This window comes from Apium graveolens, chromosome 11, assembly GCF_009905375.1.
Source record: "Apium graveolens cultivar Ventura chromosome 11, ASM990537v1, whole genome shotgun sequence".
Lineage (NCBI taxonomy): Eukaryota > Viridiplantae > Streptophyta > Magnoliopsida > Apiales > Apiaceae > Apium > Apium graveolens.
Genome location: NC_133657.1, coordinates 75,613,530 through 75,685,618, shown reverse-complemented (window position 1 = coordinate 75,685,618; position 72,089 = coordinate 75,613,530). Strand labels below are relative to the sequence as shown.

Genomic DNA, 72,089 nt, shown 5'->3' with positions numbered 1-72,089 from the left:
CTCTGTCTTTAGGTATATGACAGCTTCATCAACCTCTGTAGATGTTCCTACAAGGTTTAAATCATCCACATATACATCAATAATCACAAAACCAGATTATGATTTTTTGATAAAAACACATGGAGAAATTTGGTTACTAATATACCCATTCTTTTGTAAATAATGACTAAGTCTGTTATACCACATGCGACCCGATTATTTCAATCCATACAATGATCATTGAAGTTTAATGGAGTATATATGATGAGGTTTCTTGAACTCATCCATTTTTAACCCTTCTGGGATTTTCATAAAAAATTCACTATCAAGTGAACCATATAGGTATGCAGTAACGACGTCCATAAGACGTGTTTCCAATTTTTCTTTAGATGTCATACCTAATATAAAACGAAAAGTAATTTAATCCACCACTGGCGAGTATGTCCCTTGATAATCAATGCCAGACCTTTGAGAAAACCCTTGTTGTAACGCCCCCAAATCCGGGGTCAGAGGATTTGGTCGTCACGAAGAAACCTCAATCCAAAACAACCTATTTAATCGATAAATAAATGTCAGCGGAAGATATTTGACATAAATGACCCCAATTAATCCAAGATCTTTTAAGGTTACAGTTCTAGAAACAAGAATTCCAAATTCCATCAATAATTTTTTTCATTTTCTTTTAAAACTCTTTTCAATAAATTCCAACTCAAAACTAAACCCACTAGTATAACTTCGAAATGAAGTATACTAGGCCCAAATAAAATACACAACTATAATTTAATATAATTGAAACAACTTTACACAATTAAACTTACACTATGCGTAGGTATCGAAGCGCTGATCGTTTATATATATACCAATTGAAATTTGGATGAACGGTTTGTAAGATATGAATTTTTGAAAATTAAAAGTATATAAATATACGATAGAGAGTAGAGACAGAGGAGGGGAGGGAGTAATGTGTTGAACAGATAAAAGAAATGGGGGAGGGGTATACTCGGGGGAGGGGGGTGTGCGCGTGGCTGGGGTGGGGTGCTGGGTAGTTTTAGGATTTGACACGTTTTTCTTTTTTTTCTTTTTTTTTTCTTTTTTTTTTAATTTATTTTGCCCCGCATTTCTCAACTTATCGAATAAACGCGCCGGTAAATAATATCAGAAAAATTACCAAACAAATTCTAAAATTCTCAGAATAATTAGAAAACTAGTAAAATAAAATTTTCATAATTTTTAAAATATTTTTGACTTGCGCTCTATACCCGCATTATACGATTTAACGAACCGAGCTGCACTTAAAACAAATTCAGAAAATCACGAAAATAGTCTTAAAATGTTACAAATATCCCGAAGTTTATAAAAACATAAATTTCGAAATTTTAAAATAATTTTTGAAACGCAGTTTATACCCGCTTTTAGCAATTAAACGATTCAACGCGCGGGTAAAATTAATCCTAAAAATTCCCAAAATAATTTTAAAATTCTCAGAATATTCCAAACTTAAATAAATATGAGTTTCGTAATTTTTGAAGAATTTTGGAATTAAATACGGATTTTACAAATAAATGAAATCAGAAAATCATACAGGGCTAAATAATTGATGAAATATTGATTTCTAAATTTTATAAAATCCCAAATATAATTATTGTAATTATAAAACCATAAAAACAATTTTAGAGACAATCCAGGTATTTATGCAAATAAATATCCGAAAATAGATTACTTAACTGCTAAGTAACTATAAAAATGATACAATTTAATACCATATTTGGATAATCATCAAAACCGAGCTTTTTATAAAACACCATATACGAAAATAATGTAAAAATATCCCGTCTCTCGAGAATACGGATTTTGTTGATTACCGAAATAACTATCGTATCGAAAATCTTGCGCCGGGCCGCGCACGAGTCAAACCGTAATCCGGATTGAAAAAGTCAAAATACGGAAAATGTCCGGAATTACCAGATTAGGTTAGGAAGGAGTTTTCGGAAGAGTTTCGGGTTGTAAAAACGTAAAAACGGTTGAAGTTGGACGATCCCCGGCTTTATAAAATAATTTTGGTAATTACTCAGAAAATAATTAATAATTCATAACTCAATATAAAATCATCTAACATTCCAAAAATTACCAGAAAAATATCACAATTATCTATATTTTATTCTGGACATAGAAAAATTCAAATACTCAAATAATATCACATCTAAACACCCAAACATCAATTCCACTTATCAGATAATTCACTAAAATTCACCTAAAATCACATAAATAATTCAAAATAATTATAATAATAATATTTGAAAATATGGGATATTACAATCTACCCCCGTTATAAGGATTCCGTCCTCGGAATCAGCAGAAGAAAGCACTAAGGGATCTTATCACAAATTTTCCATTTCCAAATAAACTCAATTTTCCATAATCTCAAATATATCTTGTATTCCTTGTATAATAAAACTTTTACAAGAGCTTCACTGTGCACCACTGTTCCATTCACACCCTTTGACCAATTCTTCAATAGAATCACTTTTTACTGATCGCGAGAAAGAAGAATAGAAAGAAAGATAGAGAGAAGAAGAGAAAGATAGATAAAGAGAGAAATAAAGAAACAGATTGACTTCGGTATATGCCACTAATATTATAACCGCATCGCAGTCCACTGTTGCTCCTGGTAATCTCGTTACATAACCCTGCTTTGACTTGACCAGGATAACTCAGCTTAACTTGCTTGGCATACCTTCGAATGTTTGGGATAATAAAATCATGGAATTTTAAAAAGAAAAGAATTTGATACCAAAACAGAAAAATCTGAATTTGAGAAAATGTATTGTTGAAATAAAAAAAATAACTGAGAGATCAATATGATCAAATGAACTTGGTATTGTGTGTCCAAATTAAGACACTACTAAAGGTTGTTAACCTTCATGTATTCATAACACACACAAGTGATGGCGTCCCATCCAACTCGTATCACACAGACAGGTATACCTTGTTTCCCCTATAATTAGGGTTGTTCATCTCAGTCGGAATAAAAATATCAAAGAATTCAAAATCAAATGAATAAAACTGAAAAGATTTCAAAGCTGATATTTCTGAAGGAAATGAAGTCCAGAGAATAAAAATTCTGGCACAAAATATAAACTGGTCTTAGGGATTATGTCTTCCAATTGATATTTCTTTTTGAGAGAAGTCAAAAGAATTTATTGAAAAAGAAGGTATTGCCAAAGTCTTAATATTTATCTCCAATTTGAACTCTTCAGTTGACTCGTCATCTGATTGTAGACACTTCTTCACGTTCCAAAGATATCGATAATCTTCATCGTCGTCGAATCGTAGTAGCCTCGAAAGATTCCACCATAGAAGTTTGCAGCTTCCGGAGTTCCATCCAGCTCAGCACAACCATCTCGAACGAATGCGCCTATCTTAACTTACTCGTTGGTACTATATCCAATAGTCCAACAGGAACTCAATATGAGCTCAAACATCCTCACATAGCTATACACACTCCTACACACTCTCGTTTCTAGTTTACTATAACCTCAGCTCTGATACCAACCTGTAACGCCCCCAAATCCGGGGTCAGAGGATTTGGTCGTCACGAAGAAACCTCAATCCAAAATAACCTATTTAATCGATAAATAAATGCCAGCGGAAGATATTTGACATAAATGACCCCAATTAATCCAAGATCTTTTAAGGTTACAGTTCTAGAAACAAGAATTCCAAATTCCATCAATAATTTTTTTCATTTTCTTTTAAAACTCTTTTTAATAAATTTCAACTCAAAACTAAACCCACTAGTATAACTTCGAAATGAAGTATACTAGGCCCAAATAAAATACACAACTATAATTTAATATAATTGAAACAACTTTACACAATTAAACTTACACTAGTCCGCAAACCCTGGACCAACCACCTTCCAAAAGCTTCTTCTTTGCTTCCTCGAATTACGCAGCTAACTAGCGCAAGCTAATCCTCACTGGAGGTTAAATTTGAAAACAGACAAGTATGAGCGAAAAAAATGCTCAGCAAGATCATTATAGCATATATAGGGTCGTTTTGATATAAAACTGACATCTGCATCAGCGCAGAACATTTAAAATCATAATTGCTGAATCATAAAATTTTAGTTGAGGAATCCTAGAATTGATTCCTTGATTGTTTCAAAACCATTTTGATATTTTTGAGCGAAATGCTTCAGCAATACTTTGAATCTTGACGAGAATCAAACTCGTAAAACAGTGTTTACGGAAATATCGTAAACAACAATAATATGAAACAATGATTATAGAGTGGATCATAAACTCATTCAAAACCGAACTCTTCAAGTTAATACTTACTTTGTTGTCATATCAAATTAGATATCAATACGAACTTTGATGCTCACAACACCCATACTGAAATCAACATCAATCATCTATACTAATACCACCTTTGATATTTAACAAAAACGTAAGTATAAGCATAAATCAGAATCTGAATCAAAACTGCATTTTACCATTATTCCAAAATAGAAACAGTTGATAAATCATTTATTCTATGAATATAAAAAACGATATGATAATTAGATTAGGATCATCCTCCGACGGACGTACTATCACATGCTGATCAGCCCGTGTGATAGCACAAGGTCAGGATTCATAGAAACGTGACCCCAAAACACGAGTACTCAAACAAAGGCAATATACCTGCCTGTGGCAAAAGTTGTGTCATAATATTCCATATGGCACTTAGAAATAGCCCTCCGTTAGACCGTCCGTCCCGATCACTTACGCAATTATGATCCAATCTTAAAACCTTTTATCGAAATGGGGTCATAATAATTTACACCCGAAATAATTTTATTTCCCCCAATTCTTGGGTAGAAATATTCGCAACCAAATCACTTTTCTCAAAATCCAAAACATTTATAAATCCGATAATTGGATAAGTAAAATCACTTGACTATTCTGAACATAGAATAGCAGAAGGTACTTGCGTAAACAGAATCATTTAATTCAGCGATATGTAAAACATTTATCGATTCTAAACTGAGAATAGGGAAATCAATACTTGCATGATACGATTCAAAATAAATATCACTTGAACAATAAGTGATGATAGAAATACTTGCCTTTGGGTTTTAGCAGTTAGTCACACTCGCAAAACCGCATCTATTCTGACATTCTGTCTCAAAATATCACCGTCTTTATTTTCAACATTTTACTGATATGCTGCTCCTGCGATTGCTAGAAGCCAGATACCCAATACCATTTCATCTCATTCTTTATCCAACGTCTTGTCCTGATCAACTCGAAAGATCCGCATCTATAATTAAAATGTAGAACTTTAATCGCCCAAACGATAATCATTCAATGAACTGCGTGTCAAAAGCCTATCGTCTACCCATACGATAGCCCACACATAAAGAAGATAGTCAAACACAAGACTCTTGACCCACGTACACACATAATTCACATAGCACATAAGCACATAACTAATGTATCATATAATTCATATAACACAGGACTCGGTTCATCAAAAGGGTCGACTCGGTACGTTTAAAACGGAAATCGGGTCAAAAATATGATTTTATCGATCAATAATCGACTTAGAATCATTCGTAAAACAAGCGACCTTTCGAAACAAAAGGATTTGGGTCTCAAAAGTATTTTTAAATGAAAGCAGAATATTTTTCTGAGTCTGTACGCGTTCGTTTCGTATTAAACGGATGAACAGTTTATTTATTATGAATTTTTGAACATTTTTCGAAATTAAATCGGGTCTCCGAACTATTTTATAACTAAATAATAGGGCTCGAACACACGACAATAATTTTATAAGAATTATTGAGCTTGAAAAAAATAATTTAAAATAATATTTTAAAGCTCGAACTATTTTTCGAAATTTTTAAATCATAAGAAATAATTAACTCGAATTAAATAATCAATTAAAATTCATTAACTAAATAATTTGGATTTATTTTCGAATAAGAATAAAAATAATAATCTTCAGAACTAAAAATAATATTTTCTTGGAAATCGGACAGCACCTCCTCTATTTCTCGGACTGCCAGTCGATATCATATCGACACAACCAACAACAATCAATACAATAATTTATATTTACGCGTATAAACACTCCAGAAATGAATAACACGGCTACCTGAACCAAAACTCGGACCAAAAGTGACTTCTCCAATAATTTCTAAAAATTATGAAATAAATATATAAACACTAACATACTATAATATACACAAGTACGAAAGCGGAATTTCGGAATCGTTACCCAAAATAAATTTTGATCACCCCGAAGAGAATATTTGATGTCCGGAAAATATCTTCAGAAAAATCCAAAATTAATGGTCATAGAGCTGAGATGCCATGTGGAGTAATCAACGCCTTCAAACTCCTTTTTTATGTCCTGAAAATAAATTAAAACGGAAATATAACGGAAATATGCCCCGTAAATTTTCTTCTCAAAACCTTGCAATATATATACCTATGCGTAGGTATCGAAGCGCTGATCGTTTATATATATACCAATTGAAATTTGGATGAACGGTTTGTAAGATATGAATTTTCGAAAATTAAAAGTATATAAATATACGATAGAGAGTAGAGACAGAGGAGGGGAGGGAATAATGTGTTGAACAGATAAAAGAAACGGGGGAGGGGTATACTCGGGGGAGGGGGGTGTGCGCGTGGCTGGGGTGGGGTGCTGGGTAGTTTTAGGATTTGACACGTTTTTCTTTTTTTTTCTTTTTTTTCTTTTTTTTTTAATTTATTTTGCCACGCATTTCTCAACTTATCGAATAAACGTGCCGGTAAATAATATCAGAAAAATTACCAAACAAATTCTAAAATTCTCAGAATAATTAGAAAACTAGTAAAATAAAATTTTCATAATTTTTAAAATATTTTTGACTTGCGCTCTATACCCGCATTATACGATTTAACGAACCGAGCTACACTTAAAATAAATTCAGAAAATCACGAAAATAGTCTTAAAATGTTACAAATATCCCGAAGTTTATAAAAATATAAATTTTGAAATTTTTAAAATAATTTTTGAAACGCAGTTTATACCCGCTTTTAGCAATTAAACGATTCAACGTGCGGGTAAAATTAATCCTAAAAATTCCCAAAATAATTTTAAAATTCTCAGAATATTCCAAACTTAAATAAATATGAGTTTCGTAATTTTTGAAGAATTTTGGAATTAAATACGGACTTTACAAATAAATGAAATCAGAAAATCATACAGGGCTAAATAATTGATGAAATATTGATTTCTAAATTTTATAAAATCCCAAATATAATTATTGTAATTATAAAACCATAACAACAATTTTAGAGACAATCCAGGTATTTATGCAAATAAACATCCGAAAATAGATTATTTAACTGTTAAGTAACTATAAAAATGATACAATTTAATACCATATTTGGATAATCATCAAAACCGAGCTTTTTGTAAAACACCATATATGAAAATAATGTAAAAATATCCCGTCTCTCGAGAATACGGATTTTGTTGATTACCGAAATAACTATAGTATCGAAAATCTTGCGCCGGGCCGCGCACGGGTCAAACCGTAATCCGGATTGAAAAAGTCAAAACACGGAAAATGTCCGGAATTACCAGATTAGGTTAGGAAGGAGTTTTCGGAAGAGTTTCGGGTTGTAAAAACGTAAAAAGGTTGAAGTTGGACGATCCCCGGCTTTATAAAATAATTTTGGTAATTACTCAGAAAATAATTAATAATTCATAACTCAATATAAAATCATCTAACAATCCAAAAATTACCAGAAAAATATCACAATTATCTATATTTTATTCTGGACATATAAAAATTCAAATACTCAAATAATATCACATCTAAACACCCAAACATCAATTCCACTTATCAGATAATTCACTAAAATTCACCTAAAATCACATAAATAATTCAAAATAATTATAATAATAATATTTGAAAATATGGGATATTACACTTGTGCTACAAATCGGGACTTATATCTCATAATTTCATTCTTTTCATTTCGTTTTCTTATGACTACCCATTTATTCCCAACATGGTTCACACCAATTGGTGTTTGGACAACAGGTCCAAATACTTCTCTTTCACGTAATGAAATTAATTTTGTTTGAATTGCGTCTTTCCATTTTGGCCAATCTTTTCTTCGACAGCATTCATCCACACTTTGTGGTTCAGGATCAGAATTTATGTTGACATCCAATGCTGCGGAATACAAAAATACATCATTGATTATGGCTTTACTCCGATCCCATAATTTCTTATCATGCACATAATTTATTGAAATTTCATGATTATTTAATCATGTATCTTCAGGGACTGGAATCTCTTTAGGAGATATTACCACTTTAGGGGTATTTACTTCTTCTAGAGCATGTGCCACTTCAGGGGCAATTTTCTTTATTTTTCTTTTTCGTGGTACAACATCTTTTGCACTGACCGGTATACCATGCTTTAGGCGTGGCTTTGATTCTATAACCAATTCTTTTGTATCTGATTTTTTAGTTGGTATATCTATTCTAGATGGAGTGTTTACTGCAGGTATATGAGATTTAGTTATATTTCTAGAATCATTAAATGTTTCTGGCATTTGGTTTGCGATATTTTGCATATGCATAATTCTTTTAACTTCAAGTACGTGGATCTAGAAAATATAATCCTGATGCATTCCATGTTAGTTCAGGATTAACTTTATTTGAATGTTTATCTCCCCCTAAGGGAGGAAACATAGACTCGTCAAAATGAAAATCCGCATATTTTGTTGTAAATAAATCTCCGGTTAGAGGTTCCAGATATCTAATTATAGACTTGGAATCAAAACCAACGTAGATACCTACTCTTTCTTTGAGCTCCCATCTTTGATCTTTGTGGTGGAGCAATCGGTACATATACAGCACTTCCGAAAATTTAGAAATGAGAAATATTAGGAACTTAACCAAGCACCAGTTGTAGTAGAGAATGTTGGTTGTAGGAAGTTGGTCTAATCCTAATAATCTTAGCAACATGAATATTGCGTGACCCCAAATAGATGTAGGTAATTTTGCTTTCAACAACAGCGGTCTTACAATAAGTTGGAGTCTTTTGATAAAGGACTCGGCTAACTCATTTTGTATATGTACATGAGGAACTGGGTATCCAACTGTGATTCCTACAGACATACAATAGTCGATAAAGGTTGCAGATGTAAATTCACCGGCGTTATCTAAACGAATTGACCTAATGCAATGATCTGGAAATTGAGCTCGTAATTAGATTATTTGGGAAAGTAATTTTGCAAAAGCATCATTATGAGTTGAGAGAAGACAAACATGAGACCATCTAGTTAAGTCATAGATTAATACCATGAAGTACCTAAATGGGCCAGATGATGGGTGTATAGGTCCACATATGTCACCTTGGATCCTTTCTAGAAAAGTTGGGCTTTCAAGCTGAACTTTAGTAGGAGATGGTCGAGTAATCAATTTTTCTAAAGAACATGTTGAACATAGAAGGTCATTGTTGGAAAGGACTTTAAAATCTTTAAGAGGATGACCAATACAATTCTCTATAATACGATGCATCATAGAGACGTCAGGATGACCTAATCTTTCATGCCAAAGTGTAAAAGATTTTGGATCTATGAGTTTGGAAGCAATGACATTGTGTGACTCAATAGTTCTAATTTTTATCATATATCATCCTGAGGAAACTGAGTAAAACTTTTCTAAGATTTTCTTATTTCTAGGATTAGCGGAAGTAATAAGAAGATATTCTCTATCAGCCTCAGAGGTAGTTTCGATGTGAAAATCATTGAGTAGAATATCTTTAAAACTAAGAAAATTTCTAGTAGACTTACTAATATATAATGCATTTGGAATGTGTATGTGGGTACCATTAGGGACGACAAAACTAGCTTTTCCAAAACCTTTAATTATATTAGATACGCCGGAAATCGTTCAAACTTGAGCTTCAGTTTTGGTTATATGAGTAAAATATTTTCGGTTCTGTAGAATCGTATGAGTTGTGCCACAATCAGCAATGCATGTATCTTCAGAATCCATTTTGTATATATTTAAGAAACATAATTTATTTGATAAGAACATAACACGTTACATAGTTCAAACAAAATAAAGCACACAATACACACTACTATAGTAATTATATGAAACTAATCTTCAGCCTCCCACATGGGAGTTTTGTTAGGTTCATTCAGACCATCAATGCTTATTCCTCTAATTGTGATTATCAAGAAATCATCTATGTTATTACTGACGAAATTTGTTTCTACCATTTTCGCTTTTGATTTTTGAGAAGATTGGTATTGATTAACAAGATGATTTGGGGCATGACAATTACGTGTCCAGTGCTCATCCATGCCACAGCTATAGCAAATATTTTCAGAGTTTCCTCCCCGTGGTGCCTTCCTTTTACTCTATGATTCAGATTGCCACTTCTGGTGACCAGAGTTGTTATATGGACGAAAATGTCCATGGCTCCGACCTCGTCCACGGTACCGACCTTGACCCCGTCCACCTCTATACCCTTTTCCACGTACATTCTGCTAGAATGACACGTTATTTACTTCAGGTAATGGGGCAGATCCTGTTGGACGGGATTGATGATTCTTAATCACCAAGTCATGATTTTGTTCAGCAACGATGAGAGTTGATAGAAGATCCCCGAACTTAGTAAATTTGCGCTCCATGTACATCTCTGCTAAGTTGATATTGTTGGGGTGAAAAGTTGATAGTGTTTTATCGATTTTTCTTTTTTTCGTAAATTTCTCACTGTTAGGTCACACAACACTATAGAAGGGGGTTGGATATAGTGTTTATACAATCAAATCGATTTAGAACACAAGTATGTAATGGTAATCAAGTTTATTCAATATAATAAGCTCTGTTATAAAGTAGGTTAAATTACTCTCTCAGTGATGAACAATATCACTAAGAGCTGCTAGGTTACAATGCATAATCTTTCTCGTGAATGATAACACTTATAGTGTAAACCCTAAGCTGTGTTTATATAGTACACAGTTACAAGATATCTTCCAATTGATATGGAATATAATTATGTCTCCTAAAATATATCAATCAAATATTATCTTCTACAAGTCTTCTAGCTGTCCAACTCTTCATGCATATCTTCTATTGTTTTAGTCATGATCCTCTCCTGTAAATCAGCTATTTTCCTTATCTGAAGTATCCGCACTTAAGTCCTGATATAAATCCTGACGGCCTTAAGTTCTGATATAAGTTCTGACTTCAGTAAGTTCTGATTTCTAATAAGTCCTGATATTAAGTTCTGAAACTAAACACAACAGATTAGACATGACATCACAAATATATCTAACAATCTCCCCCAACTTGTAAATTATGAAAAATATACAAGTTGATAGATTTGATGATGTCAAAAACATTTAAGTACAAATGCAATAAGAGTTTATTTAGACAACTAACTACAACTTACAGTCCTTGTAGCTTTTACCAATCTTATTGAGTCAATCTGAATCCAAAGTGATTCTTGACAAAGTTTGATATAAGCTTCTCTTCTGCATTCCTCAGGACTTGAGTTAATGTAGCCTTGACTTGCTTCATTTCTTCATCTTGACTTCCAATCTGGTATATTGCAGTCCTAAGTGCTGAGATGTGATTTCTTTCTAATCCATCACCAAGTCTGATTACTCTTGGATGAGATGAGTCTTCATTATAGCACAGACACTTCTCTTTCAGAATAACTTCAAGTTTAGCAGAATCTTTCTTCATTGGAATTTCACTTTCATCATCTTCAACTATATTTGGAACAAATTCTGTAACCATTCATCCAGAGATTCTGGATTTATCCCTTATGGTCTTCATTATAAAATTTGACCATCTCCTGGTAATCTCAGACTTTATCTCTAAAAGATAATGAAAGAATTGAAGTTCTTTCAGAGATTTATTCAGCACATCTGATTCTGACATTCTGTATGTTCTTCCATCTTCAAGAAACATAATCAGCTTTTCTTTGACTTTACTTTTATCATGAGCATCCAGTACCACTTGAATAGATATAACCTTGTCAAGGTGTTTTGTGTAACTTCCTCAAGTGGTTTGTCAGTTAATAAGAATGGATCTCTAGTAAGTACTTCAACTCCTGTCTTGATCTTGGCTTCTTCAGAACCTAATCCAGCTATGTCTCTTGCTTCTCTGGCTTTCAATCCAATAGTCATGAAATCAGATAGCAGCTGGCTTTTCTTAGGATCTGATGGATTAACATTTTTCCATAGGAGTTTTCTCTTATCAGTAACTGTCATTTTATTCAAATCAACTTGAGCTTTGTCAGAGGTTGATGTCTTGATGACTTGATCATAATTTGTTGTTTCTTCTGTAGCATGCCGTTCTTCAGTCTGAACAACTTGAGCTATGTCAGAGGTTGTCTTAGATTCTTCTGTTATCTTCCTTCTTTTCAGAGTTTCAACAGTTTCATCTTCAGCAGATGTATCATCAAAACTTGAACCATTTTGCACACTGGTTTCATCAGGATTTGAGGAATCTTCATCTCCTGTGTCTTTGTTGGTTCATCAATCTTTCCTTTCCCTTTTGCCTTGGGATCTATTTCAAGTTGTGATCTTGTCTTGGGCTTTGAAGCCTCGGAGCTTGTTAGGTCAAACAACACTGTAGAAGGGGGTTGAATACAGTATTTATACAATCAAATCGATTAAACACAAGTATGTAACAAAGATCAAGTATATTCAATAAACTCTGTTACAATATGAACTAATGTTCTCTCTCAGTGATGAAAAAATATTACTAAGAGGTGCTAGGTTACAATGAATAATGTTTCTCGATAATGATAACACATATAGTGTAAACCCTAAGTCTGTGTTTATATAGTACACAGTTACAAGATAACTTCTAATTGATATGGAATATAATTCTATCTCCTAAAATATATCAATCAGATATCTTCTACAAGTCTTCTAGTCCTCTAACTCTTTCCATGCATATCTTCTATTGTTTCAGTCTCGATCTTCTCCTATAAATCAGCTTCATTCCTTAACTGAAAGTCTTCCCGTACTTAAGTACTGATATGTATCTTAAGTTCTGATATTAAGCTCTGACTTCAGTAAGTCCTGATATGTCATGTTGTTAAGTTCTGAAAACTAAACACAAATCATATTAGACATGACATCTCAAATATATCTAACAATCTCCCCCAACTTGTAAATTATACAAAATATACAAGTTAATAGATTTGATGATGTCAAAAACATTTAAGTACAAATGCAATAATATTTTAACTAGATAACTAACTACAACTTACAGTCCTTGTAGCTTTTACCAATCTCACTGAGTCAATATGAATCCAAAGTGATTCTTGATAAAGTTTGATATCAGCTTTTCTTCTTTATTTCTCAGGACTTGAGCTATTGTAGTCTTGACTTGCTTCATCTCTTCATCTTGACTTCCAATCTGGTAGATTGTAGTCCTTAGAGCAGAGATATGGTTTCTTTCTAAACCATCATCCAGTCTTATTACCCTTGGATGAGAAGAATCTTCATTATAGCATAGACATTTCTCTTTCAAAATCACTTCAAGTTTAGCAGAATCCTTCTTCATTGGAATTTCACTTCCATCATTTTCAACTATGTTAGGAATGAATTCTATAACCCTTGAACTAAAAATTCTTGCTTTATCTCTTATGGTCTTCAATATGAAATTTGACTACAACGCCCTCCAAACCCGGGTCAGAAGTTTGGGGCTCACAACACACACCACAATATTTAAACCTGTATATAAAGTATTATATGCATTGACCCTTCTTTACACAACCACGGATCGCAACAGGTTAAAGTATGAAAATAAGCCACAACCTTAACTTTTATTACATCGTACCAAATCCCAACTAGTTCAATGTACAATTGATAATGATATCGTTCGTACAATCTTGCATAACTTCTCTACAATATAAAGCTCCTGCTAGCTCGATTCAACTTAACCTGGAATCCTAGCTCACACACTGGATTGGGAATCCTCGTTACCAACAATTTCCTTTTCAACTGTTGAAAACATAAAAAGATTTGTAAGAGTGAGCTAACTAGCTCAGCAAGTCATAATAGCAATAAATGAGGTTAAATAATAACCAATTGAAATGATTCAGAAGAATCAAGTTTCTAAATAAGCAATTATTAGAATTGGATATTCACTTTTCATTTTAAAAACCAAGGTTAGGCTGCTGATCAGTCACGCACTAACCCGAGCAAGGCTCCCAACTTTGCTCTATATACTGGATCCAAGGCACACATTGGCCTATTATGACCACGAATCTGGTTCATACGTATAAAACCATCCAATTCTAGAACAATTTAATATGAAAACCAATGTAAATCAATAAGCTGAATCATAAACAACATTTATCTTGAAGCATAGGGTGATTTATAACACCATAAGGACATAACAGGGAATTCAAAAAGATTGGCTTTCAATCAAGAAAGAATCAGAAAGTAGAAGACCAAGGGTTCAAGGGTTCCAGGAATTGGTCTTCTGTTAAACAAGGAATAAGGGTTGGTATATCAAGCTATTCAATATCAAAAAAATCAGTATGTGGTAGATATGTATTTGTGGAGTAGTATCGTATGTGTTTGGATCGTATCTGGGAACTCAACAATTAATGGTTTACGAAGAATAAGGCTTATGGCTCAAGATCAAGAAGAATCAGGGTTCAAGGTTAAATAGTTTACAACACTTGCAATATAAAATATGAGTTATTTTGAATAATAGCGACATGTTATGAAACAGTTCAAAAATATTTGCAATATATCTTAAAGAAAAGTTCAGAAGTACTTGCATTTTTATCAACGATTTCCACTATACTTGTACTTATTTAACAGTTTTACTCATCAACCAATTTTCTTCTCTTTCTATGCATTGCTTCTATTTATAGATCACCGGTTTCCTTTTCTATGCCTCGCTGACTCTGCTAGGCATCACAAGTATCTATCAATTATTCATACTCATATTATTCTAATCGTCATATAGACGCCATAAGCTTTTATCTACCCTTCGTTTCACCCAAATCCGATTTATGGATTAAAAGTTATGACTAAAACAGTCAAACCATAACAACATAGGCATATAACACATCAATCAGTTAGCACGTAGCACATAGCACGCAAGATATTCGATCAAAATAATTTTCCAGGCATTTAATACGAATTTTTGAACATTTTTTGGAATTAAAATGGAACTCTGAATCAATTTATAATTAAATAATAGGGTTTGAACACCCGAATCTGACTTTAAAATAATTTTATAATAATTATCGAGTCTTGAAAATAATTTAAAATAATATTTTATAGCTCGAAACTATTTTTCGGGATTTTTAAATCAATTTTAAATAATTAAATCTAATTTTTTAATTAATTAAAATTAATTAATAATTAATAAAATTAATTAATAATTAATAAAATTAATTAATAATTAATAAAATTAATTAATAATTAATAAAATTAATTAATCAACTAAATATAAATTAATCGATTAATTAAAATAATTAAAAACTAATTAAAATTAATTAATATAATAATTTTGATTTATTTTTGAATAAATAAATAATTAAAATAATTTTCTGAATTTAAAATGATTACATAACTAATTTTTCAGATTTTTAAAATAATAAACAAATTATTTTTAAAACAGAAATCCATTTTCTGTAAATTTTTAAAACAGGGATCCTTTATTTGCAAAATTTCAGAAGTTTTGGGGTCAAACTGTAAAAACACCATTTTCAGAAAGGTTTTTGAGATAATGAGATCAAAACCGGGTTCTATTTAAGATCAAACGGGTCGGTAACCGGGTCGGTGAAGAACACCGCCCGACCCACTGGCCAACTGCAGAATCCGGCCACTGCCGGAGCTCCGTCCTCACCCGAAACGACTCCGATTAAACGTGTTTTCAGTCCAGAATTCTTCAGTACGATGCTATCAATCCAATAACAACAACGATTGCCAGAAATGATCAGTGTAACACCTATTCTGACGAAAATCGAACGGAACCGGCGGCAACACAGACCAGCTCCGACATCGGCCAAAACGTCGTCCAAATAACATGATTTATACTTTAAACGATTGTAAATTAACTGATAAACACAGGTGTAATCAACAAAATATTAACCAATCAGTATTAATGAATTTCCCAATTTCAATTGAGATTCTTCATCAATATAAACCCTAACTTCAAATTTCAGAATCAAACATCAATTTACATACGTTATTGAACTCGGTTTTTGACATATAATATACCAAAATGACCAGAAAAATATTATCTACATGATGGAATCATCAAATCATATCAAGAACATCAAGAACAAATTTTTATAATTTAATCTTTAATAAATTCGAATTAAAATAATTTAATAATAAAAATACTTTGATTTCTGCATAAAAACGGATGATTGATTATGAAAGTACTTTTCGAGAGCTTCATTTTGATATGTTGCACGCCCGAATCGGAGTTCGATAACGCCTTCGTTCGTACGTTTGATTCTCAAGAACGCGATATTAATTCGACATTTTCTCTGTATTTTACGGGGTTTTACTGACTGATTATGATTATACGAATACAATGAAATGATAAAAGGGCTATATATATTTATGGAATATTGGTTAATTTTGGATCATTTTGGATCGTTAAATTAGTTACTTAGCCGCTAAGTAACTGCAAAAACGATCCGATTTGATACCCGTATTGGATAATTATCCAAACCGGGCTTCTTATAAAATACTTTATATGAAAGTAACGTAATAATATCCCGTCTTTTGAGAATACGGGTTTCGATGATTTACCATAATGATTATCGTATCGAAAATCTTGTGCCGGGCCGCGCACGGGTCAAACCGTAATCTGGATCAAAAAAGTCAAAACACGTAAAATGTCCAGAATTACTAGATTAGGTTAGGAAGGAGTTTTCGAAAGAGTTTCGGGTTGTAAAAACGTAAAAACGGTTGAAGTCGGACGATTCCCGGCTTTATAAAATAATTTTGTAATTATTCAGAAAATAATTAATAAATTCATAAATCAATATAAAATCATTTAACAGCCCAAAAATTACCAGAAAAATACCGTAATTATCTATATTTTTTCTGGTCATTATAAAATGAACAAACTTATATTGTATCACATATAAGCATTCACATATTCACACCAATCATCAGATAATTCACCAAAAATCACATAATTATTATATAAAAATTACTTATTAATAAAAAATAATTACACGCGATATCCTGGATGTTACATTGACCATCTCCTGGTAATATCAGACTTTACCTCTAAAAGGTAATGAAAGAATTGAAGTTCTTTCAGTGATTTATTTAGCACATCCGATTCTGACATTTGATATGTCCTTCCATCTTCAAGAAATAGAATCAGATTTTCTTTGACATTATGCTTATCATGAGCATCCAGTGCCACTTGAACAGAGATAACCTTATCAAGGTGTTTCTGTATAACATCTTCAAGAGGTCTGTTAGTCAATAGAAATGGATCTCTAGTAGCAACTTCAACTCCTGTCTTGATCTTAGCTTCATCAGAACCTAGTCCAGCCCCGTCTCTTGGTTCTCTAACATTCAACCCAATAGTCATGAAATCAGACATCAATTGGCTTTTCTTTGGATCTGATGGTTTGACATTTTTCCATAGAAGTTTCTTTTTATCAGCTACTTTCATCTTGTCTAAATCAACTTGAGCTCTGTCAGAGGTTGATGTCTTGATAACTCTATCAGAACTTGTTGTTTCTATTATAGTTTGTTATTCTTCACTCTGAACAACTTGAGCCTTGTCAGAGGTTGTCTTGGATTCTTCAGTTATCTTCCTTCTTTTCAGAGTTTGAACATCTTCATCTTCAACAAGAGTATCATTATGAACTTGAACCAGTTTGCACACAGGTTTTATCAGGATTTGAGGAATTTTCATCTTCTGTGGCTTTATTGGTTCATCAACTTTTCCCTTTCCTTTATCTTTGGGATTAATCTCAATCTGTGATCTTGTTTTGGGCTTTGATGCCTCAGTATTTGATTTCTCCTTGATCACAATGCCTTTTTCCTTAGGCCTTGGAGGTTTCTTTGCAACAGAAGCTTTAGACTTTAGATTTGTCTTCTCAGCTTTAAATCTAGCTTCTTCCTCCTTGAGATTTTCTAAATCCATTCCAGGATTATTCTTCAGAAACAATCTTCTAGCAATCTCTTCATCAAGTATCTGAATCTTGGGATCCTTGTAGTAGACTGTAGTCTGCTTCCCCTTTAGCTTCAGAGTTTGCAAAAACTTCTGAGAGTCTTGACTTCTACCTTGTATCAGAACATCAGGCTTTGTCATCGGACTTTGCTTATCAGAACTTGATATCAGATTTTGATTATCAGCATTTGCTATCAGATTTTGAGTTTGAGCAGCTTCAAAACTTGTCTTCTTTTGAGTAGAAGATTTACTTGCATTTGAAATTAGTTTCCTAGAAGAAACTTTGCTGCTTTGACCTTAAACTTGTTCTTTTACATGACCTCTACTCTTATCAGAATTTCCCTGGGCATCACCCTTGTCATCCTTCTTTTTCAGTATCTGAGTGATTGAGCATTTGGACTTACTTACCTTCTCCCCCTTTTTGGCATCATCAGGTAGTAGAAGAGAGAGAAGAAGTTCAACTGAAGATTGAATTTCATCCAGTTGAGCTTGTTGAGAAGCTTGATTCTTCAGGACCTCAGTGATTTGAGCCTGTTGCTGTTCTTGAATCTTCTCAATGGCTTCAACTTTCTCAGAAATAGGTCCGATAAACCTCTTTTTATCAAGCTTAGTCTCCATATCTAGTTTTTCAGCCTTTTCAAGAAGTTTGTCAACCTTTTCATGAGTTGTAGAGTGTTGACCTTGAAGAGTCTTGACACTTAGAGCTGTGACTTTGAGTTGAGTCTTAAAATTAGAACTTGTCATCAGCTCATCAGCCTTAGCAATGTGCTCTGTCAGAACTTTAGAGCTTGGAATGAATTCAGTTTCATTCCACTTCTTGGTCTACTCCACACCTCTGTGAGTATCTTCCCAAGGAATAGGTGCATCATGTTCAACAAATTTTTGGATCAATGCCTCTTTTCCAAGAATAGGAGCTGGAATATGTACTGAAACACTGTCTTCAGAACTGGAAGAAGACTCATTATCCTCTGACAGTACAAGAGTATGTGAGGCAACTAAAGATTCTGGAATAACTTCATCTAAATTCTGATCATCAGAATTTATCTCCAGAATAGGAGTTGTTGGTATCTCAGCCTGTAGAATAGGAGAATTGATTGTAGATGACTGAGCTGTTGTGGTTGGAGCTTCCAGAAATAAAATAGTAGGAATAATCATCCTTTTAAGGTCAATTTCAGGACTTAATCCTGAATCTTCAACTGTTGTTTCTCTGACTGGAGAGATAGTAGGAGTGATCACTGTATCATTAGCAGTGTCTTTGGCTTGAGCTGGAGGTGGCAAAGATTCAATCACAATTGGCTTTGAGATCAGAGTTTCCTGATCCCCTTCCTCAGCTTCAGTAGTATCCCCAGATGGAGGCTTAGCCATGTGCCTTCCTGCCCTCATTTTCTTTAATCTCCTTGATAGTGAAGGAGTTGTTTGATCTGCATCAGAACTTACAGTTTTCCTCTTCAAATTACCTGAACCTGCAGCATCATCTAAATTCTGATGGGTTGACCCTTCAGCTTCTTCAGTCACAAGTTCTGATGCATGAACCTGTGCTTCTTCATCATCTGACTCATCCCTTAGAATCATCTTCCTTCTCTTTGGTGGAGGTTGAGGAATAGACTTTGCCTTCTTAGGCCTGGAAAATGAAGGTCTGATGGTAGGTGCTCATGGTTGTTGTTGTGATGATTGAGTTGGTTGGAAGTATGATTTGATGTTAGGTTGAGTTGGTTGAGGTTGAGAGGTGGTTGGTTTTGTAGTGGTTGGAGATGCTGATGGAGGTTTGGTTGGTTGGACATCAGGATATTTAGCTGTGTATGTGGTTGGGTCAGAGTTTACTAAAAACTGTTTAATTGATTATGGAATTTGGAGGGGTCTTAGAACAATTTTCTTATTATCAGTAGATAATAAGTCAGTAAATGCTCTCTTAGCAAGTTTAAATGGTGAAATCAACTCACTTGCTAGTTGGGGTGCATCTGAGTTACAAAAGCTGTAAATAAGTTGACAGAATCTAGCAAAATATACAGTATTTCTATCTTCTGTCATCCTGTCCCCTATGAATCCTAGTACAGCAGTAGCATAATCAAAATGAGATTGAGTAATCAGAGCATACCCAATTTGCTGACTTAGGATAGGAATTGCATCAAAGTTTGAACATTTGTTTGCAAAAGTTCTGGTGATGCAGTCAAAGAAGAAACTCCATTCCCTCCTGATGTAGGGTCTCTTCAACTGCCCAAGCTTTGACAAACTTTTCTCATATCCCAGATTGGCGATTAGTTGTTGAAGAGCCAGCTCCTCAACTGTTGAATAAGTGCAGTTTTCTGGCAATTATAGTGCTTGGCTAACCGTAGCCACAGTCACCACATGTTCATCCTCCCCTGTTGTGAAAATAATACTAGGGGACCCATTTGCTCCACCATCATCATACACACCACTCCTCCAAAACTCCAGCACTTGAGTTCTTGAGAGAGATTGAGGTTGGGTCAGTGCATACCCAATCTCGCTGTTAGCAAGGAAGTCTTGAATGAAATAAAGATCTGATGGGGCTTCATCCTTCCTGAGAATAGCTAAGTAGTTGTTAGGAACAAACTTAGCTCCATTGAAAACAATGTCTTTTGATGCCATTTCTGTGAAAAATAAGTGAGAAAATAGAGTGTACACAAGGTGTTTGATAAAAGGCCTGTAAGAAAATAGCTTCAGAGAATATTAGGGAGAAAGAATAAGAGAGATTAGAGAAAGAAAAGTAGGTAAAAGATTATAAAATCTTGTAACTCCCATATATACTCTCTTTTTGACAACTGTTATGATTGAAGTAGAACAGACTTTAGACACCTGGCAGCATATCATTAGTCAAAACATTATTAGTGGGCACGGGTAATAAGCAGTAATAAATGTGCACATGCAGTGTTTCAAGGAAAACACACTTCCCACTTACTAAATGATTATGACTGTTTTTATCTCACCAAATTATATTCTGATAAAATATGACTGTTACAGTATTTACCACAAATAAGTCAAGTAAATAAATAGTCACGTAAGCATAAGAGTTTCCATCAGAATTTAATATCAGAACTTGACTATTATCAGATTTTAACAGTCATCAGAACATGGCTTCTGTACTCAAAAAGTGAATGTCTGTTTCTGTGATTTTTAATACAAATACTGACTTGTTTCCTCAGAGTTTAAGCATCAGAACTTCCATCAGTAATTTTCATCATTCATATGGAGTGATAGTGTGTGCATTAGCAAAATATCATATGAAGATTAAAGTCTGATAAACTTCAGTACATCTTAGAAATAAGGCATAACGAAGAAAAGTGCTTAAAATCTGTCATTACTAATGAAGTCTACTATAGAATAAATTTATGCAAGAATCCACCTCAACTGTTTGTGCTCATTTTATGCATCTTTTGAAATTCCTTTTTACAGTGGCTTCTCAGTGTAAGTGAGTCACAACTGCTATCAGAATTTATGCTATTATCAGAGCATTTCTCCAGTAATCAGAGAATGTGAAAAGTCACCAAGAAAAATTTATTTGCTTTTCTAATTCATATTACTTAATACCAGCAATACACTTGGGTCTTCCCTTCCACATATTTACTCTAGATTTCAAAGGAGTACCTGACTTCAATTTTTTTTTCTTTTCTTTAGATAAGTGAGGCTTATCAAACATGTGATTCATCCTGAAGATTTACTAACATCAGAATTTGACAGATAAAAGCAAGAATCTAGTCTGTGACTTAGTAATAAGATACACAAAGTAAATTTGACTAAGCTCAACATCAAAATTTGCTTGTGTTGATAAATTTCCATATAAATAACTAATTCAAACATGGGATTTCTAGTATGTTAAAGACTACTAGGTCAGCATCTAGCACAGTTATCCTCATTGGATTGAATAGTCACAGAACATTCAAAACACTATCAGAGTATATAGATCCACATCAGATAATAATCAATATTTAATGTATTACAATTTAAGCACAGATTACATGAAGATAAGATAATCTGTAAACACTGATCATAAAGTCTGATGCATGAGAACAAAAACTAAGCAGATTTAGAGAAAGAACCTGAAACCATTCCAAGTTCATTTACCAGTCTTGTAAAAGTAGCTTCACATAGTGGTTTTGTGAAGATATCTGCTAGTTGTTGATCTGTTGGAACAAAATGCAATTCCACTGTAACTTCCATCATATGTTCCCTTATGAAATGGTACCTAATGCTAATGTGCTTTGTCATTGAGTGTTGAACTGGATTACCTGTCATAGCAATTGCACTTTAATTATCACAGTAAATAGTCCAGTAACTGATTCTTCATTCAAAGAATCCATGCACAACAACTTCATGCAGCAATATATTCTGCTTCTGCAGTTGATGTGTAAATTGAATTCTGTTTCTTGCTAAACCAAGAAACCAATCTTCCTCCAAGAAATTGGTAGCTTCCACTAGTATTTTTCCTGTCTATTTTGCATCCAACAAAATCTGCATCTGAGTAACCTATTAGCTTAAAATCTGATTCTCTAGGATACCAAAATCCTAGATCAGCTATACCCTTGAGGTACTTCAAAATTCTTTTCACGGTTATTAGATGAGGTTCTCTTGGATCAGCCTGAAATCTTGCACAAAGACAGGTAGCATACATGATATCAGGTTTACTTGCAGTTAAATAGAGTAAAGAGCCAATCATACCTCTGTAGTTAGTAATATCTACTGATGAACCAGTATCTTTATCTAACTTGGTTGCAGTGGCCATTGGAGTGGATGCAGTTGAACTGTCTTGCATTCCAAATTTCTTGAGTACATTTCTGGTGTACTTGGATTGACAGATAAAAGTACCTTCTTCATTTTGCTTGATATGAAGTCCCAGAAATAAGTTCTCCCATCATACTCATTTGATATCTTGACTGCATTAGCTTTGCAAACCTTTCACAGAGTTTGGCATTTATAGAACCAAATATGATATCATCAACATATATCTGTACCAAAAGTAAGTCCTTTCCATGGTTTAGATAGAACAGTTTTTTATCAATTGTGCCTCTGTTAAATCCACTTTCCAGAAGGAATTGAGCTAAAGTCTCATACCATACTCTTGGAGCTTGCTTAAGGCCATAAAGTGTTGTATCAAGTCTGTAGACATGATTAGAAAATTTTGGATCTACAAATCCTGGAGGTTGTTCAACATATACCTCTTCTTCCAATTCTCCATTGAGAAAAGCACTTTTCACATCCATTTGAAAGACTTTGAACTTTTTGTGAGCAACATAAGCCAAAAAAATTCTTATGGCTTCCAATCTAGCAACTGGTGCAAATGTTTTATCATAATCAATACCCTCCTGTTGAGAGTAGCCATTAGCAACCAGCCTTGCTTTGTCTCTTGTAATTATGCCATCACTGTCAGTTTTGTTTATGAACACCCATTGTGTGCCAACAATTGATCTGTTCTTTGGTCTTGGCACTAGGGTCCAGACTTTATTTCTTTCAAATTCATTTAACTCTTCCTGCTTTGCTTGCACCCAATCAGCATCTTAAAGAGCTTCTTCCACTTTCTTTGGTTCAGTCTGAGATAGAAAGGAATGATAGCGACATTCATTTGATGTTGTTATTCTAGTTCTGACACCTGCTTCAGGATCTCCAATTATTAAGTAAGGCGTATGTGATTTGGTCCACTTCCTTGCAGATGGAAGTTGATTTCTAGAACTGGATCCTCCCCCATGATCCATGCTGTCTCCATCAATATTTTCTGATGCTCCCCCTGTAGTTATGCTCTCTCAGACTTCAGAATTTGAGTTGGATTCTTCAGGATTTGAAGAATCAGAGTTTCCAGAATTATCAAAATTTGGCTCATCATAACTTGATGAATCAGAACTTGAAGAGCCAGTGACATGTTCTGATGCTTCTTGAGAGTCTTGAGATGTGGTAGGATCATTAGTTTGCTCCCCATGGACAGGTGCATTTCCCTTGGAGTAGTTACCACAGTTTCAATGACATCAGAACTTAACCCGTCAAAACTTATAGGATCAGGATTTAATTTATCAAAATTTACAGAATCAGAATTTAAATCTTCATTTTCAAATCGCAGCTAATCATGATCTTTAAAATCTTCAAGTCCAGTAATCTTCTTATCATCAAAAGATACATTGATAGATTCTATGACAACCCTTGTTCTTAAATTGTAGACTCTGAAGGCTTTTGTGGAAAGTGGATATCCAACAAAAATTCCTTCATCAGCTTTTAGATCAAATTTTGACAGCTGTTCAGGATGAGTCTTAAGAACAAAAAACTTAAATCCAAATACATGAAAGTATTTCAGATTTGGCTTCTTTTTCTTCACCATCTCATATGGTGTTTTTCCATTCTTGTTTAGGAGTGTAGCATTCTGTATAAAACAAGCAGTCTGCATAGCTTCAGCCCAAAAGTAGGTTGGTAGCTTTGCTTAATCAAGCATAGTTCGTGCATGTGTCGCCCTCCAAACCCGGGTCAGAAGTTTGGGGTCCAAACACATACACAATATATAAACCTGTATAAGAAATATTCTTTGCAATGACCCTGCTTTACATAACCACAGATCGCAACAGGTTAAAGTATGAAAACAAGCCACAACCTTAACTTTTATTACAACGTACCTAATCCCAACTAATTTAACTTACAACTGATAATGAAATTATTCTTACAATTTTACTATCTCACTCCCGTAATAAGCTCCTGCTAGCTCGATCCAACTCAATCTGGAATTCTAGCTCATACATTGAACTGGGAAAGCCCGCTATCAACCGTATCCTTCTTAACTGTAGAATATATAAAAAGATTCGCAAGAGTGAGCTAAATAGCTCAGCAAGTTACAATAACAAAAACCGGGGTTAATCAATGATCAAACGAGATAATTCAGAGGAATCAAGTTTCTTGTTAAATAATCATTAGAATTGGATATTCATTTTAAATTTTAAAACCAAGGTTAGGCTGTTGATCAGTCACGCACTAACCCCGAGCAAGGCACATGGCTCTGCTCTATAAACTGGATCCAAGGCACACATTGGCCTAATTCGACCACGAATCGGGTCTGACCACGAATCTGGTCCACATAAAGAAAACTATCCATATCTAAAGCAATTCAATATGAATAACAATATAACTTAATAAAACAGTGATGAAATATATGTATAAAGGCATGATGCATTTCATGAGTATCACAAGGGTATATCAAAGTATGTATAAGAAATGGCCTTCCGCCTGTAGGAGAATCAGGTACTAGATGAACAATGAACTTACAAGGTTTAGTTCTTTGATGTCACAAGGTACGGTGGAGTATAAAAGTTTCCATATGTTTAAACAATTCTGTTCCAGTGTTTGGTATATGATGGGTATATATTTGTGGAGTAGTATCGTATTTGTGTGGTTTAGTATCTGGTAAACCAACAAGAAATGGTTCACAAAGAATAAGGCTTACGACTCAAAGATCAAATGATGTGGCTCAGGTTCAAGGCTGAAGGATTCAAAGTACTTGTAATATAAAATAGAGCTATTTTGAATACTTAACAATATGTCATGAGAGAATTTAGAAATATTTGCATTATATCTCGAAAAAGGTTTAGAAGTATTTGCCTTATCACAATTGATTCCAACTTCACTTGTACTTGTTTAATGAGTTTATTCAATAACCACTCCTCTCACTGATCACCTTCTGTATTTTCTACGCATCGATTTCATTTTCTGATCACCTGCTTCCCTTTTCTACGCCTTGTCTACTCTGCTAGGCATCATAAATATCTATCAATATTTATGTCATATTATTATAATCGTCACATGGACGTCATAAGGTTTCACCTACCCTCCGTTTCACCCAAATCCGATTTACGGATTAAAAGTTATGCTAACACAAGTAAACACTGATCACATAGACCAACAGCCAAACAAATAAGTCACATATAGCACAGAGCACGTCAAACAATCAATGAAATTTCATTTATAAGGAAGTCTCGGGCCATAAACGTTCTTTCGGGTATTTAATATGATTTTTAAAACATTTTTCGAAGTCAAAACGGGTCGTTGGATCAATTTTAAAACAATAAACAAGGTTTGGTTAGCCAAATCAGGCTTCAAAATAATTTTATAATAATTATCGAGCCTTGAAAATAATTTATAATAATATTTTAAAACTCGAAGCTATTTTTCGGAATTTTTAAATCATTTATAAATAATTAAATCTAATTAAATAATTAATTAAAATCAATTAATAATTAATTAAATCAATTAATCGAATAATTTTCGAATTAATTGATCAATTAATCAATTAATTATTAACTAAAATTAATTAACTAATTAATTCAGATTTATTTTTGAATTAAAAATAATTTTTGGAATTAAAATAATAATTTTTGGAATTTTCAGTAATTAAAAATGAATTTTTATAATTAAACAAATAGAAAATATATTTTTTAAATAATTTATAAATAGGAATCCAAAATATGAAAACTCTGGAAACCTGGAGGACTAAAATGTTTCGTTTTTAAAAATACAGGGGCTAAACTGTAATTTTTATACCCCTCGCCGGAGAACTCGATTCCGGCATCCTCACACCACCATCACCTCCAGATCACAACTACAGCTCACAAGGAACACAACCATGTATTCAAATCGTTCTAATAACCCCTGAGTTGGCCGGAAATTGGTCGGGAAGTTCGCTGGTTTCCGGTGAACTCGAAGAAACTTCAAATGACAACTCCCTTCGAACCAGGGATCGTCTGTTAACATACTATACACCAATCGATTGCAAATTTCAAGGGGAACAAAACCCACCCATCTAGAACATCTGTTAATCCCTAAATAAGAAACCCCCGAATTCAATCAAGAACATTCATACGGGTTATTAACCCTAATTTCAAAATTCGAAAATCAAACTCAATTTTGAACATGTTATTGAACTCCAACTCATTCATATGACATATCAAAATCATCAGGAAGAAAAGTTCTACAAAATACAAGCATCAAATCATTCAAACAACCATCCGAACAAAAATTCATATTTTTAATCAAAATAATTTGAAATTAATAAAAATTATAGAAAAATACCCTTTGATTCTGCAGTTGTAAGGCTTATTGATTCTGATAGAACACCTCAAGACTTTCGTTTTGAGTACTCGAGCTTTCCAATCGGAATCCGGTAACGCCTTGAAATTGCAGTTTGATTCTCAGAAGTTTATATGAATAAAAGTATTTTCTCTACAAAATTATATAATTTTCTCTACGCCTTGAAATACGGTAAAGGCTATTTGTAATTACGGGAAATTAGTATCCCGTTGGATCATTCCGGATATAAAATAATACGTTTATTTATAAAAATAGATCCAAACGGTATCGATTTTCGGGATAATTATCCAAATCTGTACAATTTATACTGCGGTCTTGGTCTCAGCGCCTAGTTACACGTATTACGAGGTGATAATTATAATAGTTTAATAAAAAGATCTCGTTTATCGAAAATACGGGTTTTATCGATTTACAGAAACAAATTTTATATCGCAAATATTACGCCGGGACCCGCACGGGAAAAATCGTACGCTGGATCGAAAAAGTCAAAATATGGAAAATGCTCGGAATATTGCAATTAGGTTAGGAAGGAGTTTTCGGAAGAGTTTCGGGTTATAAAAACGTAAAAACGGTTGAGGTCGGCTGGTTCCCGATTATATAAAATAGTTTGTAATTACTCGAAAAAAGAAATTATAAAGTCCATAAATGTCCAATAAAATCATAAATCATCATAAAAATAAATAGAAAGATATGACAATTATCTATATTTTATTTTGGACATATAAAAATTAAAATACTCAAATTATATCATATTACATATCCAAACACAGATTCCACTTCACAAATAATTACCAAAATTCATATAATAATCACATTATATTTATTATTAACAAAATAAAATAATTACACGTCATATCCCGGATATTACATCCTTCCCCCCTTAAAAGGATTCTGTCCTCAGAATCACTTAAGCAAATAACTCAGGGCAGTATTTCACTTATATCACTTTCTAAACCTTAGGCTATCCTTTCAACCCTTTGATTTCCACCATAATCTTACTAACTTTATAACTTTCTTTCTTAATACTTTCTCTTTCTTTTCTACCGTCTCTATTGGATTCTCAACATAGGATAATTCTGCCTGAAGTTCTATCGGCTCACATCCTATCGCATGTCTAAAATTCTATACCGTACTTTTCTAACTTTGTCACATAGAAACATTATGAATATGCTACCCATGTCGGGTAACGCTAATTCGTATGCTATTTTACCGATACATTTTGAAATTCCAAAAGGTCTAACGTATCTCGGACTCAACTTTCTTTTTTCTTCCGATCCTGGATGATCCCTTTTTACAGTAACACTGCTAACAATATTAAATCTTCTTCTTTAAATTTTGTATTCTTATTAGCTTGATCTACACATCTTTTATAGCAATCTTGCGTGGCACTTATCCTTTTCTTAATAATCTCAATAGCTTCCTTTATATATCGTAGCAACTCTAGTCCAAATATTTCACGTTTTCCAGTTTCATCTCAATATACTGGTGATCAACATTTACGTTTATAAAGAGTTTCGTATGGCGGCATCCCATTACTGGCACGATAGCTGTTGTTGTAAGCAAATTCTACTAAGGGCAAATGCTCGCCTCAATTTCTTTTGAAATCAATGGCATAACCACGTAACATGTCTTCAATTATTTGGATCATCTTCTCGCTCTTGGCCGTTAGTCTGCGGACGATAAGTTGTACTCATATTTGACTTGGTGTCCAACATTCCGGAAAACCTTTGCAAAATCCTGAATTGAATCGTGGATCCTGACTTTATACAATAGACGTAGGGACCCCATAACAAATTACTATTTCCTTCAAATACATGTGAATCAACTTATCCAGTGAATATCTTTCATTAATAGGCAAGAAATGAGCTGATTTAGCCAACTCGTTCACCATAACTTAATTAGCATCGTGGTTTGCTTTCGTTCTTGTAATCTAACTATAAAATCCAGAGTAATATACTCTTATTTCCATTTTGTATTTCTAATGGTTGCCATAATCCACTAGGCCTCTGACACTTGCCTTATTTATTTAATATGCCTAACACCTCCTGATCCGTTGTGAAATTTCCTTTTCGTATTTGGCTATCAATATTCTTCTTTAAACTTTTGTATAATTTGGTATTTCTTGAACGAATTAAATACTTATGATTGTAAATTCCCTTTAGGATCTCATTCCTTAATTCTGCTACTTGTAGCATCCAAGTTCTGAAAGAAATCTGAGGATATCGTGATCATTCTTTTAAGTGCATAAATTTCCTCTCATTAAACTGTTAATATTGTGATCCATTATCTTCTCTTGCTAACTGTTAACATCCTGATACATCATCTTCTTTTGATATCTTTTTATCTTCTCTTAACAACTTCGACTGAAAGGTCATACTATCCATTCTTGCTCCTTTTGGACCATGAACCCTGACTTCCAATTCCAACTTCTAAAATTCCATAGATAATCCTTATGGTACAGTCTCGATGTTCGTCCACTTTTTTTTTGCTTATCGCTTGCCACTACATTTGCTCTTCCTCGTGAATACACACTTCAAACTCTTATGGTCTGTATCTATCTCACATCTTTCTCCATACATATAATGTTTCCCAATCTTTCAAAACAAATATTATTATTGCTGCTAATTCCCAATTATGAGTAGGGTACTTCTGCTCATAAGGTTTCGGTTGTCTGGATTCATATGCAATAACATTATTGTGCTGCATCAACACACATTCTATTCCCTTATGAGAAGTATCACTACAACCTACCAAATCTCCTTGATACTTTCAAAATGATAAAATAGGTGTTGTGACCATTCTCTCCTTTAACTCCGCAAAACTTTCTTCACACTTTACCATTTCATATAAACTTCTCGGTATTCCTAGTAAAATTCATCAAAGATGTTGCAATCTTCAAGAACCTTTGAACAAATTTCCGATAATAACCGGCCAATAATAAAACTTCTTACTTTTGTTGGTGCTTTTGGTCTTTCTTTATTCAAAATAACTTTAATTTCTGCTGGATTCCCTTTGGTCTCCTTCTCACTGACTATTTATGCTAAGAATTATACTACCTGCCATTAAAGCTTTTACCATGTAAACTTTTCATACAACTTCTTTCTTCTTTGACTTCTCAGCTATTATTAAATAATTTGTATGGTTCTCCTTTGACCTTAAGTAACACAAATACATCTTATCCAGATCCTCCTTCAAGATTCTGCTCATCAAATTTAAATATTACTGGTATATCAGTTCATCTAAATAACATTACTAGAATTTTATAACAACATTACTTAGTTCTGAAAATTATCTTTGATATGTCCATAGGTTCAATCTTCAATTGGTAATATACCCAGTCTTAAATCAATCTTATAAAAATACTTTGCTTCTTTCATTTGATCAAACAAATCATTGGTTCGAGGTAACATATATCTGCTCTTGAGAGTAAACTTGTTGAGCTTCCGCTAGTCGACACATAATCCCATACTTCCATCTTTTTTATGAACAAGTCATACCGGTGCACTTTAGGCGGTACGCTAGGTCCAGTTGATTTCTCTTTTAATCATCTCTTGTGTTTGCTCTGGTAACTCCTTTATTTTATCTGGCGCCATTCTGTGCGGGGCTTTGGACACTGGCTTCATTTCAGGTGCTAAGTCAATCAAAAACTCAATTTCTCTATCTGAAGGAAATATTGGTAACTCGTCTAGAAACATATCTTGAAACTATAAAATCGTCAAGTTCTGTGTGCTCCTGATTTTTATTTATAATCGCCATAGCGCTTACATCTTGGTCACTGTGACCTCTTAACTTAAATCATTGTTAACAAGTTCTTTACCTTCCTTCGTCCTCTAAACCTCATCATATTCTCATTTGGCATCTTCAGAACTATCTTCTATCACGATGGTCTATCTGGGCATCACGCTTAAATAATTAATCCATTTCTTAGAATAATGTCCAATCCTCTTATCTCAAGTGATATCAATTCTTCACAACTTATTGCCAGAAATCTCAATTCCACCGTTGGTACTTATTTATTTAATAATTACACGTTCTTGACTTGCTAGTCCTTTAGTCATAATCTTATCAATTCAGCAGGGTAATTCATCTTATCGACAAAACTTGGAGAGATAAACGATCAAGTTACTCCCACATCCTTCCATACTTTAACACATTAGGTATCCGCAATAATCATTCCCGTCATCACATCTGTATTCTGAATAACATATTTCACAGAAAAATCGTAAACTCTCGTTCTTGGAGACGTATTCCTTATTGAAGTAGATTCCCTTGACTTATTGAAGTAGATTCCCTTGACTCTTAGTGCATTCCCGGCTAGGGCTAGTGATTTGCAATCCTCGCCATATGCCCTTGTTTCCTTTTTATGCATGAAAGGTAGATGGAACTTTGCCCGCTTGGTTCATAATACGCTGACTTTTATTTGAAAAACCCTTGCAAAGAACGACTGTACGATGAAACAACTAGAAGGATTCACAATTTTAATAAACTTAGATTTGAAAGGAAAGAAGAAGTAATGATTTGAATATGAATGAGACAACCACATTGGTACTTAAGATGGCCAGCCTTTCATACCATATGGCATACATCACATCATTATGTGGCATCCCACCTGACTCTTCGTCATTCTGACAAAACGTCTCACCATAACACTGTTTGTCCCAATTAGAGAGCAAAACTTGAGGGGAACAATTAAATTTGAAAGGAATGCAACATCCTCCTTTTTGATATTATCATAAAAAATTTATTAAGAAAAGAAGTTCATACATTTTTAGGAATTAAAAAGGAATATACGCTGTAATATTAAGGACAAGAATGATACCATTGATCACCATCCACATTTCACATGTATTCATCTTTCGAGCTTGTTCGATCATATCCCAATTGTGTCATATAAAAACTTTAGAAGGTACGCTAAAATGCCTTCGCAAACTAAGTATTATGGTAAATTCTTACTTGTTAAGTCTTGCATTTGTAACATCGTATCTACACGTATAATACTTTAACAATTCGATCATAATGGCGTTCCTATCAGATAACCTCGAGTTTCCTCTTTTTTTTATTTGGAATAACCTTAAATCGTTCAACATAACAATCCTTTTGTTAATAATATTCTTTTTGTAGAAAAGTCTGAAAATATTCCCAATCTTCTTCGGTCATGCTCAGGCTTCTGTTAAATCAATGAATTTTTTAAACTCTGATAGTCCTAGTAATTGGATGAATAGTTACTCCGTACGCTGATTTTGTTGTTAATCTTATCAAACAATACTTGCACCTTACTGTTAGGAATAATCAACTTCTTCATAATCGCGGGTTACTTCGTTCTCTGAATTAGCAATACTAAGTCTGAAACAGTATCCTTCCAGGTAATCCGGGTCTTTTAACAAACAAAAAACTCAAGTAGTAACTTGACAACCAATGTTTAAAACATATTTTATTCCAAAAAGGCTTTTAGAAATTTTGTAAGGAAAAATCTTTTTCGAAAACTTGTTTAAAAATTTTGAAAATCACACATCTGGTTGTCCTTACTATATGAGTTGGTTGTTGTCCTTCTTATAACAAGATACCAAGTTAAAGAAACGATTACACAAAGGTTAATTCACTTCCATTTATCTCCTCTCCTTCATTGGGTCTATTACCTTTCTTAATCGACGAAAACTTCAGCTGTCGTTGCATATTATCTTATTCGTAGCTTCATTTCAAAGCTTCCATACTAGTAGTACTCCCATCATCATCTTTGCAGTCATTGAGTAGGATACGTCTATCCAACAACCAAAAAATATATTTCATAGGACAAAGTTTGCTTATATCACGTCACGTCATTATTTTATATATCACATTTATCATAGCACAATCATCTAATTCTACGAAAATTCCAGATCTGTACTTTTTTCTCTAATTCTTTCAAAATTCCTCTAGTCCATCCCACAAGCTAATCACGGTTGGTCTATTCACTAGTGGCTCCATTTAATCTGGTAACATCTATCCTCCGAAACACGTGAATCTTCTTTCTAAACTCCTTCTCACCTTTATTAATATCTCATGTACTTACCATTTACTGTAGCTATCGAATCCATTCTCGTAAATACTGTTGTTCCGTAAGACAGGTTTTTAAACTGAGGGTATAGAACATGGTGTAGAGTAAACTGAAAAGATATATTCATAGTTGAAGGTACAGTAGAACATGAATAAGCAGATGGAGGTTCTTGAATAGGTAGTCTCGTATCAAGAGGTGATATAATAGCGTAAAATAACTTGGAGAGGTGCAACTGTCATAACAAAAAGTAATACCATTAATATCAATGAATGAACAAGGTGCAAATCAAATCTGAAAGAAGATGACGATCCTCAAACGGAAGGCTCCGAATGATTAGATGATACCGGGAAACAGGATCTGCCATTTCCGTTGTCTGGAAATCACGTCGCAAGCTAAGAATTCTGAATCGCAACACGAACCGTGCCGGAGACCTACTATACAGTCGCACTCAACCTCACGATGACTTATCTTTCTATTTCCTATTCCTAATCCTAACCCCCTACCCAATCCCGACAATTTAGGCTTGTTTCAGTGACTTATAACCTGTAGCTCTGATACCTACCTGTGGCGCCCTCCAAACCCGGGTCAGAAGTTTGGGGTCCACAATACATACACAATATATATACCTGTATATGAAATATTATTTGCAATGACCCTGCTTTACATAACCACAGATCGCAACAGGTTAAAGTATGAAAACAAGCCACAACCTTAACTTTTATTACAACGTACCAAATCCCAACTAATTTAACTTACAACTGATAATGAAATTATTCTTACAATCTTACTATCTCACTCCCGTAGTAAGCTCCTGCTAGCTCGATCCAACTCAATCTGGAATCCTAGCTCGTACATTGAACTGGGAAACCCCGCTATCAACCGTATCCTTCTTAACTATAGAATACATAAAAAGATTCGCAAGAGTGAGCTAACTAGCTCAGCAAGTCAATATAACAATAATGGGCTTAATCAATGATAAAACGAGATGATTCAGAGGAATCAAGTTTCTTGTTAAACAATCATTAGAATTGGATATTCATTTTAAATTTTAAAACCAAGATTAGGCTGTTGATCAGTCACGCACTAACCCCGAGCAGGGCACACGGCTCTGCTCTATAAACTGGATCCAAGGCACACATTGGCCTAATTCGACCCCGAATCTGGTCTGACCACGAATCTGGTCCACATAAAGAAAACTATCCAATTCTAAAGCAATTCAATATGAATAACAATATAACTTAATAAAACAAGATCATAATCAACAGTGATGAAACATTTGTATAAAGGCATGATGCATTTCATGAGTATCACAAGGGTATATCAAAGTATGTATAAGAAATGGCCTTTAGCCTATAGGAGATCAGGTACTAGATGAACAATGATCTTACAAGGTTTAGTTCTTTGATGTCACAAGGTACGAAGGAGTATAAAAGTTTATGTATGTTTAAACAATTCCGTTCCAGTGTTTGGTATATGATGGGTATATATTTGTGGAGTAGTATCGTATTTGTGTAGTTTAGTATCTGGTAAACCAACAAGAAATGGTTCACAAAGAATAAGGCTTACGGCTCAAAGATCAAATGATGTGGTTCAGGTTCAAGGCTGAAGGATTCAAAGTAATTGTAATATAAAACAGAGCTATTTTGAATACTTAACAATATGTCATGAGAGAATTTAGAAATATTTGCATTATATCTCGAAAAAGGTTTAGAAGTAATTTCCTTATCACAATCGATTCCAACTTCACTTGTACTTGTTTAATGAGTTTATTCAACAACCACTCGTCTACTTTTCTATGTCTTGCTTCTATTCACTGATCACCTTCTGTATTTTCTACGCATCGATTTCATTTTCTGATCACCTGCTTCCCTTTTCTACGCTTGTCTACTCTGCTAGGCATCATAAATATCTATCAATATTCATCTCACATTATTCTAATCGTCACATTGACGTCATAAGGTTTCATCTACCCTTCATTTTACCCAAATCCGATTTACGGATTAAAAGTTATGCTAAAACAAGTAAACACTGATCACATAGACCGACAATCAAACAAATAAGTCACATATAGCACATAGCACGTCAAACAATCAATGAAATTTTATTTATAAGGAAGTCTCGGGCCATAAACTGTCTTTCGGGTATTTAATATGATTTTTAAAATATTTTTCGGAGTCAAAACGGGTCGTTGGATCATTTATAATAATATTTTAAAGCTCGAAGCTATTTTTCGGAATTTTTAAATCATTTATAAATAATTAAATCTAATTAAATAATTAATTAAAATCAATTAATAATTAATTAGATCAATTAATCGATTAATTTTTGAATTAATTAACCAATTAATCAATTAATTATTAACTAAAATTAATTAACTAATTAATTCATATTTATTTTTGAATTAAAAAAAAAATTTGGAATTAAAATAATAATTCTTTGAATTTTCAGTAATTAAAAACGAATTTTTATAATTAAAATAAATAGAAAATATATTTTTTAGATAATTTATAAATAGGAATCCAAAATATGCAAACTCTGGAAACCTGGAGGACTAAACTGTTTCGTTTTTAAAAATACATGGGCTAAACTGCAATTTTTACACCCCTCGCCGGAAAATTCCCCCGCCTCGCCTGAGAACTCGATTCCGGCATCCTCACACCACCATCACCTCCAGGTTGATACCTTTAATTCTTGTAAACCCTATAAGAACCTTTATGAACCCCCTTGCGTAATGATCCTTCATTCCTTTGTTTACCTTATTCCATAATGATCCTTGAAACTGTTTTGATTCCCTAACTTGTATACCTTGTTATCATTTGATCAAGATCCTTAGCATTGAACTTTGCTTACCTTTGATTCATTCACTTTCTTTGAATTCTTGAAATTGAACTTAAGAATGAGTTTCGACTTGAAAGAGTCTGAATGATTTCATATTCTTGGTAATGTTAAAATGAACTTAGTAAAACCTTTCTTTTCCAACACAAAATTTTCCAAATGAATTCATGATGGATTGGATTGAGACGTAAGAGACTAGTGGGACTAGTCCAGTCATATAAGAGACTAGCGGGGCTAGTCTAATTTAAGGCTGAAATTATGCTATAGGTACCTTAACGGCCAGATGGAGGTCGGTACGGGCTGATCACCCTTATTATTATTATAAATTGAAAGTTGAAGCAGTCCAATCAAGGGTTCCCTATCACTTTATAAAGGATATTGAATACATTGCTTTAGCAAATTGATTCTTTGAAAATGAAATATTTTTTAATGATTCGAAATGAGTTGATTGTGTTATTGTTTAGCATACAGCTTTGAGAACCCTGATTCTTATTCTGATATTGTTATCAATCAAATAATTGATTCCCAGAGTTGAAAAGATTCTCGCTTTCCATTTGAAAGATCCTTGAGATCCTGTTAATGATTTGTGATGAATGTCGGCTTTCGCCTTATCTTGAACCTTGATTCTTGAAAGCCCAACTATCTCTTCATAAACCTTCCCTAGCCCAAAGATAGAAATCTGCCACCTAGAGATTTTCAATAGAATGCCTTAAAAGTAATTGTGAATAGATATTGATTATTGCATCATAGAACTGTCATTTAGTTACTTATTGAGTTTTATACTCATATATTATGCTATGTTCTAACCATGGCAGTTAAGTAAGAGGATGACCATACTTAGGCGCACTGCTCGTAAGAGCGTACCTGGAGGCCCCTACCGTGTTGTAGGCTTCCAGATGCTTGAGCAGGTGGTACAGGTTGTGTGTGAGGAAGCGCTTAGTCGGAAAGTTTGTAAAGATACGATGGGTTATCTGTCGGTTCCAAGTCAGAATCGATTGTGTAATTAATTTTATTTTGGGTTGTAATATATATTATCTGGTTGGTAGTTGTAATCTTGTCTCAAACTTAATCCTATTTGATCCTTTTATTAGTTAATCAGGATTTATGCTTATTTAATGTTAGTTTGATGGTATGCGGGTCCTCATTTTCTAACCCCGAGATTGAGGGCGTCACAAGGTGTAACCGCGTCTACTTCGGTCATATATATATTTAAATTATATGTAGAGGATGTAACCACGTCTACGCATATATATATATATATATATTTATTAAAATTATATCTTATCAGTTTCGGCAGGATTTCGTGCTGATAACGTGTTGTAATACACTAGCTTTAATAATATTAGAAGAGGTTACTAAATTTGAGAAGAAAATAATGATAATCGGAGGGAGGTAGGAAGCATATATTACAGATACTTGGTACAAGTTTTACATTCACCAAAATCATGTTTTTATAGCCAAGATGAAGAATAAAAGCATTCAATGCATTATCAAAATTTTTACTGCTAAGACTAGTTTTAGTATTTTACTACTTAGAAATTACAATCAATTATAAGATACTCCGTAATTAACATATTTAACACATTAACCGACAATCGACACAAATAGTAGTACTAATGAGATCGAAGGCAGGGGACACTTGCATTTTCCCCAAATTCAATTCAAACTTGTTCATCCCTCCAAAATCACCCCTCATTCTCTCTCCCCAACCAAACCCAAACTGAAACCCTAATCTCTCTCTCTCTCTCTGTAAACTCATCATTAATCAATTTTTTCCCATTTCTGCTCTCCAATTCTAAACATTACACAAATTGCTGATGAAATGAAGCATTTTATGCAGCCTCGAAGCCCTACCATCTTGCGTGACGCTACAGACACTCCTTCATCTACGTCCCCAAACCCTAGTCCTCTCAAACGAAAACACAAATTCTCCAAAGAGAATGCGCCTCCTACTAATTCTCTTCCGGATTCCTTATATCATTCTCCCTCTCTCGCCTCTAAACCGTCGCGTGGTCTCCCCCCTAGACCGCCTCCCAATCTGCTTAAACGTAAGATTAATGTCGATGCTGTCGTCGATGCTGGATTGCGTAATGCCTCCTCCGATTCTGGAGTCAAGGTGTGTGTATTTGCATTTATATTTACCCGTTTTAGTATCTTTTTGTGTTTTATTTGAATTCTGATATATCGATTCATATAGCATAAATTGATTTTAACATACATTTGAGGATGTTACGAGCTTGTAGATTTTCTGTGTCTACAAAATTTAGCATCTAGGTAAGACATTTCAATGGATTCAGAAGAATTAAAAAAGACAAGGTCAAAGAGCACTAGCATTTACGATAGGGTTCTTTTGTCTTACTGCTAGGAAGCGCATGTGAGGTTAACCCAAACTTGTAAATTGTAAATTTGTTTATTACTTCACTTATTTTAATATGTACTCTATCCATGATGTATGATTTGGCCTGTTTGACGATTAGTTGACAATACATGAGATTGTTTTTTACCAGATATGATTCCGTGTCTTCTCTAGGATATTTTCTGCATAGGTATAATGTTGAAATCGTTGGAAAGTGTAGGATAAATGTATATGTTTAAAAGTTAAAAAAACAAGAGAAGTTCACGAAAGAAAGAGATCAGATCCGGATCTTGTTATTTGTCTACTTAAGAAATGGAGTGCGCAGGGTGGGTAAAAATTGTGAATCTTACAATCACTTCAGCCATCAGCTTGTTCCAATGGAAAATATTGTATATTGATGGTACCAATGTCAATTCTTATGTATCTGCTCTATGGATCAGGTTATTGTCAGAATGCGCCCCCTTAATAAGGATGACGGGGATGGGGAGTTGATAGTTCAAAAAAAATCTGGTGATTCGTTGTCCGTCGCTGGTCACACATTTACGTTTGACTCGGTTGCTGATTTTACATCAACACAGGCAAGATAAATTTATTGGTTCTGTTTACATGGTTAAGCAATGTTGGTTTAATTTTATAGTATATGACTATTCGTTAAATGTTAACTTTTCAGCTAGATATATTTCAACTTGTCGGAGCTCCTCTTGTTGAAAATTGTCTTGCTGGGTTCAACAATTCAGTATTTGCTTATGGACAGGTATTCTATACCCTGACACTTTCACCCCTTAAAAAATGTGGTTATACACACATGTTCCCACACAATAGAATTGTTTATTGACATACTTCTCTAATTCAACTGATTAGACTGGAAGTGGAAAGACGTACACGATATGGGGCCCAGCAAACGCGTATTTGGGAGAAAATTTTTTAAGTAATCAGTTAGGGTTGACACCACGTGTATTTGAGAGACTTTTTGCCCGCATAGAGGAGGTTGTAGTTTACTTGCTTTTTTGTCACTTCTTAAATTTTCAGAGTTCTCATACTTTGCTTCACAAATATTATTACGGCATTTAGGAGCAAACCAAGCATGCCGACAAACAACTCCGGTACCAGTGCCGCTGTTCTTTTCTTGAGGTAAAGTGAATGAATCTACTTGAACTGATTCTGTAGCCCAAAATTCTTATAGGTGTGGCTGCACATCTACATTGAAACAACAATTTTGTTATTGTTGACATGTTTTATTTGCAGATTTATAATGAACAAATAACTGATTTATTAGAACCGAGCCAAAGGAGCCTTCAGGTAAATGGAAAATTTCTGTTCATTTGAGTAAGAAATTCTGTTTCACTTATTAATTAATGATTCGGCTATATGGCATTCTTGGTTTTCTTTTACTCTTTACTATTTTCTAATCTGGTGCTTCTTACCAGATAAGAGAAGATGTCAAAACTGGCGTATACGTTGAAAATCTAAGGGAGGAATGTGTATGCACGATGAAGGATGTGACACAACTTTTGCTAAAGGTTAGAAAATTTATGTGCTCATGCAATGTGCATATGTTTTATTTGACACCCAATACAGCGCGTTATTGCACAGAAAGGAATATGGATGGTATATATGTATTGATTTATACTTGGGCAGAAACTTTATGTGTTTATTTTCTGGGATGAAAATAATTCGAGAGAGGAAGATATGGACAAGTAGAATGAGGACACAATATAAGCATTTGATTTAGGAAAGGTTCAAGAGTTAAAACTCTTGTTTTTTTTTTTGTTTTTTCTCTGATGTTTTTGTAGGCTAGATATTCCAGGGAGGAGGTTAGTTGGCATTAAAAAATAAGGCAATTTTCTTTCTTTCATATGACAATAAAAAAAAGTACTACTATTACTAGGTTTTAAAGAGCTTTAACATCAATTTTGCAGATGGGTTGTTTATTTTAATATTTGAAGCCTTCAATATTCTAGGCCTAGACCACCTGCATCTAAATATCTAATTTTAAAATATTTGCGTGACTTCTACAAATATTGTTCATAATTGCTGAATAAAACTTTTATCCATTTAGAAAATGAGGTACAATACTGATCAGATGTAGTTTTTCTTGTGCTGTGTACTGCCTAACAACTAGCATGAACATACTTATCTGCTTGCACTGTCCTGGTTTAGTTAGTGAAGTGAATAAGTTGAAAATTGCTTACATGTTAGATGTTGAAGACTTGAAGTTATCCGCTGTGATAGTTTTACTTTCTAATACTATTTTTGCATGCAAGAGGTCGTTCCTTTGTTTTCACATGTAATATCAGAATTGATTGGCAATTATTCTATGCAAATGCATTTGTATTTGCATAAATGATTCAGGGCTTGTCCAACAGGAGGATTGGTGCAACAAGCACAAATGCCGAGAGTTCTAGATCGCACTGTGTTATCACTTGTGTTGTTGAGTCACGATGCAAGGTTAGAATGGTGATACTTTAAATAGTAAATTTTTATTGGTTTGTTTGCTAGTGTCCGAAAGAGCTTATGTATTTTCCAGTATCGAATGAATTTTTGGTCCTGTATGTTCAAGCTTCTGATACACACACACACACATATATAATTGTATGTCTGTGTGTATTTTTACATTAATTTCACTTGAAGTTCATATGCATGTTTGTCTAATCTGAACTTTAATGTGAAGACTGTGGCAGATGGTTTGACCTGCTTCAAGTCAAGTAAAATAAATCTTGTTGATCTTGCTGGCTCTGAAAGACAAAAGCTAACAGGTGCCGCCGGAGAACGCTTAAAAGAGGCAGGAAATATTAATCGATCACTTTCTCAACTCGGGTATGCCTTCACATGGTTGTATCTTGTTGTATGGAACAAGGTTGCGGCGACTAACTTTAATAAGTGATAATTATATCTTTTCTACCTCTTTATACATTTGCCCACTGCACCTATCTATTTAATTAAGACCACATTTTTATTTCGATAATTTAAATGCAAAACTTCGAGCAATGTGATGGTGAAACCTGGTTTACTTTACAGCTCAGATGCCTTTGTATTAGATCAATACCTCCCTTTGGCCATATGTAATCAATTGCTCTTGAATTGATGACTCTAGAAGATTAATTTCTAGCTAGATAGCATCGATTTCCTCATATGGTAAAACAGAACATATAAATTATTCATGTAATACATTATAATATTTACTTGAGTGTCTAATTTTCTTGTTCTGAACAATGTAGCTGTGGCTAACAATTATTAATTTTCTTTAGATAGCGACCTCTTTTTTCATTCAGAAACATCCTTAGAATTTACTCTCTACAAAGCAGCACATACATTATTCAATGTGGTTGTGATAAACCAGTGGAGCAGTAAATAAGTTACATTGCGAATTTTGAAATCTGTAGTGATGTGTCGGCTTACTCTACAGCTCACAAAATCAACTATGGATCGGATAAGTTCTTCCTTGTTGGCCACTTAAAAATAACTAGTTTAAGGCTTTTAGCTATATTATTGATTATTGTAGAACCATCATGAATTTGTGATATCTACAGGAACTTGATAAACATTCTCGCAGAAGTTTCCCAAACAGGAAAGCAGCGACATATCCCTTACAGGGATTCCAAATTGACATTTTTGCTGCAAGAATCATTGGGTGGAAATGCAAAGCTGGCTATGCTGTGTGCCATTTCTCCGGCCCAAAGGTTAATCTGCAGAATCTTGTTATTGCCTTTCTTTTTCATGTTTTGATTTTTTTTTCCATCTCTCTTTTGATATGAAAACATTAATAACTTATAATGCAGTTGTAAGAGTGAGACTCTTGGTACACTCAGATTTGCACAACGTGCAAATGCACTTGAGAACAAGGCAGTTGTTAATGAAGAAATGCAAGACGATGTTAATGTCTTGCGGCAAGTGATAAAGCAGCTTAAGGTTTATTCTGTTTGCCGACTTTTTACTTTATGCATATATGCAGTATTTATATATTAATGCTTAATGTTAATGGTTTTCCTCCATTTTAGTTTGAAATTATTCTTTTTCTAATTGCGACTTCAAAATAACTTTTGCTGAATATATATGTGGCAGGAAGAATTATCTCAAATGAAAAACAAGGAAAATCAAATTGAATTCAAAGGAAGCTATAAATCAGGGTGGAATGCTCGAAGAAGCTTAAATCTTCTGAAATTTAGTCTCAACCGTCCAATAACATTGCCTCATGTTGATGATGACGGTGATGAAGAAATGGAAATTGTTCAGCAAGCTGAAGAAATTGGTTTGCTGCTAGCGAACATTGAAGAAAACAATGGCATGGATCGAAAGAAACTTGAAAGTGTACAGTCAACTGATACAAATCTTATGGTCCCTTCTGAACTTAAAAGGATTACGGCTGAAAGGCAGGCTGGTCTTCCATTCACAGGCAGTGAAGAAAAAAAGCAACTTGAAGGGAGAAAACTAGAGGATCTATATGAAAATCAAACCGACAAACTCGTGGTCACATCTGGAGCTGATTTTGGAAAGCAGCGGGGTTCTGAGGATACTAATGTAGATTTGGATTGTGAATCCTCTGAGCAGGCTGAAAGTCATTCAAATATTCTACATGGAGAATCTAGTCTGAAAACAGTTAGTCGTTCGAGGAATTTTGAAGAGAATTTAGTTAGCAGAAGAAATAGAAATTCTGAGCAGCTCACCCCAGATCCTTCGGAATTTAGCATGGCGACATGTGAGGTATCCACACTTCTTAAATCTCCCACTGCAAGTGTTTCTCCAAGAGTTAGCAGCAGCTGCCATAAAAGTCTTCAAACTTCATCAACTTCAACTGCGTCACAGAAAGATCTTATAGACACTTCCCTGATCCCAGAGTCCATACATCAACCTTTTGCAAATCCTTACAAAAACATTTGTCTGAATGCCCAGTCCAATTGTGATATTAAAAATTATGATGGACCGAGTAAACATCTTGCTGCTAGTCTGCAGCGTGGTCTTGAAATTCTTAATACTCATTGTCAGAGTTCGGGTTTGAGGCGGTCTTCTTTCAGGTTTTCTTATAAATGTGGTGATACTGAATCAGTTCTAAAAGTCAAAAAAGTTGATGTGGGTATCCAAACTTTTCCAGAGGACAGTGAGGTTGCAGAGGCAGATCCAGTGACTATTTTGTGCTATAAATGCAAGGGTATGCATTCTGAAGAACCAAAAGATGCTAGTTCAAATATGGAATTGGTGACTGTTGATGATGGTTCACTATTGGCAGACAAGTCAAGAATGGAAGTTCCCAAAGTATGTCAGAAAGTATAACAGGATTACTAGATTTCTCTTCATATATCCAGTTCATATAAATGTTATATTTTTATTATGCTGCAGGCAGTAGAGAAGGTTTTGGCAGGGGCTATAAGGAGAGAGATGGCACTAGAGGAGCATTGCACAAAGCAAAATATGGAAATTAGGCAACTTAATCGTCTGGTAGATTTTCTTTTCACCTTATAGCATTACTAAACAAAAGAAGACATATAGTTCCACCTATTTAACACTCTATATGAATACCAATAGGTTCAACAGTATAAACATGAAAGAGAGTGCAATGCCATAATTGGACAGATGCGCGAGGACAAAATTGTTCGCCTTGAAAGCCTGATGGATGGTGTATTGTTAAAAGAGGATTTTCTGGAGGACGAAATTGTATCACTGAGAGATGAGAATAAGGTATTAATCAAAATATTTAATTTTACAAAACATGTATTTCATGTGCAGTTTGCATGTCTAATGCTAATTTTGCATCTCATCTTGCTTACAGATTTTAAAGAATCAATATGATAACCACCCTGAACTTTTAAGCACCAAAATTGAGCTAAAGAGAGTTAAAGGCGAAGTGGAAAGTTACCGGAATTTCTGTGATATGGGTGAGAAGGATATACTGGTGGAAGAAATTCAAGACTTAAGAAGTCAACTTCAGTATTATATGGATGCTTCACCAAAATCAATTGGAATAAGAAGTCCTCTGCAATTAACTAATACAAGCTCATCATTGTGCTCTGTTCCTGAGTCAACTGAGGACAATGTGGAACATAAAATGGAAAAGGAGAGATTAGTATGGGCTGAAGCAGAGAGCAAATGGATTTCTCTTGCACAGGAACTCAGAACTGAGCTTGAAACTAGTCGTGTTCTTTTAAAAAAGCAAAAAGAAGAGTTAGACATGGAGAAGAAATGCTCAGAAGAGTTAAAAGTATCAATGCAGATGGCTATGGAAGGCCATGCCCGCATGATTGAACAATATGCAGATCTTCAAGAGAAACATGTTCAATTGCTTGATAGGCACAGGAAGATTCAGGAGGGTATAGAAGATGTCAAGAAAACTGCTGCCAGGGCCGGAGTAAGAGGTGCTGAATCTAGGTTCATCAATATCCTTGCTGCAGAAATTTCGGCATTGAAAGTTGAAAAAGAAAAGGAGAGTAGTTATCTTAGGGATGAAAACAGAGGTCTTCAAGCTCAATTGAGAGATACTGCTGAAGCTGTACAAGCAGCTGGTGAACTATTTATTCGGCTTAAAGAAGCAGAAGAAGCTGTTGCTAATGCCCAGGTATGTTACAGTCTGTTGCTTTTAAGAGTTCCTTTTAGTTTTCATTGGTATGTCATTCTAAACTCCGGTGCTGTTTTATATATATATATGCGTGTCTTTTATTATCCGTGTTTATATCGTATGCTTATTATACTTTTATAACTGATTTTAGGTGTGCAAAAATAAAAATAAAAATAGAGTATATGTTTCCTCTTTGTAATATACAGATGACTAGTTTAGACCTTTTATAATCTGTTTGAGCTGTTTTAAGTTCCAAGTATATTGTGATTCACAAAAATATCTCCAAACTTAAATTTACAATTATTAGTATCTATACATTGTGTACGAGGATTGCATAACTAGAAGGTCATTGCATGAGATGGATGATGGTTCTTTAATAATGGCCTTTACTGCATTACATTTATCAGAACTGCACCTTCTAATCATTATTGAACCGTATCATTGAGGAATCTACTTTTAGGACAACATAAAATGTTATTGTCTAAAATGTTTCCACATTTTTTTGAGAAAGTAAGAACTGATTGGGAATGTCTTATGACTCATCAGCCTCTGACTGATTCTTAATTCCTAAAAAGAAATAAGGCATGGCTAAGTGCTTTTGCTTGGCATGTGTTTTGTTTGATAGAGGATGGGTAAACTTCATTTTAAGCTGTTCTACTTCTAGTACATTGCCAATGCTAAAAATTGTTAATTCCAAGCGTCTTATTGGGTTTATAGGCTATATAATTAACAAATAAATTAATTTGATGCTGTTTGTGAATAATCTATGAAGTATAATATCAGAGTAATAATTGCTTCTGACTACCAATTAAATTTAAGTTTGGATAATAGATTATAATATAGTATTCCGTGAAAGACTTACCTGCATGTGTTTTTAACAGCCTCATTATCTGACGTCCACTTTTTTCTTCATCAAACTAGTCAAATTGCCATTGCAGTTTCTGTATCACGCCCTTGCACAGTTTCCTTCGAAAAATTTGGATAGGAAGCATTATAGACAGTTGGACACTAACTTGTTCTAAATAGAAACTTGTAAGCGATAATTCTAAGCTACCGCATGAAGCAACCAACTCTCTTAATACAAAGCAGGAAAACTAACATATGACAAAATTATAATATGCATCTGTGAGAGGCGTGCAAGTCTATATTTTGAAAGTTAGAAGTTGGAATATTAATTTCTATATTTGGAAACTGAAAGTTATATAAATCATGTTGGGTGGTACACCGAAATTTTCTCACACTTTTCTGCTCCAATTTGCTACAGAAGTTATCTTTTTCTTCTATAGATTTCAGAATAATTTGAGTATATGTAGTACTTATTCTAGCTTGGTAACAAGTACACATGTTCTTTTGAATCTTTTATCTCGGAAAGTTGTAAAGTTTGTTGCTGAACCAATGTGGAATGCTTTCAGGCTCGAGCTGCGGATGCTGTGGAAGAATCTAAGAAGGCCTATAAACAGATTGATGATTTAAAGAGGAAGCATGAAAAAGATGTTTGTACGTGTCAAGTGCTGCCAAATTCCTGTCTGCTGGAGGAAACAGTAGGACATTTTTATCACGACTCAAAGATGGTAGAAGATGATGCTGTGGGGTTGGATAGTAAAGCCGATGAGAGACGCAGAGATGATTTCGAGTCCTTTTATAATGCTGAAGAAGACTCAACTAGGCTGGTAGAAGAACCTTCTTCGTGGTTCTCAGGGTATGATCGTTGCAACATATAGACTTCTTGAATGTAATGACAATTTATTATATGTTTTAGCAGCGGTATTGTATGTTTTATATATATACAACAATAGTAGGCCAGCTAATATATGTAGTTAACCGTAGTAGTCCTAAATCCTAATCCTGCTAATATATGTTTCCATTTGGTGGTGATTTGGTTTATTTTCTGGACATCTGATTGTTTTACGAAGATGCTGATGTTGTGGTTCAGGGGAAGGCCGAAAGCAGTTCAAGTCTGCGAAAAATTTCTTTCTACATTGCCCACGAAAAATATTCTGCATAACAGTCTTTCATCGGAAAGTTTTCAATGATTTCGAAAAGTCAATTCTTGGAACCCTGTTTTTATAATTTACCCGTGTCGCACTAAAATTTTCCTTATAAATGTTATATGGAAAAAATGACAAAAATAGTCAATTTTTGAAAAAATTTAACAAAAATAGCCATTCTTAAAAAAGTGACCAATTTTGGCCGATTGAATACTCCACTATCAGTTGGGTATCCCAATTTATATAAGATACTCCACTGGTAGTTGGGTATTTTATATATGGGATACTCCACTTCCACTGCCAGTTGGGTATCTTGTATAAATTGGATACTCCACTGACAGTTGGGTATCCCATCGGCTAAAGTTGGCCAACTTTTCAGAAATTGGTTATTTTTGTCAATTTTGTGTAAAAATAGGCTAAATTTGTCATTCACCCTGCTATAAGTAACTAATACACTAAGCCGCGAGCAATCTTTTAAAATAATGTTTAAGATTTTTTTTGTATTTTTATCTGATTTTATCATTCTGAAATTATGGATAATAAATAAATAAACATAGAAATTAAACCCTTCTAATTAAACATGTTTACTTGCCGCTCTCTCATTATTCACAAATCTAATATCATAAAATTATATCTTTTATTAGTCAATAATTAATATAATATAATATTTATTTAATAATTTAAAAAATTGAGAAAAACACCAAAATATATATAAGAGACGCCACCTCCCTCCTCTCCTCCTTTACCTAAGTATAATATAATGATATAACGATTTTAAAAAATGTTGAGAAAATATATTTATAAATACTCATTTTTGTAATATTTCACTTTCATAGGCTAAAAATTAAAATAAAAATGATAGGAAAAATATAATATAATAAGTTGATTTTAGGAGAAAGAGGAGGAATGGTATTAAAAAAAATTAGAAGAATATACCGATGATAATTAAACAGAAATGAGAAATTTTAGGAAAATATTATGATAGCAAGTTAATTTCAAAAATTCTAATGGACGATGTCGTTGAAAACCTAGGTTAATATTACGAATGACGATAAACATTTATGGATACTCGTCTCCTTAATATTTCATAGGCTAAAAATTAAAAGAAATTTTTTAGAAAAAATATAATATAGTAAGTTGATTTTAGGAGAAAAAATAAATTGTAATAAAAAGGAAATTTAGAATAATATGATGATGGTAAGTTGATTTAAAAAGAAAATGGAAGTTTTTGGAGAATATTATGATGGTAAACTGCTTTCGAAAATCCTAATAAAAGATGTACAAACTTTAGTAGAATATTACGAATGAAGATAATATTTAGGAGAATATAAAGTAATTGCAGTTTTTTATGTTTACCAATCAAAAATATTTAAAAAATTAGAAAAATAGAATGAAAAAATTTTGACACCTAAATGACCCGTCTTCTACTTTATATAAAAATATTGATTGATGATTGATTGCATATTTAGGTTTTTTAATATTTACATTTGAAAATACTCTTTTCTCGTATGTTATCTGTCATCCTTTCCTTTCTTGAACCCCTTTTTCGATTTTCAATTTCATCCCTTAATTTTTCATCGGCATCATCAATTATCACTACACCAAATATAACCTATCGCAACCCTAAAAAAAATGTTACCCCATTATCTTAGTTATGCTACTTATGACCTAGTATAACATTGTATTTTTTGTATAATCTTATCCAAAAACCTGGTGTTGCATTAGCTATAAAATGTTACAGTTTGTAACATTTTTGTAAAAGTGTTAGCCTAGAGTACTAAAATATAAATTTAATATTTTTTTGAGATTAAATATTAATTTAAAATAATATTACAAGAATTTAAGGTTATTTACAAATTGAATAAATATGATACATGAATTTTATACATAGTTAAATTTTGAAATTTTAAAATAGTAACTTTTCAAGTAATTTTTTTTAAAAAATTGAACTACGAGTTTTAAAAAATAATAAAAATTAAAAATAGTATAGATTCCCCTCATTTTAATTTGAGCATTGATATCTAAATTTCAAAAAGTAAAAAATATTAAAAAATTTAAATAAACATATTATAGAAGCAATAATATACAGATAGATAAATAATTTTTTTCTAAAATAATTTTATAAAATTTACCTTTTTAAATAATAATATATAAATATATATATGTAAATTATTGAACTCATTGGACCGCCCAAATATTGGGCTCAAGCGCGTAAAAATTTGGGCAAACAACCGCCAAATTTTCGGTATAAGTTTGAAATATATATACACTTGACTCTCTCTCGGTACCTCTGCGGTCACTCTCAATTTCTCTCACTAGCTTCTCTTAAGCTAATATATCTGAGACTAATATCTTTCTCGCCACTACTTATACCGTTTGTCGCCACCATTTTCAGTCTCTAGTACGTAATTAAAGATTCACATTTTTAATACGGCTCAATCAAATTGGGGATCGAGGCTTCGATTCTTCAGTTAGGGTTTTGGTTTTTTAAAAACTTCAATTAAAGTTCAATTACTGATATATAATCCCCTAAACTTTAGGAATTTTTTATATTTTTGTTGTGAGAGAAATTTGGTAACAACACCCCGAGATTATCGTGCTTAATTAACAAATTCACCCTTGGTTCTCGAGTGAATAGAGGCCGCTGCAGCTGCTGAACAGAGTTACAACTGCATAAATAAAGCTGGAATTGTGTATAAAAAATGAGATAAATCGACAAAGAACCAAGTAAAAATGGCTGAGAATATCCTTATCAATCCGACTAAATGTACTCGGAAAATAGCCACAATGGTTACACATGCCAATTCGCGTAAAAAATGATTATTCGAACCCCTTTGCCAATTGCCTACATACCCTATATATAAAGATTAAACTTAATGCAGTTCTCAAGGGTTGAACTCCATTTCTTGACCAATAATCCATGTTTTTGATAAGACAAAAATAGTTCCCACAGTTAATCCAACTGTTTCCAAGTGAGGTTCTAGTGTCCAAGTGCGGCTGAACACTGGAAACCCATTTTAATTCATAATCGAGACATGATTATCATTAAACCATGTATTTATCCTTTAATTCTTGTTATTTACCATGTTTATAGTGGTAGAATCTTATTAAAAATCCATTCCATGTGTCCAAAGTTTATCCAACCACTTCCAAGTGAGCTTCTAGTGTCCTAGCTCCAGCAGGACACTCAAAACTTGATTAATCCGTAATTAAATGTAATTATCCAATAAATCCGGTATATATTCTTTAATTAGGGGTTATCACCATATTTTTAGTGGTAGAAATGCATTAGGAAGCCATTCCTTCAAAGATAGAGTCCATTCTCCTTGATTTTAGGAGGTACAGTCCTTGTTAAATACTGATTCCGTCCAAGAAGGTGCGCTGGTACGCCTGTTCCAGTACCTATCCAGCCTGAATAGCTCTCACAGTGCTTCTAGCAACTCACCTGCTTAACCAATGCTTCACCTACTGGGCAACATCACTTTCCATGACCGTTCCTGCCTGCCCAAAATCCAGTTGAACCTCTCTTAGTCAACCTTAACTTCCTCTGGTGGCCTACAACTTCATATAGCTGGGAATGCCTCTTCTAATAAGCGGAAACCTCACATGGTACGATCCACCTTAGTGTAAATACCTCCAAAACCATCAATCTTTGGGCTAAACTTGCACCTAACCATCTCCTAATCCATCCCATTGGGGCTCAATCTCCTTATAGGCCTTAAATTGAGCCCATGCAAGATTTTGGGCACAATAATTACCCCCGATCTCTTCCATAACCCGTGCTTATCACAATAATTAGAAGATGTGATTAGAAACATGAGCTAAGTAGCTCACACATATAACAAATGTAGCTCAAACAATGCATAGATGCAAATATGAATATACATGTGCAAATGAATTTGTATATATGTTTATATGTAAAACCATTGTTGCCTTAACAATCAAGTAGAAACTTGGTGAACAAATTTATCCAGACATAGTGCCGCAACTTTCAGAAATTTCCAACTTTCCATCCCGATGTACCTCTTAAGGTATTACATAATTTTCTCGGGACTTTTTGAATGATGGCCATAAATTATGGGGCTTTTCCAAACCGTGCCCATATACAATGAGGCTTGTCCAAATCCGTAAGAGGGACCATAGGAAGGTTATGGAGACCTCTTCAAGTTGCTAGTATGTCTTTACGAGTGGTTACATTTACGGGACATATAGCGTGCCTAGATACCCACAGACAACTTCAGCTAGCAAGTTTGAAAATAATTTTAAACCTAATGCATGAGGTAAGTAAATGTTCATGATAAAATGATCTATTGTGTTTAAATTCATGTAATTTTGATGCCTTGAAATAATATAATGTGCGTATTTAAAAAAACATGAGTGCATGTAAGATAGATAATAGATCAATTGAAAAGATGAGGTTCGCACTGAGAACCTTTTACTAAAATGATTAACTAATTTTATGTATGCACAATAATCATGCATGACAGTGAATACGTAAAAACTTAAGAGTATAACTTATCTCCTTTTTGTGGCGTTGCTTTACGCTCAAGTTCAGGTACATCACTAAACCCTACATTGGAAATCCCGTTTATCTGATTCCTTGTTATCCTTCAGGATTCATGCTCTTTTTTGAGCTTGCCATGTTAGTGGTCTACGTACTTAGCTAATCCCACATGTTGGGTAGCTCAATAGATAATAAAATATATAAAATGCTTAATAACCGATCAGATAATAGTATGCTATATTTCATATATATCATGTTAGATATCACAAAGCCACATACATAAGTAATCACCTAATATAAAAAGATGACGTTGTAGCTAATGTATTGAATATATGTAATTTTTATAGACATGCACATATAGATATGTCATACATTCAATTTATAACAGAGTTTAATATTCCTATTCTAAGGAAAAAAATCATAATTCTCAACTTAAAGCAATTTAAGCCATTTTACCCAAAAGGTAAACTTAAGGTACATAGATGAACCTAAGCCTTATGATTCCCTCAATTCTTTTCTAGTTTTGAATAACATGTACCCAGATTTCCACTCTACGTACTCTACCCATTCAATTAGGTTTTATCTTATAATGTACAATACTTTATTAGGAGTCAAACTAGGTGCAAACCTTATTCTTGGGTCTTGTAACTACTCCCCAGTTATACTGGTCTAAGAAAATTATACAAGTAATGCTTCTAAGATTTTACCTGGGAAATGCTTGTACCTAGACCTTCACAATGACTTAAACCTTTACCATTTTACAATTAATGTAATTCCCATTAACCTTGGCCAAATAATTGAAGCTCCTTGAACATGACCAAAGCCTAGAGTTTCAGGTTTTGAGCCTACCTTACATATCCTTTATCATTAATAACAACTTTAATACGTATCCGGGCTTAGGTCCTTACACTTACCTTCCCAAAGGGCGATTTTGCTAAACCTAACCCTCGAATTATAAAGTGAACTTTTACCCACAAAATAACTCAAAAAATAAACAATCAATAATGAATTCAAAATCCTATCCAACCTATGGCTACCATGCATCACTAGTTGCTAATCAAGATGCACACCTTTTCCTTAACATTTTATTTATGTTTTCAAATGTAGCATATGTACTTTAGTCGAACCTAGGTGAAAATTCCGTAAGGACTTTCCTGACTTAAATTAATATCTACCAGTCTTGTTCTCTAGTACAAATTTTACAAGCTATGCTATATATCAATATATCATATGTTCATTACTTGCACCAATTTTAAGTTTTAAACACGCTAAGGATCAAATGCACAATTATTCCTCTAACAGTTTATTAACATGCAAACCTTTAACTTGACCTCTATGTATTTGAACTGAACTCATTTTTATCTAAGTGCATTCAACTTTTTCTTAACATTTTAAACACACTTTTATACTGGTCTAAGTAAATTAGAAACTAAGTTATTCGAAGGTTCACTTAGTGAGCTTCATGCACGAGGTTTTGTAATAGACTTGTACCTCTAACTGAAGCTAAACCTATCCTGTAACATAACATCTAAGCTTGCTTATTCACCATTGCTCGTAAAGACTATCTAAAATGACCTAAAACGTCTTAGTAACACACTTTAAATTAACCATATGGTCCTACAACAACCTAACAATTTATTTAATTTATTCTATGCATGCAAACATACTTATTTTATAGAACAATTTAAAAACAGAAGGGAACTGGATTACCTCTTATCTATATCTACTATCTTCTTTAGTCCTATGCCTACCTCCAATTCCAATTCCAATTCCAATTCCAATTCCCATTCCAAGGTTCATATTTCAACCTGAACTTACATCCTCGTAAGCCCTTGAACTTAACAGCGTCCCTGCAAGCCCCTATCCCCTGTGCAAGTACCTCGCACTTCGACCATACTTATGCAAAATCTCACAGGATTTACATTAGTTCAGCTTCCATGAGATCGAAACGCACCTGTGGAAATCCTATAGGCTCGTATTTTTCATACGAACCTATCCATCCAGGTTCACAGACCCAAGAAAACCTAATCCAGGAATTGAGTATTTACTCAGATTCATCCTTTTCCAACATATCAACATACATGTTTTTGCATAAGTAATGCCTTACTACCCAAAGGGAATCACGTAGGCTAAAATATTTTGGGTCTTCCATGTATAAACCATACATTCTATGTATAAACCATACATTTTTGGTATATCAACCATACACCATTCCATCGAGGTACGCAATTCCTTACGTACATCCCTCTTGATCCACATTTCCATTATATTTCCAAGTTATTTATTTGACAAACCAAAATTATTTTGAGGTATGTGTAACTAGACACGCCTCCATATATCATCCATATCCATTATAACATGCATTCATACTGGTCATATATCCAAGAATCCAAACATAATTACCAAAAACTGAAAATCTATTAGATTTTCATAGCCTAAACCATATATTCCGTGAGGTACGTTCCCACGTACTCTTCATATATAATCCATATGTGATTATAAATCTACGCAAGCCTTTGCGTATATCCAAGAGGTACCTTCCTACATACTCTCCACATATAATCTATAAGTGGATTCAAATCCATTGCAAGCCTTTGCATATATCCTCATGTATAGTCCACACATGATGTAGTCAATCTATAATCCAAATCACCTTACGTTATTCCAGTTTCGAGTTAGAAACAAGTTGTAACTAATTCCAATTCCATGCTACACCCGTAGCTATCTCCAAACCTAAGCTACACCAGTAGCCGTATTCGATTCCAAGCTACACCAGTAGTTATATTCGTAGTTACATCCGTAGCTATTTTCCAAGCTACACCTGTAGCTATTTTTAACTCCAAGCTATGAACACCCATTTAATCCTTTTTGGGTGTCAAGCAAGTCCAAGCTGACATTCGCTTCCCATCCAATATAGAACGTGATCACTATCATTTCATATGTCCGAGAGACCAGTATGCATATAAACCTGTCAAACATAGTAGATTCTATTTTCAAATACCATTACATACATATGTGTAATCATTATGAGTAATAACAGTCATCTAATCCAAGCCATGCATTATATTTAATCCATTGTTTTAAAATTTTAACATTTTAACAACATTGTCATAGGAGGTGCGTATATCCATTACCCCTTGTTCTTTAACATATAATCATTTATGGTGAAGAACTAAGATCCAATTACCATGTACCACACATTTCACATAAAACAAGTATTCAAAACATATAAACATGTGCTTATTTATCAGGATTCTCCTGTAACCAATTTTCTGTTTTAACCTGATAACTATCCATGTGCTATACCTCTTACCTGAGGTGCCAGCGCATGCTCGCAGCTCAAGCTGAAGTTACACTATATAGTTTTCTTGTACCATTAAACCTAAGTTAGCTTACTCACCATTGCTTACAAAGGTTACTCAACTCGACCTACTAGTCTTATCCCCACGTATCCCTCTTAACTAAGAGATTTCCAAATAGTCCCGAATTAAACATGTTATAATCCAATCTATCTATAATCCAATCTATCCAGTTATGCCAATTGACAACATATAATATGCAAGTGACCGAATTACCATTATATCATTCGTCTATCCTTTTAATATTACTTAATAGTAATCATGCCGACTAGAGGTAATGTATTAACCTCGGACATACTAACAGTACTAAACCTTCTTATGAACCTAAACATGATAATTACGAGTACCAAACTATTTCCATTATTCCTTAGATTTCCTTATATGCACCAAGAACATACATAATAAGTAATATGTAAAAGCCTAAAAGTAGGACTTATCTATGCTTTTGATGTTCCAGTAAAGGTTCAGATTATGCCATTAAGCTTCCAAGGTCGAAACTCTCTTTTGATTGAACTTTAGGTGATGAACTCCTTCCCATAACTCGAGCTCTTACATGACAGAATATTAGGAAACCAAGTTACCCTCCGAACCATCTGACCTTCCTTTGATGGTATGTGTAAAATTTCTCTTTCATTTGGGAAACCTCATCTTTAGGTAGAAATCATCAACTTTAGATGAAGATCAATGAACCTGTTTTCCACGGTTGAATGCCCATTATCCTTCCAAAAATCCAACTTGCTGAGGAACGACCTCTTCCAATTTGCACCAACTACACCATAGTCAAGGGTCTTCGTGGCATCATTTATAAGTGAAGCATCCGACAACAGCTCCAGAGCAAGAATCTTTGGAGTCTTCTTCTCACATCAACCAATTCTAGCTGTGAGTTGGCTCGAACCTCCAGTCATATTATGATTGCCTCCCATCCTTGACGTACGTTCAGCTACGACTTTTCTTCATCTTCTATAGATGAAGCTGCCAGTAATCACATCTTGGGGGAAGCTACTCCTTACAACATCCTTTGTTCTTAAAATAATGTGAACTCTTCTTCTTGATTTATTTTCTTTATCTTCCGCATCTCATTTTTCTTCCTTTAATGAGTTCATAAGTGAACTTCACACCAAACTCGCCATTTACCGAGAGGTCATTTCGTACCTCTTTCTTCCTGTACCTTAAGCACATTGTTAAGCTCCTAAGTTGTTAAATATATTTGTGATGTCATGTCTAATCTGATTTGTTTAGTTTCAGAACTTACTATCAGAACTTAACTGGAAATCAGAACTTACTGAAGACAGGAAGTTATCAGAACTTAAGCCATCAGTACTTACATCAGAACTTAAGTGCGAATACACTTCAGGGATGAAAAGTGGCTGATTTACAGGAGATGATCTGGATTAAACAAAAGAAGATATGCTTGGAGAGTTGTACAACTAAAGGACTACAGTAGATAACCTCTGATTGATGTATTTTAGGAAACAGAACATATCATATCAATTAGGAGATATCTTGTAACTGTGTAGTATATAAACACAGATTAGGGTTTACACTATATGTGTTATCATTCACGAGAATATTATTCATTGTAACCCTAGCAGCTCTTAGTTATATCATACATCACTGAGAGAGTAGATTAAACCTACTGTAACAGAGTTTGATATATTGAATAAACTTGTTTTCTGTTACATACATGTGTTTATAATCGAATTGATTATAGATACTATATTATACCCCCTTCTATAGTATCACTGAGGCCTAACAAGTGGTATCAGAGCCAATCTGTTAAGATTACAAATAGTTAAGATCCAAACAATCAATCAATCATGTCTGATCAATCAAAAACACAAGACCCTCAAGAACCTGCAAAGGTTTAACCCATTCAAAACACCAGTAGATATGAAACCATCAGGGTTCTTATGCCCAGGGTGTCTGAGTACCCTTTATGGAGTGTGAAGATGGCCATGTTTCTGGAAGCTACAGATCCAGAATATTTAGACATAATTTATGATGGTCCACACAAGCCCATAAAGCTTTCTGTTGCAGTTGGGAATGAGCCACATAAGATGATTCCCAAAGAAAAGAGAGAACTCACCACTGAAGACATCTCTTTACTAGGAAAGGATGCAAAAGTAAGGCACTTGCTTCATAGTGCACTTGACAATATCGTGTCACACAGGGTGATTGGATGTAAGACCGTAAAAGAAATCTGGGATGTATTGGAAGTGAGATGTCAAGGAACCAATGCCATCAAAAAGAACAGGAAGACAATACTCACAAAGGAGTATGATCACTTTGACTCAAAATTTGATGAGTCACTAACTGATACATATGACAGATTCATAAAGCTGTTGAATGATCTGTCACTAGTGGATAAGGAATATGATCCAGAAGATTCAAATTTGAAATTCCTACTAGCTCTTCCTGAAAAGTGGGATTTGAAAGCTATTATAATAAGAGACAACTATGAACTTGCTGATATGTCTCTTGATGAAATCTATGGGATGCTCAAGACTCATGAACTTGAGATGGAGCAAAGAAAGAAGAGGCATGGAGGGAAGTCTAAGACAATTGCTTTAAAGACTAAAGAAAAGCCAATTTTCTTTAGGAATGCAAAAGGAAAGACTCTCATCATACATTCTGATTCAGAGTCATCAGATTCTGATGATGATGATTCAGAACCTGAAAATTTATCTGAAGTGGATGTTGATGCAAAGATGATGCAACTGTGTGCTCTTATGGTGAAGGGTATCACAAAGATAGCCTACAAGAAATTCAGAAAGGGTAAGAATTTTTCCAGGAAAGGTGGAAATTCTGACAAGAAAGGGTTCAAAAAGACTGAAGGAAAAGGAGGAAAGTCTGACAGAGAAGATAACTCAAATGTCAAATGCTACAATTGTGGTGAAAGAGGCCACATCTCTCCTGATTGCAAGAAAGGAAAAGGTGATAAAGGTCAGGCACTTATCACAAAGAAGAAAAACTGGGCAGACACTTCAGAATCTGAAGAAGAGGTGAACTAAGCCTTAATGGCAAATGCTGATAGTAGTTCTGATGCTGCTCAACTAAAGGTACCTCTATCAACTCTTGCTTTTGATACAAAAGATATTACTGAGTTGAGATTATTTCTGAAAAACTTGATATTAGCTATAGAGATCAACTGTAGAGAATGAAAGATTAAAATCTGAAAATCCAAAGTACAAAAACAGAAATAGCTATCTTGAAGATGAGTTAGTCAAGATGAACTGTAATATCTGGGATATATCGTGTAATTATTTTTGCTAATAAATAAATATTATGCATGTTCAGTATTTATTATGTGAATGATTTGTTAAGTGGTATATGTGTTTGGATGTTTAAAAATAATATAAATTGAGTATTTTAATTTTTATATGTCCAAAATAAAATATAGATAGTTGTCATATCTTCCTATTTATTTTTATGTTGATTTATGATTTTATAGGAAATTTATGAATTTTATAAATTCTTTTTCCGAGTATTTATAAATTATTTAATTTAATCGGGAACCAGCCGACTTCACTCATTTTTATGTTTTTTAACCCGAAACTCTTCCGAGAATCCTTCCTAACCTAATTGCAATATTCCGAGCATTTTCCATGTTTCGACTTTTTCGATCCGGCGTACGGTTTGTCCTGTGCGGGTCCCGGCGTAATATTTTCGATACATTATTCGTTTCGACAAATCAATAAAACTCGTAGTTTCGATAAACGAGATCTTTTTATTAAACTATTATAATTATCACCTCGTAATACGTGTAATCAGCCGCTGAGACCAAAACCGCAATACAAATTGTACTGATTTGGATAATTATCCCGAAAACCAGCACCGTTTGGATCTGTTTTTATGAATAAACGTACTATTTTATATCCGAAATGATCCAACGGGATCCTAATTTTCCGTAATTATAAATAGCTATTACCGTATTTTATTTCGTACCGAAAATCATTTGCAAACAGTAATTATATAATTTTACAGAGAAAATACTTATATTCATATAACCTTTCAAGAATCAAACTGCAAATCGGAGGTGTTATTGATCTTTGTTTGGAAAGCTCGAGTAACCAAATCGAAGGGTTTAAGGAGTACTATCAGAATATGTGCTTCATATCACTGCAGAATCAAATGTTTATTTTCTATAATTTTTATTAATTTTGAATTATTTTGATTAAAAATATGAATTTTTATATGGATGATTTGATGCTTGCATGTTGTAGAGCTTGTTTTCCTAATGGTTTTGATTTGTCATATGACTGATTTGGAGTTCAATAACATGTTCAAAATTGAGTTTGATTTTCGAATTTTGAAATTAGGGTTTATAACCCGTAAGAATGTTCTTAATTGAAATTTACGGTTCCAGGGGTTATTAGATGTTCTAGATGGGTGGGTTTTGTTCCCCTTGAAATTTGCAATCGATTGGTGTATAGCTCGTTAACAGACAATCCCTGGTTCAAAGGGAGTTGTATTTTAAAGTTTTTGTCGAGCTCGCCGGAAACCGGCGAGTTTCTTGAGCATTTTTCGGCCAATTCTGAAATAGGTTATGTGTTTTGATTACTGGTATAAATTCATGGTGGTTTGTGCTTTAATTCTGAAGAGTTAGGTGGCCTGAGGTGGCCGGGATCGTGTTCTCCGGCCACACTTCGGCGAAGTCGACGGCGGGGCTGGCAAAAATGCAAACAGGCCACTGTAGTTTTAAAAACGATACAGTTTTGTAAGTCATATGTCATAGCCTATTTGTATATTCGAGGATTCAACTCAACTCAAATAAGAATGTAATAAGTAAATAGTGGAACTACCATCAGAGAGATCTCGCAAAGTAATATCTGTCAAAGGATTCAGAGACAAGGTTCATCTACAGACTTGAGGAATTAATTCACTGGAAGAAGTTCAAGAAATTGATCATGCCTCAGTGATATAAGTCAAGATCGTGGATTTAATCAAGTGACAGAGATCTCGTCAGAGTATCAATTAATTACAAGGATTTAATCTGAAGAAAATCAAAGTGTCAAAGTCAAGACATGAAGAAACGTCACGGAAGTTAGTCACTCATGAACCAGACAGTACATCGAGTGTCAACGTTGAAGTGGTGGAATTGATTCATAATTTTCAGTGATTTTCAGAAGATTTGCAGAAGAATGGTTGCTGCTCAAGACTAGAATTAATTCTCTATTTATTAATTAAGTCATCTAATTTAATTAAGAAAATAAATTATATCTGCGAAGAATAATTTATTTATTAATTGAATTAATTGATTAATTAATTCTGAATTAATTCTAGGAATTTTCAGAAGTTTAATTGGATTAAATTCAAGCATTAAATCAGCAAGACAATTGAAAATGAACTAGCATGACAATCAGGATTGTCATACCGATTGTCATGCTAGGCCATATTCAATTGTCACACCGAAAGTTACTCTAGGAGGATGATTGTCTTGCTAGTTCATTCTGATTGTCATGCTAGTTCATTCAGATTGTCTTGCTAGTTCATTCAATTGTCTCACCGAAAGTCTTGCCAGCTATAGGATTGTCATGCCAAGTCAATTCTATTCGTTTGTTGATTTAAAAAGAAGCAGAGAAGCAGCAACTTAATATCAAGAACACAGAAGTCAAGAAACAAGGCAGAAAAGAAAATCAAGAAGAAATATTTCATCTTTTCATCTGCATACTTCAAGATTAAATTTCTAGATTGTAAAGTTAAATCCAATCCACTAGAAATCTTTATCTTGCTCTTGTGTAACAATCTAGCGGATCAAAATCCCTAGAACTTAATCTCAAATCGCGTTTAGCATTTGATTCTAATTATTGCAAAAATAGAAAAAGTTCATGTCGAATTTATTCTAAATTTGTGATAATTAATTTGAGATTAATTCCTTGTAATCGATACAGTCGTTGTAACACCTTTCAAGTTTAATAATATTTTTATTTAACTTGAATTTTGTTTCACATTTTTTATTCCGCATTTAATTCGATTATTCGGTACTGTTTGTATTCAACCCCCCCTTCTACAAACACATTGGGACCTAACAATTGGTATCAGAGCCTTCTGATTAACGAACAAATCAAGATCCTAGACTTTTGTGATTTTTCAACTCCTTGAATTTTTTATTTATTCAAAAATTCATAATGACTTCACATAAAGTTGGAACCGTTAAAATTCCACAATTTGATAAAGAGAATTATATCATGTGGAATAAGAAGATGCTATTATTTTTACAAGTTGCAAATCCCAAATATTCAAACTTGTTAAAGAAGGGTATAAAAACTCCGATGGTTATTGAACCAGAGGTAATAATAGATGGTGTGGTGACTACTGAAGCTAGAACCTATCCAAAAGAGCCTGAAGATTTTACTCCTGCTGAGAAGGAAGAAGCCTCCTTGGATGCCAGCCTTCAATTAATATTAATTGATTCCCTTGATCCCTTGATGAACAGACATGTGATGAACTGTAAAAATTCCAAACACATGTGGGAAACTATTGAGGTGATTAATGAAGGCACAGAGGAAGTTAGGGAGAACAAGTTGGAAATCCTAACCTCTGAATATGAACATTTCAAATCAAATCCAGGAGAAGGAATTACTGAAGTGTTTGAGAGGTACAATGCGTTGATCAACAACCTGAACATCAATGGAAAGTATTATTCAATCAGGGAGGTCAACAAAAAGTTCCTTTTAACACTGCCAGCTCATCTTGAACATAGAATCACTGCCATTAGAGAAGCTAGAGATCTAAGTGAGATTTCTTTGGACAGGCTCTATGGAGTGTTAAAAACCTATGAGTTGGAGCAGATTCAACAGAAGGAAGTCTACGGGAAGGATAGAATGGTCAGCACATCTACTGCACTTGTAGCTGAAGGTCAACAACAACAACAATCTCAACAGTTAGAAAGAATGGTACAGTTTTCCAAGGGTGAGGAAAATGAGTTAGTAGCAGAATATGATCCTCCTACTACAAATCAATCAAGTGATGATTTTTATTCCTTGGAAGAGCTGGAGCAATTGGAAGATGAATCAATGGCCCAAATTGTCAAGAGATTCTCCCATGTCAGATTCAGGAGGAATCCCAAGCTTAAGTACAAGTCCAACTACAACAAATTCCAGAAAGGTGGATCTTCATCCTCTAACACCAGCAGTGGTGGGTACAAAACAGGGATGGTTGATCGAAGCACCATTAGATGCTATAACTGCAATGAGTTAGGACACTTTGCCACAGAATGTAGGAAGCCAAAACAAGTAAGAAAGAACTCTGAAAGGGCTTATCTGGCAAAGGGAAGAAGCTGGGATGATACTGACAGTGAAGATGAAGATGAAGGAAATCTTGCTCTTATGGCTATTGATGGAAAAGCTTCATCGTCAAGAATAGAGGTAAAACTTTCTGATGCTGAAATGGTTTATCATCTAAGAGGTAACTTAGATTGTGCACGTCGTGATAATGAACTGTTAAGTTTACAGATCACAGACCTTGAGAAAGAGGTCAATGAATTAAGACTTGTGCATATTAATCAAGACAAATTAAAAGAACAGGTATCTTTTCTAGAGAATAGAGTTGACTGTTATAGAAAACTCGAAACTATTCTCAAAGACAAGATCACCGGTCTTGAGACTAAGGTTAGAGCCTACTTCAATTCTTGTTCGAAGGCTAAAGAGTTCTACAGTAAGCAAGCTGTTAATCAAACATCTGGAATAGGATATGATTACAATGCTGCTATTGGAGAATTAGGCATAAACTCCCCTCCTCATGTCTGTGCTAAAGGGAGGGAAGTACCACATGTGCTTAAGGGTGTTGATGAACCCCTCTATAAAGCATCAATTGCTGAACCATTTGATGCGACCTCTTCTGTTATTCAAGAGGAAATACGTGCTGAGGATCATGCTAATGAGAAGATTGTTTCCAAGTCAAGTGAGTCGAAAGTTCCAGTCAAAGTTGTGAAAGCAACTGAGACTAACTCAGACACATATGAGTTGGATAACAATAATGCCATGTCTACCATGCATAAATTGCCTGCTGTTAATCACTCTCATAAAGCATGTGGTGTTGCTAATTGTATGTCTTGTGCTTTTAATATGATGTATGCTTATTTTAATGGTAAGCATGTGTCTAATGATAAGACTACTCCTCGTCAGCATGTGAATAACAAGAAGCATGATAGGTCTAAGACTGCTAGTCCTTCTAAGGCTAGAAAGGAGACATTTGTGCCTAAGCTTAAACAGAAATTTGTTAACGCTGTTTACAAGGTCAAATGTTCAGTCATTGAGAAAGTTGAGGCAATTAAAATTAAAAATGTTGTTTTGCCTGACAAAGGACAGTTCTACAAGTATGCCGGGCCCAACCAAGTTTGGGTTCCGAAGAAGGTCTAATCCATTTGTAGTGCAGGGCATTAAACAGGTGTAACCGGTAGTGTGGATTCTTGACAGTGGATCATCAAGACATATGACCGGAGATAGAGCCCTGCTATCAAATGTGGATTGAGAAAGCTGGCCCCCTGGTCACCTTTGGAGATAACAGCAAAGGTTTATCTGAGGGATATGGCTGTTTGCAAGTTGGGAATGTTATCATTGTAATTTTGTATATTGTGCTAGGTTATTATCAGGAAGCAGTATCTAACATATAGCACCAGTGACGAGACTTGAGAATATTACGACATATCAGGCACCTGCTGCACATTACACTTGGAATTGTACTCTAGTAAGATGTGTACAAGTGTACTCCTGGTTGGTGAGTCAAAAGAGGAAGTCAATGCACCACAGTTCATGGACTTTGCAGCTGCAGATCTATTGGACTATGCAATCTCTTCTTCACAATCTCACTTCAGGTTGGTATGAACTAGTATACTGCTCAAGAAATCGTCAAGAACATGGTATGGCACTCTAACAGAAGTTGTAATTTTATATGAACTAGTAGAGTCGTCATATTAATAACTATCTTATCACTAGGCACAAACATATTGTTTTATATGTGCAGTGGTATATTGTTTATGCAACATAACAATTAGTATCTAAAGTACTTGACAAGTATCGGTCAATGATATGTTGTTAACATTATGTTGCAGATATTTGTAAGCTTTTGACATGAATGAGAATTACTTAGACTTTACCCTAAGTGATCAATGTTTTATCAAAAACTCATTCATAGTGAAAAATAAAAATTAAACTTCTTTCTACATTAGTGATTTCTTATTTCATGTAAAATCTTTTGAAATCACTATTGTAAATCATTTTCTCTCTATTACCATATGTTCTATGATACAGGTTCAGTCTCCAATGACTTTCTTTCATTGACAGTCATGAGGTTGAAAACCCACAACGTCTATCCCAGACTGTAAAGACAAACATAAAAACAGAACCAACCAACACTCTTTTACCACTAAAAGTAGTATGAATGAGCGTGAGGGAGATAGTGCCTAGTGCACCACATAAGGAAGGTTCTGTAGTCAACCCAGTAGCTCTGTCTCCTACATAGATGAGTAGTATTTAAACCGAGACAACTGCTAGCCCCCATACATCTTCTCAAAAAGATGTAATGGCTGAAAAGGCACAAAAACAGTTACTAGATTCATTCTCTCAACAGGGTGCGTCTATTGAATTTTGCCTGTCGGCCAAGGTATCCGATGTAGTGTCACCACTTCAAACATAATCAATTCTTGATGCACAAGGAGAGGTTACACACACAAAGGATGAGTTGACGGAAACAAGAGTTTCGACCATTTTAAGGTCAGATTCGATTGTTCAAGGTTCGTTAGTGGACCAATTGCCTTTACAGGTGTTAGGAGAGGATACTGATCCAAAAGCCATATGTCAGTGGTCAGTGTCTACCTCCCCAGGCTTAAATCCCCTGGATGCATCTGCGGATAGTGGATCTGACATAGGTGCAGATCGGCAACTTGTTGACAATGATTCAGATATTACCTGATGAGTCACAAGGAAATGTCTTCACAGACATTAGAAGGGAACCTTGATCTTTATGCTAAATTCTTTGGATCATTGTTTACCTTCCCAGAATTCAAATCTGGAACCCTAAAAGGGAAACTAGCAACTTGTAAATTATGACTCAGATTCATCTGACGAGTTTAACAAGGATGGGGATTTGTGAACTCCCATTGCACCACCTGTGACCTCCTTTAAGGATGGCTAAGGTGATTTTCCTTGCAGGTACAGCTGGATTATGGAGCTATGAGAGAAGAGTGATACACTTGTGAGAATGAGTGTAAACACGAGTGGAGAGAAGAGTGAAACACATGTGAGGTACACTAAAACACAATCACACACTCACAGTGAGGAAGAAAGAGAAACTACTTGTTATTTCTTTTCCAACCAAGTGAAATATGAGAACTCCTTCAGACGACGGCATACATTCCTTCTTTAAGAGGGAGATAAAAGCTTAAGTAATAGTTTGGAGGATTCCTCAACTAAGGGGGAGAAATAGCAGGGAGGAAGAAAAAGATCCTACATGTACACTACACCACACCATTGTTGTTTGTAACTACGGATCCTATTGTACGGGAGAGGTGGTAAACACAAGGTGATTTCCTAGTAAGGGAAGAAGCTGTTAGGGGAGTACCATTGGTTTTTATATGCGGATCCTATTGTACGGGAGAGGTGGTAAAACGAAGGTGATCTTCTTTAATCAGTTGATTCTCATAGGGGGAGAAGCAAGAGATATGGGCTTCTCAACAGGGAAATGTGGTTGTACAAATGAAGATGAAACTACTTGAAGATATGTTCAGTCTAGAGGAACATCTACTTGGAATCTGGAAAATGTTAAATCTCATCCAAAAATTTTCTGCTATTTACTTTGCATGTATGTTTATATCTTTTTCTTATTTGTTAGTTGAGTTATCCTCTAGGTATTTGTGTGTTATTGTCTAACAAACAAATAGGGGGAGATTGTAAGTCATATGTCATAGCCTATTTGTATATTCGAGGATTCAACTCAACTCAAATAAGAATGTAATAAGTAAATAGTGGAACTACCATCAGAGAGATCTCGCAAAGTAATATCTGTCAAAGGATTCAGAGACAAGGTTCATCTACAGACTTGAGGAATTAATTCACTGGAAGAAGTTCAAGAAATTGATCATGCCTCAGTGATATAAGTCAAGATCGTGGATTTAATCAAGTGACAGAGATCTCGTCAGAGTATCAATTAATTACAAGGATTTAATCTGAAGAAAATCAAAGTGTCAAAGTCAAGACATGAAGAAACGTCACGGAAGTTAGTCACTCATGAACCAGACAGTACATCGAGTGTCAACGTTGAAGTGGTGGAATTGATTCATAATTTTCAGTGATTTTCAGAAGATTTGCAGAAGAATGGTTGCTGCTCAAGACTAGAATTAATTCTCTATTTATTAATTAAGTCATCTAATTTAATTAAGAAAATAAATTATATCTGCGAAGAATAATTTATTTATTAATTGAATTAATTGATTAATTAATTCTGAATTAATTCTAGGAATTTTCAGAAGTTTAATTGGATTAAATTCAAGCATTAAATCAGCAAGACAATTGAAAATGAACTAGCATGACAATCAGGATTGTCATACCGATTGTCATGCTAGGCCATATTCAATTGTCACACCGAAAGTTACTCTAGGAGGATGATTGTCTTGCTAGTTCATTCTGATTGTCATGCTAGTTCATTCAGATTGTCTTGCTAGTTCATTCAATTGTCTCACCGAAAGTCTTGCCAGCTATAGGATTGTCATGCCAAGTCAATTCTATTCGTTTGTTGATTTAAAAAGAAGCAGAGAAGCAGCAACTTAATATCAAGAACACAGAAGTCAAGAAACAAGGCAGAAAAGAAAATCAAGAAGAAATATTTCATCTTTTCATCTGCATACTTCAAGATTAAATTTCTAGATTGTAAAGTTAAATCCAATCCACTAGAAATCTTTATCTTGCTCTTGTGTAACAATCTAGCGGATCAAAATCCCTAGAACTTAATCTCAAATCGCGTTTAGCATTTGATTCTAATTATTGCAAAAATAGAAAAAGTTCATGTCGAATTTATTCTAAATTTGTGATAATTAATTTGAGATTAATTCCTTGTAATCGATACAGTCGTTGTAACACCTTTCAAGTTTAATAATATTTTTATTTAACTTGAATTTTGTTTCACATTTTTTATTCCGCATTTAATTCGATTATTCGGTACTGTTTGTATTCAACCCCCCCTTCTACAAACACATTGGGACCTAACAAGTTTGGTCCCCCAGGTTTCCAGAACTTGCAAATTCAGGATTCCTCTTTATAAATTATTTAAAAATCATATTTTATATTTATTTTATTTATAAAAATTAGTTTTTAATTTCTGAAAATTCCAAAAATTATTATTTTAATTCCAAAAATTATTTTTAATTCAAAAATAAATCTGAATTAATTAGTTAATTAATTTTAGTTAATAATTAATTAGTTAATTGGTCAATTAATTCTAAAATTAATTGATTAATTGATTTAATTAATTATTATTTAATTATTAATTTAGATTTAATTATTTATTTTTGATTTAAAAATTCCAAAAAATAGTTTCTAGTTTTAAAATATTATTTTAAATTATTTTCAAGGCTCGATAATTATTATAAAATTATTTTGAAGCAAGATTTGGCCAACCGAACCCTGTTTATTGCTTTAAAACTTCCCCAACGACCCGTTTTAATTCCGAAAAATATTTTAAAAATTATATTAAATACCTGAAAGACTGTTTATGACCCGAGACTTCCTTATAAATGAAATTTCATTGATTTTATGACATGCTATATGCTATATGTGACTTGTTTGTTTGACTGTCGGTCTATACATTCAGTGTTTACTTATTTTTAACATAACTTTCAATCTGTTAGTCGGATTTGGGTAAAACGAAGGGTAGATAGAAGTGTATACCAAACAGAATCGTATGAGTTAAGTATTGATAGATACTTATGTTATGTGAGCAGAAGAGGCAAGGCGTAGGAAAGGGAAACAGATAGTCGAGGATTAGGAGATTGTGATTGGAAATTGGTGAAGTATAGCAAGCTAGTACCAGACAAGTGTTCTGAACTTTCTCGAGATATATTGTAGTTTATTGATAGTCCCATATTGCAAGTGCTTTGAAGCACTGAACCCTAAACCTTGATTCCAGCTATTGATCTTTGAGCCATAAACCTTTTTCTTTCTGAACCATTGATTAATAAATCCCTGAATACGAACCACAGATTTGCGATACTACTCCACAAATACATGTAAACTAAATACCAAACACTGAATCAGATTGCTTACATATTCAAACTCTTGTACCTTACGCTCTGAAAGACCAAATCCTTATAACCTTGAAACTTTGATTCTTTTGTTACCAATTTTTTTCACCATTTGATAGCCATATTTTATTTGTGAAAATTGGAACCATCTCATTATTGGGCATCCAATGTTGCTTATGATTTTGTTTATTGCTTTATTTTATTTATTCTGTTATTATGTTAGAATTGGATTATTTTATAAAATTATGGACCAGATTCGTGGTCAGACCAGATTGGTGGTCAAGTTAGGTCAATGTGTGCCTTGGATCCAGTAATTAGAGCAGAGCTGTGTGCCTTGCTCGGGGTTAGTGCGTGACTGATCAGCAACCTAACCTTGGTTTTTAAAATGAAATGATAATATCCAATTCTAAATCATTATTCATTGTTCACTTGATACCATAACTCTTTTCACTTGATGATCATTATTCTCAGTCTTATTTTTGTGACTTGCTGAGCTAGTTAGCTCATTTATGCGATATTGTTTATGTTCTTTTCCAGTTAAGAAGGAACCTGTTGGTAGCGAGGATCCCCAATCCAATGCGAGAGCTAGGGGTCCAGTTTGATCGAGTTAAGCTAGCTGATAACTTTTGGAATGGTTTAAGTTTATGAAGTTTGTAATAATGTTTAATGTTCAGTTCTAAGTTTGAATAGTTGGGATTTGAATATTTATAATATAAGTGTGTGTGTGTGGCTTGTGTACATATTTTAACCTGTTGCGGTCCGTGGTAGTTGGTAAGTAGGGTCACTGCATATTATTATTATCTTTATTATTGTTATAAGCAGGTTATAAATAAGGGGTGTGTGTGTGTGGACCCCAAACTTCTGACCCAGGTTTGGAGGGTGCCACAAGTTTGGTATCAGAGCTACAGGTTATAAGTCACTGACACAAGCCTAGGTTGATGGGAATGGTTAAAGGGTTAGGATTAGAAGTAAGGAAATAGAAAGATAGAATGTCGAGAAGATGAGTGCGACGGTATAATAGGTATTAGTATAATTCGCGTTGTGGTTCGAGATTCTTATATTGTGATATGATTCCAGATAACAGTGATGGCCGACTCTTTCATCCCCGTACCAGTTGATCACTCAGAGCCCTTAGTTGGAGGATCATCTTCAGATCCACGTCCTGTTGTTCCACCAGTGTTGGCTATTTTACCTCCACTGTATTGCAGCCCGTACCACTGCAGGGCATTCCACCCCCAGGCATTAGACCACCTTTCAGAGGACCCCCACCTGCTGATTCAGGTCTTACTGGTCACTCAGTTATAGGTGTACCTTTTCAGTTCTCTTCCTATCCTGTCCCATATCATCAGTTCGAGGCTTGCCTTATGGAGCAGCGATTCCTACGGGGTCAGATTCAGGAGTTATTATATATTATGCATACTAGAGAGGTTGGGAGTGGTGAGAGGCGACTCAGAGAGAGACTCCAGGTATTTCGGAGAGCAGCTGCTGTGAGGATTGCTGAGGCTACTCATGAGGATATCACCCCTGATTTTCTTGTGGAGTGGGCTAAGTGGGTTTTGGAGGAGCTTGAGGAGATTGGAGGTCTAGACTTTCCATGAGCCAGAGGCACGGAAATGGAGATGCTGAGCATTGCTATTGTGGTTGTTTAGTATGTACAGTAGTGTGTAGTATGTATTAATAGACTTTTGGGTTGTATTTATAGACTAGATCTGCTGATTAGTGAGTAGGTTTGTTGTACCCTTTTTACTTTCTACTTCCGAAGCGTTTTAACGATTGTACTACCTAAAACTTTTGATCTATATATATCAGTACCTTTTTCCTTCCAGCATTGCCATTTACATTACTGCACCTATTTTACTTTACTTTATTTATTGCACCAATTATACCCCTGTGATACCATATACCCTATATTCTGTAAAGAAGCATGTAATTTACTTAGTTCAATTGTTATAACTGTTTTCGAAAAGAGATATTTCTGTTTTACAAAACTTTTCTTTTATGCAAAGGATTTGATTTAAAGGCTAAATAAGTTGTTTGATTCTTTACAGAAAATGCCTCCCAGAAGAAATACCCGCACCAACACCCAAAATGAAGAAACCAACAACAATAATAACAACCAAGATGATACCAACCAGAATGCAAACCCAGGACCCATAGACCCAGCAATAGCCCAGATTCTTCAAATCTTGGCTCAATAAACATTTCACCTGACACAACAACAACAAAGACAAACCAATCCCCAGGTAACTTTCAAAACTTTTGAGGAGGTAAACCCACCAGAATTCAAGGGTTCCTTAGATCCGATTAAAGCGAATGTTTGGTTAAAGGAAATAGAGAAGTCGTTTGCTTTAGTTAAAATGAAGGAACAACAGAAGGTGGAGTTTGCAAGTTATTAGTTAAAGAATGAGGCCACCTATTGGTGGGAGACTGTGAAATATTAGAAGGTGCAGATGTTATTACTTGGGAGAAGTTCAAAGAATTGTTTTTAGAAAAGTATTTTCCTCAGTTTGTTTAGGATCAGATGGAGCTGAAGTTTTTAGAGCTAAAGCAAGGAAATATGTCGGTAGCTGATTATGAAAGTAAGTTTGAAGAATTGTCAAGGTATGTGGCATCATATGTAGATACTGACATAAAGAAAGCCAAGAGATTCCAGCAAGGTCTGAAGCCATGGATCAGAGGGAAGGTAGCCATATTTGAATTGGATACCTACGCAGGAGTTGTACAGAAGGCCAAGATTGTAAAAACTGAGAGTGAGATTGCACAGAAAGAAAAGGAAAGTAAGAAGAGGAAGTTTGAAGGAAATGAAGGACAGCCACAAGCAGGGATGTTTCCAAATTTTAAGAAGGGCAAGTTTCAGCCAGGGAGAAATTTTAATTTCAAAAAGCAAAATGCAGGCGACGCAGGTCAAGGTAACCGTCCAGTCAATGTGAATCATCCGAATCAGTTGAGGCTAACTTTTCCAGATTGTCAGGTATGTGGGAAGAAGCACGGAGGAGTTTGTAATAAGTTGAACGTGGTTTGTTTCAAGTGTAATCAGAAAGGGCACTATTCGAGGGAGTGCCCCAATCAGCCAGTGAGAGAACCAGTAAACAAGGATCAACCTACTTGGAATCCAGCGGTTAAGATTCCAGCTATTTGATTTACATGCTTTAAATGTGGAAAGCCAGGACATATAGCCAGGGATTGCAAGACACCAGCCCCAGTCAGTAATGTATTAAGAATTATGGGATCTACTCCAGCAGTGAATGAGAGTCCAAGGGCTAGAGTTTTTGATATGTCTGTGAAGGACGCTATCCAGGATACTGATGTCGTGGCATGTACGCTTAATGTGAATTCTTTATGTACCAAAGTGTTAATAGATTCGGGAGCAACTCGATCGTTTATTTCTCAAGATTTTGTTAGTAAGTTAAACTGTTCAGTTGAGTATTTAAATGAAATAATGACTGTGGAATTAGCAAATCAAGAACGTGTATCTGTTAATCAAGTTTGTGGGAATTGTGAGATTGAGATTTCTGGTAATAAGTTTTATGTAGATTTGAGACTATTTAAGCTAGGAGAGTTTGACGTTATCTTAGGAATGGATTGGTTATCTAAGCACGATGCCCAGATAGATTGTCGAAATAAGAAGGTAATGGTGAAGACGCCAGGCGAGAGGATAGTAATGTTTAAGGGACAGAAGCAAGCAAAGAAGTTTTTAACGATGATTCAAGCTAAAAAGTTACTACGGCAAGGATGCCAGCATTTCGTTGCTTATATGATTGATAGAAGTCAGGAGCCAGCAAAACCTAAAGATATTCCAGTAGTTAATGAATTTCCAGGACTTCCTCCAGACAGAGAAATTGAGTTTGCGATCGACTTAGCACCTGGAATGGAACCAGTATCCAAGGCCCCGTACAGAATGACGCCCGTTGAGATGAAGGAACTAGCAGAGAAATTGCAAGAGGTGTTAGAAAAAGGAGTAATCAGACCCAGTG

At 34.3% G+C, this 72,089-nt stretch overlaps 1 protein-coding gene across 1 annotated transcript; it reads left to right on the top strand.

Annotated features, from left to right (window-relative positions):
• Positions 1 to 37,749: 37,749 nt before the first annotated feature.
• On the top strand, positions 37,750 to 46,903 carry LOC141697772 (kinesin-like protein KIN-12A). Its single transcript, XM_074502315.1, has 16 exons — positions 37,750 to 38,243; positions 38,924 to 39,061; positions 39,154 to 39,237; positions 39,345 to 39,470; positions 39,555 to 39,614; positions 39,729 to 39,782; positions 39,911 to 40,003; positions 40,836 to 40,931; positions 41,155 to 41,300; positions 42,014 to 42,163; positions 42,263 to 42,392; positions 42,546 to 43,733; positions 43,818 to 43,916; positions 44,004 to 44,156; positions 44,248 to 45,030; positions 46,443 to 46,903. Exons 1-16 carry the CDS (start codon positions 37,950 to 37,952, stop codon positions 46,749 to 46,751), a joined length of 3,903 nt encoding a protein of 1,300 aa, XP_074358416.1. The 5' UTR covers positions 37,750 to 37,949; the 3' UTR covers positions 46,752 to 46,903.
• Positions 46,904 to 72,089: the final 25,186 nt, after the last annotated feature.

Bases quoted from the DNA above. Each gene is read 5' to 3' on its own strand.
- LOC141697772 (XM_074502315.1), top strand. From the start codon at position 37,950: ATGAAGCATTTTATGCAGCCTCGAAGCCCTACCATCTTGCGTGACGCT. The intron at 38,244-38,923 runs GTGTGTGTATTT...TCTATGGATCAG, and splicing joins CCTCCGATTCTGGAGTCAAG to GTTATTGTCAGAATGCGCCC. The intron at 43,917-44,003 runs GTAGATTTTCTT...GAATACCAATAG, and splicing joins TTAGGCAACTTAATCGTCTG to GTTCAACAGTATAAACATGA.